The sequence below is a fragment of the Bactrocera latifrons genome, unplaced genomic scaffold (genome assembly GCF_001853355.1).
Source record: "Bactrocera latifrons isolate USDA-ARS-PBARC rearing strain unplaced genomic scaffold, ASM185335v1 scaffold_85, whole genome shotgun sequence".
Taxonomy (NCBI): domain Eukaryota; kingdom Metazoa; phylum Arthropoda; class Insecta; order Diptera; family Tephritidae; genus Bactrocera; species Bactrocera latifrons.
The window spans coordinates 171,564-236,633 of record NW_017537545.1 but is presented as its reverse complement, the minus strand read 5'-3'; the positions used below and the strand labels follow the sequence as shown (position 1 = coordinate 236,633).

At 34.9% G+C, this 65,070-nt stretch overlaps 6 protein-coding genes across 8 annotated transcripts in view; 2 read left to right on the top strand and 4 right to left on the bottom strand.

Moving 5' to 3' along the window:
• Positions 1-4,770: 4,770 nt before the first annotated feature.
• On the bottom strand, positions 4,771-23,013 carry LOC108977157 (probable protein phosphatase 2C T23F11.1). 2 transcript variants are annotated; one of them, XM_018946729.1, is made up of 4 exons: positions 22,448-23,013; positions 9,818-10,276; positions 9,379-9,712; positions 4,771-5,921 (listed from the first exon to the last, which is right to left on the bottom strand). In XM_018946729.1, exons 2-4 carry the CDS (start codon positions 10,097-10,099, stop codon positions 5,560-5,562), a joined length of 978 nt encoding a protein of 325 aa, XP_018802274.1. In that variant the 5' UTR covers positions 10,100-10,276; positions 22,448-23,013; the 3' UTR covers positions 4,771-5,559. The 2 variants fall into 2 exon arrangements, with proteins under 2 accessions (XP_018802274.1, XP_018802276.1); XM_018946731.1 differs by lacking the exon at positions 22,448-23,013 and adding an exon at positions 10,527-10,633.
• Positions 23,014-25,969: 2,956 nt separating this feature from the next.
• Positions 25,970-26,778, bottom strand: LOC108977161 (pupal cuticle protein Edg-78E-like). Its single transcript, XM_018946735.1, has 2 exons — positions 26,642-26,778; positions 25,970-26,561 (listed from the first exon to the last, which is right to left on the bottom strand). Exons 1-2 carry the CDS (start codon positions 26,651-26,653, stop codon positions 26,196-26,198), a joined length of 378 nt encoding a protein of 125 aa, XP_018802280.1. The 5' UTR covers positions 26,654-26,778; the 3' UTR covers positions 25,970-26,195.
• Positions 26,779-31,226: 4,448 nt separating this feature from the next.
• LOC108977171 (pupal cuticle protein Edg-78E-like) lies at positions 31,227-31,973 on the bottom strand. The gene is made up of 2 exons (XM_018946746.1): positions 31,896-31,973; positions 31,227-31,831 (listed from the first exon to the last, which is right to left on the bottom strand). The coding sequence occupies exons 1-2, from the start codon at positions 31,905-31,907 to the stop codon at positions 31,343-31,345; spliced, it is 501 nt and encodes a 166-aa protein (XP_018802291.1). The 5' UTR covers positions 31,908-31,973; the 3' UTR covers positions 31,227-31,342.
• Positions 31,974-35,952: 3,979 nt separating this feature from the next.
• Positions 35,953-36,711, bottom strand: LOC108977172 (pupal cuticle protein Edg-78E-like). The gene is made up of 2 exons (XM_018946747.1): positions 36,647-36,711; positions 35,953-36,549 (listed from the first exon to the last, which is right to left on the bottom strand). Exons 1-2 carry the CDS (start codon positions 36,656-36,658, stop codon positions 36,136-36,138), a joined length of 426 nt encoding a protein of 141 aa, XP_018802292.1. The 5' UTR covers positions 36,659-36,711; the 3' UTR covers positions 35,953-36,135.
• A 16,118-nt stretch (positions 36,712-52,829) lies between these two features.
• On the top strand, positions 52,830-56,588 carry LOC108977163 (pupal cuticle protein Edg-78E-like). Its single transcript, XM_018946737.1, has 2 exons — positions 52,830-52,909; positions 55,709-56,588. Exons 1-2 carry the CDS (start codon positions 52,898-52,900, stop codon positions 56,210-56,212), a joined length of 516 nt encoding a protein of 171 aa, XP_018802282.1. The 5' UTR covers positions 52,830-52,897; the 3' UTR covers positions 56,213-56,588.
• Positions 56,589-64,234: 7,646 nt separating this feature from the next.
• The window catches only part of LOC108977179 (larval cuticle protein 4), a 1,499-nt gene continuing 663 nt past the window's right edge, over positions 64,235-65,070 (top strand). For both annotated transcript variants that reach the window (XM_018946755.1, XM_018946754.1), the window contains exon 1: positions 64,235-64,340. In XM_018946755.1, the coding sequence (XP_018802300.1) occupies positions 64,329-64,340 (12 nt within the window). In that variant the 5' untranslated portion in view covers positions 64,235-64,328. The remainder of the gene's footprint in view (positions 64,341-65,070) is intronic.

Here is a 65,070-nt window from a genome sequence, read left to right as displayed (position 1 = left end):
AAATTCTAATCAAATATTTAATTTTTTAAATATCTCATCAAAATATTTCTTAGTGTTTTGCATACGGCAATTTTTACGATGAGTGAAGTTATTCAACAAAGAAGTTCCATTAATGTTTGTATGCGGAATCAAATTTCTGGTGCTAAAAGTTTAGGATGTTGGAAAAGGCCTTCGATCGTAATTGTTTGTCGCGAGCAAGTGTTTTTGATTGGTACAAATTATTCAAAAATGTCTTGAAAGTGTTGATGACAAATCAAGTACAGGACGGCTAACAACATCAACACATCAATAAAATAAAGTAATTGAGTGCATGAGGGCCTAAGAAAAGAGTAAGTCCGATTGATTCCAAAATCACTAAATTTTTTCGAAAAACAGAGTCGCGTCAACGTCTGTGAAACAATACTTTCCGACTATCAGGGTGTCATGAAACGTTTTATTTCCGACGATGAGTGTTGGATATATGCTTAAGTGGAAATAGAGGATCAATCGGCCGAATATAGTGGCAAAGGTGAGCCGAAGCCGAAAAAAACACGTAAAAGCAGAACAAAAATCACTGATATGTTGAACGTTTTCTTCCATTGTCGAAGTGTGATGCACTTTGAATACCTTTCTACCAGCCAAACTGTCAATACTATTTGAGTGTTATGCGTCATTTGCGCTAAGTTATTCGCAAGAAGAGGCCGGAAATATAGACTTTTGCACCACAATAATGCACCATCGCAGACTGCATTGATTTTTCGTGAGCTTTTCGCCAAATTTTCAACCATTATCGTTACCGAATAGCCTGATATAGCTTCTTGTAATTTCTAGCTATTCTGCAAACTCAAACGACCGCTCCAGGGAGTAGTATTTCTCACTTGTTTGCAGTATTCTTCAAGTCAAATGACAGTACTATTTCTCCTCCAAATTTTTGCTATCAGCAGTTATTTTGTACGAGTAGTGCAATTATTTCTTTTGTCTTGCGTCTTAATTCAATTACGTTTTCTGAGAAGGTTCTCAAAATCAGTTGTTGTTCCGGCAACCATTGATGCTATGCGTAAAGTGATATTGCAAGATCGTCATATGATCTAACGTGGGCATTAGTGGAATCATATACTGCGTGAGACAGCTGTCCGCCCGATGGGTGTCACATTTGTTGATACCATTTCCGGATAGCAGGCGAAGCCGTGGGACCAACTCACCCTGAAGAAAATGCAGACAGTCCTATCGGCCCTAAAGTGTGATTTACATCAACTTTGTAGAGAAGGGCGAAACGGTTGCAGGGTTTTACTATGCCGAGTTATTGGTTTGAACCGATGCCGCTTTGCTGGAAAAAGTGTCACATTCACGGCCAGAGATGGAAGATATTTGTGAATGAAATTTAGTGCCCATTTATATCTTATTTTCAGAATATGTTTATAATATTATTTCTGCCACGTAGCTTCGCTTCAAAAGACATTGTGTTGTAATCGGAAGTACAAATTTGTGACACCTTACTAGTTACAAGCCTCCGGTGGAGGCAGAGGAAGAGGAAGACCTCCACACCGTTGGAGGAATCTGGTGAAGAAGTATCTTGGGTTGGCACCAAATAACGAATAAAAAAAATTACTGATGTGATCTTGTTAACTCAGCCAACCACGTAAGCGGTGTCTACGTCAGTAAAGAAGAAGAATTCTGTTGGATCGATAACTCGCACTCAGTCGGCAGAAGAAAAAATAGACGATCAATACCCACCTCCAGCCCGTAGTCATACAAAATTAAAACACCGTTTTGGCTAACCGAAACACATTCTTTATTAAATTAACTTTTTATTATTTCGTAACGCATAACTTTATATGCATAAGTATGCTTTTATAATTAAAACAAACTGTTCTCTTGCTTATATATCGATTGTATTATGTTAAGTGTAAGTACATCTTTTAAGGTGTAATATTAATACAATGTGTATATACCTGCAATAAATTTTTTTTTGTAAAAAATATCTTCAAAACAACCTAAAACAATATTTCGTCACCTGAAATGCAAAACAACGTATCATCAAAAAAATAGAAAATGGGTTTTTACAGCTTACGATTCACTATATCATATTACATTTATATAGGACAAAAGTTTTAAGCTTTCGCTATCAGAGATAACCATTATATAACCATTTTATAAGCAAAACTCAAATTTTGTAGTTTTTATTAGATCGTTTTCCCTTCGCCTTTAAACCTATAAAAAGTGATGTTACTTCATTTTGCATTTTAGTTGACGATTTGCAACTTCCTTAGAAACCTTTTGTCCATACTAACTTTCTCTTATTGAAAATTATATCTAAATCATAGGTATCGGATTAAAAGAAAACAAACGACGGCATTGTCTATAAAATCACAAGAGTCAACTTAAATCTTCTAAATTGATTCGTGTAAATCTATATATAATATTGACGTATTCCTAATGTGAAACAATACTACCATAGATACATTTACTTATCAATAAAGCATTCACTTTGACTTTTCACTAGAGGATGGAATACGGGGAACGACTTGTGACATCATTCAAGTGGAGAGATTATATTTACATAGTAAGTATAAAATTTGCTTGCGTTTACAAATTAAGTGTGCCGATATCTATGCTCATTCTTCATGCTTCTTAAAGAACCATAATTTTCTGCTTTGTACGAATACATAAATGCCTTGTGGTTTTCAGCTTACGTTTCACTAAAACGCTTACTAACGATCTTCATAACTTTAACCGATTCGATTTAAGACTATTGAAGACTCTTAATAACTGTTAGGTGACACATATTTTAAATGCTATATTTTCGGAAATATACCTGATAGAAATAATATTTGTACAAAAATTAATATTTCGTTATAGCAATTCTTTACTTGAGTCCATGGCGTGCATTACTGCGGGTATAAAATATGTTTTGGTATAAAGATATATGATCGCATAAAAACTCCATTTAAAGTTGAAATCTTAAAGCATTTTCATCAGAGGCACAATTTTTTTTTATATAAAAACTATAATATATAATTTTGGTTTTAGAAAAGTTGATGAAATGAAAAATTTGGTTACAGGGTTTTAAAAACCGAATACGATTAATTGTAAAAGTTCGAAATTAAAGAGGTTTTTTATGTTTAAATTCGAATTAAGACGTACATGTAACATTAGGATGCCCGTTAAGTTTTTCCATACAGCGAAACATTTTTATTCATTTAGTTATTTACAAATTTAAGTATAAGAATAAATTAGTTGACAATGTAATTCTTTTAAACCTGCTAATTCAAAAAGAAAATCAGTTTGTGAAATAACGAGCACCCTAATATTTGTATGTGCATACTTCAAGGTATTCATATATTAACGAAGTTTTGGAGAGAGGTAGTGCTTTAAATACACTACTACTATATGACACTTTTACACACATATGAATGTATGCATAACAAAAACGAAAACTACTATTTTCTTCAACCATTTTAGTATATTAAGAAATTTGAAAATTATACGGTGTTAGTTACAAATTATTTTCGATCCACAAAGAGGAAAACCATTGTTTCATTGAAATTCACACTAACAATAATAACTATTTTCGTAAAACTCTTGCTCAGGAATTTTAAAATTATGTAGTAAGGAAAAAAGTGTTGGTAAAAAATTATTTTATATCTTCATAAACAAAAACCATTATTTTATTTAAAATCACAAAAACAAAAACCACTATTCACTTCAAAATCGTGCTCAGGAATTTTAAAAATATAGTAAAGAAAATCGTATTGGTAAGAAACTTTTTTATATCCACAAAAACCATTATTTTCTTAATATTCGCGCTCAGATATTTTAAAATTATATTAAAGAAAATAGTGAAAAACAAATTATCTTACTGCCACAAACACAAAAAACCATTTTGTTCTTCAAATTCGCGCTCAGAAATTTAAAAATTATATTAAAGAAAATTATTTTATATCCACAAAAACAAAAACCACTATTTTCCTCAATTTTGTGTTCAGGAATTTTAAAACAATATTAAAGAAAATAGTGAAAAACAAATTATTTTACATCCACAAAAACAAAAAACCATTACTTTCTTCATATTCGCGCTCAGATATTCTAAAATTATATTAAAGAAAATAATGTTAGTAAAAATGATTTTATATCCACAAAAACAAAAACCTCTATTTTCCTCAAATTTGTGTTCAGGAATTTTAAAATAATATTAAAGAAAATAGTGAAAAACAAATTATTTTACTTCCACAAACACAAAAAAACCATTTTGTTCTTCAAATTCGCGCTCAGAAATTTAAAAATTATATTAAAGAAAATAGTGAAAAACAAATTATTTTACATCCACAAAAACAAAGAACCACTATTTTTCTCAAATTCGTGCTCAGAAATTTTAAAATTATATTAAAGAAAATAGTGTTAGTGAAACAATTATTTTATATCCACAAAAACAAAAACCACTATTTTCCTCAAATTTGTGTTCAGGAATTTTAAAATTATATTAAAGAAAATAGTGTTAGTAAAAAAATTATTTTATATCCACAAAAATAAAAACCACTATTTTCCTCAAATTTGTGTTCAGGAATTTTAAAATTATTTTAAAGAAAATAGTGTTAGTAAAAAAATTATTTTATATTTATATTCCTGTTTGTGGTTCGTACATTGCAAAAACAAAAACCATTATTTTTTTTCAAGTATACAACTAAATTTTTATTTCATCTCAGTCAATATCTCGACCTCACACACAAAGTAATTTATAAGTGTTTCAAAGTAAAAATTTTAACGAAATAATATCTTATTTGAACCATACAGTTAGGTAACTATCGCCAGTATGCCAGCATATAAGTGTATTTATGTATGTTTGATGATTACATCGTTAATTATGTTGACTAATTCTTATGCACAAAAGTTTTAACTACGCTTTAAATTTAGTTTTAGGGTTTTACAATACAATAAAATATAATATTATTAATAGAAAAGTAATTTTTACAATTTTTTCTCATAAATTTTCTAAACACTTGCCAAACAGAGGAAATAGAAAAAACAAATAAAAACATCCAATACTATCTCATCCGTGAATATTGCATTAACTAATTTGTGTTTAACTAATATACTATATGTACGTGTATATATGTCTGTACCGTAAAAGCATTTGTAGAGTAGGTTGTAGTTATATAATTTTATATGTTTTATAATATTTGCAGTCAACAAGAGTCATTGAAATTTAACTATGCGACAACAGCTGTAACTGTTATACGATGCGTCGCTGGTAGCTAAAAAAAATTTTTAAATATGAAAATATATATATGCATAGGTCATAAACACAAGGAACACAATTGTTAAGTAACGCAACCTATAGATTTTACGAAAAATATAATTGGTGCTCTTAATGATGCTTCTCGCAATTCTTAGTTGATTGGAAATTTTCTTAGCTCTAACGGTAGCATTCTTATTGCGTGTAGTAATCAGAGACGTGGTAGTAGTAGTGGTTATTGCATTGTCGACTGTCGAATTGCCTGTTATTGCTGTTGTTGCCGCTACTGTTTTTGCTGCTGCTGTTGCTCTACTAGCATTGAATATGGAAAAAATGGTGAAGTTTTGTTATTTTAAATCGAGATGATCCACATCCATAGACGATGTTGTGGTTATGTTGTCGCTGCTGCCGTTGATATTGTTATTTTTAGCGCAGCGCGCTATCAGTTCTTCGTACGGTTTATTGTGTAGAAAACAGACAAGCACAACAGTCATATTGTCGCCACCCAGGCCGCCCATTTGGCAATCGGGTGCGAGACAATGATTCATCAGCTCTTCGCAAATCTCTTCCGGATACATACCCATGCCGATACGCTTCCGACAAAAGTCGACGACTTCTTTGTTGCTCATTACATCCCATATGCCATCGCATGCCAGCACAATGAATTCCCAATCGGCTGTTATTTCACGTGTCTCCACATCGGGATATGCTGTAAGTATGAATGAACGTACGTTGATGAGTAAAAGGTGAAGTACATAAACAACAGTGTTCAATTAAAAACAAAATAAAAAATAAAAATAAAAAAACCATTAACATTCATTCCAACATTGTATGAGTGTGTATGTGAAATCGAAAAATAAACACTGCATTTACAAATAGTTTCATTTAGCGCCTGTGTTACTCAATAGAATAGCAAAAAATAACCAACGAAAATGTATGATGTGAGCGCCGAGTGGCCAAAGTGCGCATTTACGTGTTTAGCTATAAGTGTACGTTTGTATGCAAATCAACACGTTGCCGTGATGAAAGCAATTGCCTTCACTTTATAAATTAAATGATCATATTCTCTTGTTGTGCTATTAATGACTTCGCGTGGGTGCTATTGTTAGATCAGACAGTGGGCAGGTATCACTATTTCAGTTATCAAAATGTAATGTTCATGCAATATATAATACATATAAATGAGGCATTTAAAGATTGGCAGTGACTAAAATAATTACAACAAAAAAAGTTGTGATTTCGATTGTTCTAAAAAAATCGATCTAGAAAATCTCTTCGCAGAATGCATCATTGCCTTACACAATAACTCACGACAAGTGTTGTGAAGATATCTCATGAAATGAAACAGTTTTCCATCCAAGCACTTAATTTTGATCGTTCGGTTTATACCGACAAATAAAACAGCTTTTTGGGAAGAAAAAGTTGCAAAGTTTCAGAGCTATAACTCAAAAACTAAGTGGCTGGTTCGCATACACAGACAGACGGACGAGGTGAAATCTACTTAGCTCGTCGTGCTGATCATTTATATACATCTTTTATAAGGTCTCCGACATCGTTGCATATTATTACCCTGTTCAGAGTTAATTAAGAATATTTATCATCATATAAAAGTGATAAAATTTGCCTCCCACTGACAAAAAAAGATACGTATTCTAACACAAATCTTTAATATCGAGTTCAAAATAGGCTCCTGAGCCAATATAAGCAAGCCAAAGATTGACTAAATTTTTCTATACACTTGTTAAAAGCTTTGGCTGGGTTGGCCTTTAGTGCTTTTCAGTGAATTTCCGTTTTTTTGGATTCGGAAAATTTCATCATTCGCTGGATTTTTGAACAGTCCTGACGTCATATTCATTAACCCAAGCCTAGTTATCAGTAATGTCAAGCATCCCTTTTGCGGCCACTACTCGAGGTCTTTTTTGCAAAAGTTCCAAGACTTTTGGTACGAGTAAAATGATAAGATTCATACCCAAAACATTAACCGAAATGCGTTGAGTCGACTTCCTAAAGGTGTGAGATCCTGCTAACTCTTTGATGCCAAATCGACGATTTTCAAGTTCTCTTTCTTTATCTTTTTCGTTGTTAGGGTCATTATCGGAGATTTCGATGATTTCGCGACTTTCACTGAATGGTTTGTGTCACTCAAATGACAAAATCGTGATAAATTAGACTCCATTGGAAACACTTAATTCCAAGCAAACTCGTTGTAAACTTTTTGTCTATGGCAAAGATGGCCATGCAAACTATTCGCGTCATAAATAAACAGCAAATACACAGTAATTAACATATGGGGATCAAAGTTTTCACGAACATAAAAAACGGTGTGCCAATCTTGGAATAAAATATTTATCGATTTGGTTTGTGCATGCAGGACATTGACTAGTCTGGATTAAGTAAGATCAGATAGTAAACATTTCAAATCAGTTACTTTTTCTTTCTATTTGCAACCACTGTAATATAAATGCTACTGTAATAAAATCTAGTATACTACAAATACACACATATATATATGTTTCTTTATTAAAAATTTGCTGAATAAGGAAGAGTGACTTGTTATTTATAGCATCGCCATACGAAGAAGTGTTTAATATGTCATTGCGCCATGTAGCTATTGACCGACAGGTAGACTATGAGCAAAGTTAATAAAGTATACAGTTGGAAGCAAAAGTCAAGTGCGTAAACGTAATAAAAGAAATAAAAATCTGCAAAATTATTATACATTCGACTTCTCTGTTTGATTTGTTTACCGGCAATTAAGTGCCTTTGCCTTTTCCGAATATATACAAATGGGTTTTATGAATGCTCTATTTGTTTTGTTGCATTCTTAATAGAGTGTTAAACAGAATGTAAACTGCGTAATCACGAACAACAAAGTAAGGTTAAGTTCGGGAAAATGCGAATATTAAATACTCTCACAAGTTGTGGTAATATAAGGAGAGGAAACTATGTACATACATACATATAAATCCCAATTCTTTTTGTGGATATACTTTATTTGCAATCTATTTTTAAAAATATTAAGCAAATTAGATAAAAAAAAACAATCATATTTTGACTTATATTACTGATTTACAGCTAGATCTCCAGAGATATCAACACTACAATATAGCATATGTTCTTATTTCGAGTGTTCATATAAACAATTTAATTCTTCATTAGGAGATCTAGAACATATTGTCATCTTAGCCATCTAAGAAAGACGCAATTTAGTAAATTAGTCCGATAGGGTGAGGTGTGAAACTCTTCACGCATTAAAATGGACTAATATCAGTTGCAAATACTATATACATAGGTATACCACATACTGTCTTATAATACACGACAATCCTGCCATGGTGATAGGATAAAGGTACAAAGTTAGTGTTCGGAGTTGTCTCTTATTTTTTTGGTGTAATTACATGGATGAAGATGAGGTGAAGTTATTACCATATATTCTGTATTTATTCCGTTTTTACACACATCAAACTAATCGGGATAGATATGGAGTTGCATACATATATCTAAAAATGATCGGATGGTGAGACGAGTTGAATTCCGAGTGACTGTCCGTCGTCCGTACAAACTTGATAGCTTGAGCAAAAATTTAAATGCCTTCATGAAACTTTGTATACGTGCTCCTTGGAAAAAAGTGAGCAGCTCGTAAATGGGCGTAAATGGACCACTGCCACGCCGACAAGAAAACTTTTATTGGATAGGTATAAAAACTTAACTAAGCTGAAAATTCAGTAACAAAACTGTAGCTTGGCCCAGGGAATTGCAGTAGCAAAGGGCATCTGTGCGCAAAAAAATATATATATATATTAAAAAGGCGTGGCCCCGCTGAAATGTGTTTAATATACACATTTTATAAACCATTAAAGCTACAATAGCCAAATTCGCTTAGAATAAATCCTATAAAACTCCATAGCGACTGTGTGAAAATGAATGATATCGGGCTATTATCCTGTCCTTTCCCCATATAACGGTTTTGTTAAAAACTAATAATACCGCGATCAATTAATATCAACATAACTATTCAAGCCACCACATATCGAATATGTGAAACACAATGACTGACCTTTTGAAAAAAAATATCGATCAGTCTGCGAGATATGTTTTTGAAATGCGGGAAAAGACTACGAATCAAAAAAAATATATACATAATTCAAGTTAAAGAAAATACACACCAGTCACGATTTGTTCCTCAGGCTTCTTGTTGGCATTGCGCTTGAATATGAAATCACCGAGTGCCCGTGATAATGCCAAATTGCCATTGACACGATTAAACTCCACGTAGCCGCCACCCTCGTGTATGCGTTTGGTTTCAGCCTCATTATTTGGCTTATGGTCCAACGACAGAGTCTCTACCTCTCCATTGATGCAGGCGATCGCACGCGAATCACCAGCATTGGCACAATACAAACGGTTATTTTTAATAAGTACAACAACAGCTGTCGAGCCGGCCATTTGTTCGCCCCATGACTCATTGTACAGCATCTCATAGTCGATGTCCAGAAATGCCTAAACAAAAATATATTTATAAAGATATGTATATAAGTTAAACTAATTTTTATTAAAGTTTAGTTGCTTAATAAGTACAAAAGTCATGTGTAGTCGTGCGCTTACCTGTTTCAAAGCCTTCTCGACATTTTCTTTGTACTCGGGTCGCTTTAGTATGAATTTGTGAAGATGTTTGCCAGCATACTGTGCCACTGTCGCACCGCCATGACCATCGTAGACGGCAAAGAACGATGTGCCGGGATCGTCGGGTAGGGAAAGTATATGTGTGTGCGAGTCCTCCATGTTGATGCGCCAGCCTTGCATGCAGCTGGAACCGACGCGATACAATTCATTTTGACAATACGCAGACTCTTTGGCTGTGACTGGTTCGGAAAGGGTTTGACCCATTTTAATGGAGTGTTTTGTATGTGTGTATGTGAGTGCGAGTACAGCTAGTACAATGCTTGTGGGCAAGGACGTGCCGTCGTTGTTGACTTGTGCTCCTTTTCACCAGCTCTTTATATTTTGTTCCTTTCTAATCTTCTTTTTTATTTGCAAAATGTAAACCAAAATTTGCGTACGCAACTGAAAAGAGAACAACAACAAAATATTAAACATTTGCGCATGCCGAAAATTGTATGTAGCAGAGGTCTATACACTGCGTGTGATTAATTGAAAGCCTTTGGACTGATTATCGTGTTTGTATAACATTCTTTAAGCTCTGGAATAAAAATACCAAAAATAGAGACCAGAACATTTCCTTTTTATTAAACATAAAAAATGCTTACACACATTGGTCAATATTCAGTAGCTCACCAGATCGAACAGAACCTACCGTAAACTGGAAATTCGCGCTTAAAATATCTGCTAAATGTGAAATTTTGTTTTATTTTATATTGAAATTATAACAGATTATTCGTCACTTTCCATTGTAACAAAATAGAGAAAAATGTCTCAACAAAGTAAACACAAACGACAACAGCAAAAACTGACGCACATCCCAATGTGTGTCAGTTAGCCGTCAATTGGAAAATACAAAAAGTTCTATGGAAACTACGAAGCGAGCCAGAAAGTAAATAAATAAATAAACAAATGTATGTAGAAAAGAGTATAGCCGGATATCTGGAAGATGTTAAGCAACATATATCACCTGAAATGCAAAATAACGTATCATCAAAAAATTCGAAATTGAGTGTCTTATTGATTACGATTCACCACTTCAAATTATATATGTGCATAATATTACATATGTACGTCCAACATTTTCCGGTTCTGCGCTCAGATATAAACTAGTTTCAACCAATTTTAAAATTTTTTTCACTCATGTTCCATTTTATTTCGTGTTTCATTCATGCCACTTTCAATTTTAAAAAATGGTGTTAAGTTATTTTGTATTTCAGGTGACGATATGCACAAATGCATATACAAACTCGCAAAGCTATGAATGGCTGCCGATTCCCTCACCTTTTCCACCCGCATGATCGATGAGTAAGAATATATATAGTGTATTTATATAAATGAGTCGCGTGCGCCGATTCTACGATTGCATCATGTTAAAGAATTAACCAACTTCTCATTTGAATTACGTCGAAATTTGTTTGTTTGTATGATGACTTTGCTTAATACATACTGATGCTGAATCAAAGCTTAATTTCGAGAAATGCAATCATATACTATACACACCCACATACATACATACATATATGTTTATATATAGTAAATATGTAATGCATAATATATGTATATAATATGTATATCAGCATAACTAAGCTTAGTGAAATTTTATGAGATTCTCGTCAAGGCCGTTGAACAATGCGTTCATGAAGCGTGATCTTTCAATAGAGTTGGTGCTTAAAGTAAAGAGTTAGGTCAGTTTGTCACCAATCCCACAAATTAGCGACACACTCAGACTTCTAAACAGTGAACCGAACACTGCTTACGCCGTGGAAAGTTGTTTTACGTGGAGATGATGATATGTTTTTTGATAATGCTATTGACGTATGTATATGCTTATATGACGATGTAACGTACGAATCCTATGACACTCAAAATTAAACTTCATTCATAGCCTGTTGGAGAACGAAATCTTAGTATTCTTGTTATATTAACATTTGTTGAGCTCAAATTTCAACTATGCAGAAGTAGTTTATTTATTTCAACACGGGTACTGCAAAACAGGTACTTCAAAGCGATCTCTTCTTTTCCACGATTTTTATCCGCCCGAGGACTGTCAATTCAACAGAATGCTGCGGCTACCACAACAACAAAGTGATCTCAAGACGATTGCATGGGTGCGTTACACTCGGAAAATTTATTTATCTTACAATCCCAGACAGTCCGCTACGAGCCTTAGTCTGTCACGGCTATATGAAGGCAGTGTGATCTTCATAGACGATTACTTTCCAACGCCGTGCGAACTCGTGGTTTTATTTTGATTGTGTGTGAAAGTGGGCGTGTCCGCGAATTTCACATAAACGGAAATCTGATGATGATCTTATTATTTTTTCGGATTTTGTGCGATTCGCACAATTAAATCAAAGAGCGCTTGAATGACTTTTATTTGAGCTTCGTGTTAGGAGAAGAAATCTTCAATTCTTTTGTTGTATTCTACATGGGCCACATAACACCGAAGATGACGAACCTACAGACCGTTCCTCATAGAGTCAAAGTGGATGTCAAAAAATCCATAAAATGATTGACACTAACCACAAAACGAGATTGATAATCAAATAACGAAAAAGATTTGCACGAACTCATAGTCGCCCAAAAAACTCAAATAATTTATTGAAAGTCATGTCTGAAGCATGGCAAGACAGTTGACTTACTTATGGCGCCTAGCTTCGGAAATGTTCATAGAATAGTTCCAATCGACTACGATGAAAAAGGAAAAACGATTAATGGAGAATCTTATATACCCTTATTGGAAAAAATGTTCCAATTTGCAGATATAAAAGTTTTATCCCATCAAAACAATGCGAGTAGATTCCACATCCACCGTATTCTCTGCTTCTGAACCTCAATGACTTTTTTCCAGAATGCTCAGCTGAAAAAAAATTAAGGAACTATGAAGAGGAAAATGTCGAGACTTATTTATAAGCAAAAAAGACGTGTGAAAAATCTTAGATCGATATCTTAAAACCTGAGTCACTACATCACGTATATGCAGACAGACATGCTAAATCGACTCAGCTCATCACGCTGATATTTCATATATGGTACATACATATGTATATGTATAATATATTTGGTAGGGTATTAGACGTTTCCTTCTGAGTTTTACATACTTTGTTGCAAACTTAATATACCAAGTTCAGGGTATAAAAAATATATATAAAAACCCAATAATACCAGAAGTGTTTTAATAAACCTATTTTGTAAATAATTTTCTTGTTCGTTCAATTTCGCGGTAAAGCAGCGCAAGAACAAAAGGCATTTTCAATAGAAACACAAATGTGCGAAAATATTTACAAAATTAATAAAATTTTTGTATTAATTTAGCAATGAAATCGACTCACTTATTTCCATTTAATTGCCTTTAATTTATATCTATTTCCTGCGAAATTTCACCGAATTTTATTGTTGGCAATATGGTGCTATACGAATATTATAAACTCCTGCTGCGTTAGTATCAAGTAAGAAAGTACTAAGATCAGGCATAGCCGAACATTAGTTACCCTACAATGACCGATGTAAAGCATATCCATTTAGACTCCACAATTTGCCCAAGGAAACAAGTCTTGTTAATTTTACTAAGTAAAAATATATACTGATACACAGTAGGGTGGATATGATATCCAAATTGGGTTTATGGGGTATAATCAAAGATATGGGATAAAATAAAAATAAAAGATGAAACATTATGATAGCAACAGCGCCAGCCTCGAAATCCAACGCAGAATAACACTTACCAACATGTTCTACTTGGGACTGAGTAGACAATTTAGAAATAAAGGCCTCTCTCGATGAACAAAGAAAAAACTCTACAAGTCAATCATCATCCCCATCTGATGACAACATTTGATGAGTCGGCGTTACGTTTTCTTGTTTATTGGTCAGTAGGTAAAATCAAGTATTCAAGTATACTATATTTCTGGACGTACGTGAGAGCAGGTTTAACTTCAAGTAGCACCGCTTCATGTTACAAAATGTGTCTACATTTGTATACTTTAGGAAGCTGACACGTGCTCGTTACAATTGTTAAGTCAATAAAATGATTGATTACGAGAGTTATCTTCGGCGCTTGCAGTAGTTTTTAATGCACTAGTAGTTGTTAATGACATAATAGCTTTCACTGCGCCATACACATTGATATCACACTTATATCAAAAAGATTTAATTGAACATTAGGTACTTAATTTCAACTTTTTCAACAAATTTTAAAATAAATATTTGTAAGAAATTGCGCATTTTCATATTTTTCTTTACAATTTATAGTTGCAAATGTGAATACATTGTGACAAAGTACCAGGAGTTTGTAAATAAAACGACAAAATATTTAATTATTCATCAATATTTATTTTGTCGCCTTTAAAGTAATCCCTACCAGACGTAATACACTTAACCCAACGATTTTTCCAGTCCTCGAAACACTAATTCTATTTTACCTCTTCGATCGACTGAAAACGGGTTCTATTCCCTTGATTGTTGACTTGTTTGCATGTCAAACTCATAAACCCATGTCTCATCGGCAGTTATGGTGCTCTTCAAGAATGTGGAATCGGAATTCGCACGACCAAGCATATCCAAATAGACTTGTTTATCCTACTATTTGTGAAAAAAAATTCAGCTTTATCGAAACGAATAGAGCAAGAATGCGTTTCATACCTAAAATAGCCACCAAAATCATTCCAACGGACTCGCGAGAAATGACAAGCTCTCACAAGAGAGATGACATCTAACATTCGCCTGACGATTTTTAAGCGCCATTGCCTTCACTTTTTTAATATTTTCTTTAGTTACGCGCTACTGATGTGTATCGACCTAAGCAGCTGCTGTAAACAAACTATTTGACAGATCGTCCTCATATTTGGCATAGCAATTAAGGACCGTTCTACCAACTTAGCAAAATACATATTTTTAAATATCATTTACCCGGAGAATTTAACTTCCGGGTACTTTTTTGTCCCATGTATTTATATTTTTTAATATTTGGTGAAATCATAATTTCATTTCCAAAAACAAAAAAAAAAAATACTTAGTGAAACTAGGGGGCATGTACATATGTGTCATTAAAAGATAAGGATGAGTGGTACTCACAAAATAATTATTTCATTATAGAAATGTGTGTTTATATTTATTTTTTAAGTTTGTAGACATCTTATTATATTATTTTACATTCCGACGTATGTATATACAGTATGTCAAGAAACTCTTTACGCACTGAAAAAAATATATATTTTTTGACTTTGCATGCAAAAATAACGCCTTCAGTTAGTTTTAAATATTTTTCTGCGAAATCTTTCTGCATACGTGTCAAAAAGCTAATTTTAAAATTATTTAACATGCCTGGAGCTAGATTGACTTTTGACGTTGCCCAATTGATTTATTATCCAAATTGGAAAATCTGTAGCTGAGCTAGTGGAGATGTTTCGTGTATCGCGAAAAATAATTTATAATGTTTTACATCGAGCCGAAAATGAAGACAGACTGGAAGCAAAGTGTGGAAGTGGTCGAAAGAAGAAGATTGGCGAGCGGGCAGACCGCCTTATCATGCGTAAAGTCCGCCAAAACCCCCAAATTTCGACCAGAACCCTTGCCAATTAATTGGAAGAAGAGTGTGAATGAATGAAACCGTCCGGCAACTAATTCTGCGAAACAAATACTCTTCAAGGGTTGCGCGTAAGAAGCCGCTGCTTTCGGAAGTAAATGTTAAAAAGCGCTTAACTTTTGCTGTCAACATGAGCATCAAGCCGGACAACTATTGGGATGACGTCATATTCTGTGACGAAACCAAAATAATGCTGTACTACAATGATGGACCAACTATAGTATGGCGCAAGCCATTAACAGCTTTAGATCAGCGCAACCGCAATTCCGACAGTAAAATTCGGCAAATTGTCGGTGATGGTTTGGGGATGCATTAGAAGCAAGGGAGTAGGAGAGCTTGAGTTTACTGAAAACACAATGCATGTTGAGCAATATCTCTCAATTCTCAAAACAAATTTGAGGCAAAGTGCGAACAAATTTGGCATTATTGTCGATAATAAGCCAAAATGTAAATTTTATCAGGACAATGACCCAAACATAAGGAGCTCAATGTGCGCACATGGCTCCTTTATAATTGCCAAAAGGTCATAGATGCACCTCCTCAGATCCCCGACATGAACCCCATCGAAAATTTGTGGGTTTATCTGAAAAAAAAGTGGAAAAAAGGCAGCCCAAAAACCGCGCCGCCTCAAAAGCAGCAGTACTGGAAGTGTGGCATAAAATTCCGTTGGAATATGATCTACAAAAGCTGGTCAATTCCATGAAAGATCGCACTAGGCTCGTAGTTGAAGGTAAGGGGGGTGATACTAAATATTAAAATTATTTTAAGATGGTAAGTTGTTAAATATATTAATTAAACTGTAGCTTAAATACTTTGTGTTTCTTGACAGTGTCAAAAATGTGTAAACTCATATTTTGTTGCTTTAAAATTTTTCCTCTCATTGTATTTTTTTTATTTTTGAACATACTAATTTAAAATTTGCTAAATAATAGTTCTGCATTAAAAAAATATTGAAAAAAATAACTAAAGGCGTAATTTTTGCATTCAAAGTCCAAACATATGTTTATTTTTTCGGTGTGTAAAGAGTTTCTTGACATACTGTACAGCCAACCAATTTGTTGAAATTTTCAGGATTTCTTTACATAAATGAAGAGCACGCACATGTCGTTTAAAAGATTTGACATCTGTCTGACAAAATGTTAATATGTGAACGTATTGGCATGTTTCGGAGATAATTCAATCAGTAGGGCAAAAGTGCTTCAATAACTAGTTCAAACGCATGCAAGACCGTATAGATTTAAATGGAGAATATTAAAAAAAAAAAAAAAAAAAAAACAATAAAGCGATTTCCGATGATTAATAATTGTTTTTTGTTCTCTAATTCGGGAATATTAAAGGCAATCCTCCAGCAATATGTAAAGCCTTTTCGCACAGTAGTCAATTGATCAATTAACCGGCTTTTGCTCGATTAAAGCGCTAGTTTAGATCGATTTACCATACAAAATCAAAATCTTATTTTACTACATTTCTTCTTAATCGAATCGAAATTGATTTGAAACTAGAATGCAACTCTACGGGTTGTTGTTCAAACTAAGTAAATTTGGCTGTGCTTAACTTTATCCATGCTGTTGCCTGAATAAAAAATTTACTTAGACACATTCTTAAAGGAAGTGAAAACACTGGAAGCCCAAATAAATCGTTATAATAAAGTACTTTGTTAAGCTACAAACATTTTTCTAATGGGGTTTCCACTAATTGAAAATTAAGATGCCTATCATCAGAACGAGGGCCCATAAAGCAACTGTAATAGTTAATTATTGTTCTAACTAATAGCGGAGGCAAGTCCTTGAAGTTAAGTGGTGAATTTTACCAGCCAATCTAACTAATCTTTCAGAACAAAAAACAAGTTGTCCATGCTGTAAATTTGGTTGTATGCATTGATAAAATAACAATCAGCTGATGAATTTTAATCAGCAAAGTACTCCTCTAGTAATTAAGTATAACAGCTGATTGTTAATCGAACCCATCGTTGATCGAGTAGCGTGCTGTGCGAAAGATAAAAACTAGTTTCTCAACTGTAATCTTAATGAACTAAATTGAAATTAGATTCATATTAGTATTACAGAGTTTAATTTGAATTTGAATGAGAAATTAAACTTTTAGTGTTTGAAGAATTATGTTACGGTTTGTTTTAACAATCATTCTCCTTTACATAAATTTAGAGATATGGACTAGTTTAGTGTGCACTTGTTTCGAATATATCTGCGGAATGTAAAAAATTTGATTGTAGTTGTACGTATGTATGTATATACGCCTCCCATAACATTTACTCGATTAATGCGGTGACGGAAAATTCTTTTATTTTTGGCGTTACTTTGAAGGAACTATCAGGAAGTAGCATAGACTACTGTATAGCTAGGTGGACGCTGCATCTAATTTTGGGATGGCATGTTTGCAATTCCACTTTCTGCAAGTTTAAATCTATAAATAAAAAACGCAGGGAAGAAAAGTTATTTATGTCCCAACACCGTGCGTGCGAACCGAAAGCAGGAAAAATGTGCGCTAATTATTGAGTTAAAAGAAGATAACAAAAATACTACAACAAAAAGTCTTAAATTCTTCAATGTATTCGCAGGTTTTGTCGATATAATTAAGCCAGCATTCTGTTAATATTTAGATTTGTATATCTCTATAAGGAATAAGAGAATATGGGAAATCGGTTTAATATTTAAAAATTTTTGGTTTTTTTTTTTATTTTTTTTTTATCTATTTAAAATTCTATTTCTATTGTTTTGATAAAAAAATCAATAAAATATTTTTTAATGAGAATTTATACAAACAACGAAACAAACACCGCTTGTCCWTTTCTTACGACAGAAATTACATTTTGCAAGCCTTTTGCAAGGTATACGCGTTGAATGCATTTAATCAGTTTGGACCGGCCCTGGAAGAAAGAAGAAGACTAAGGGCTAGATGGAGGACCGTTGCTGGTGTTGTTGTAACGGTTAGTGTCAAAAACGCTTTTCTCCATATGCTGTCTTCTAGCAACTTGATGATTTTTTTCCAGCTCTGGCTCTGTACTTTGGCAATACTCGTGGTCGTTTGATTAGTGAAGAAGCACAGGCTGTCTAGACTAAAAGGAGTCCAAAGAAACCTATAATTTTAGGATTATTGACAGTCGAAATTTTAACGCCATGGACAGCAATATTAAAGTCAAGTCTGAGCTTTTTCGTCCAGTTTGTGAATATAGTTGCTGTGGATTTAATGGGGGAGAGCGGGCAGCGAAGAAGCGAGAAAGGTCGAAAAGATAACTGTTTATCGTATTTTGAAGCGTCTAAATATGACAAATCGATTTAGGGGAAACTACAGATTATGCAGAAGAAATTTGAACTCGGACTGTTGCATACCCTTAACGAGCTGAAAAGAGAGAAACATTAACGAACGGTGAAACGTTATATCTTCTGAGAAAACTTTAATCTATATAACATACGAGTAATTTATTATAAATAACTGCTGCATGTTTTACCTTCTTTTAATTTTAAATATATACATATACATATATGTTTGTATAAAAATTCACACATACTGGTATATTTGCCAAATTAGACCTGTAAAAAATGAAAAAGGTCTGCGCTCTGCGCTGCCTTCTCGCACTGCACTCGATTGCGCACACTACACATACAAATACCCCAAAGTACATAACACATGTATTTATTATACTTAATCAGAAGCAAATAGGCTGCATTCTCAAATATATATATATAATATATATTTATATATATGTGTACACATTCGTATATGTACAGGGAAATTAGCACTTTCGACTGATTAGACGCTCAAAGCTAATAGCTGTGGAAAGTGAGAACGTTCTATTTAGAGCTGCTGTTCTAACATTTATTATTAGTTGCTATTAAGTCATACTATGAAAAAACTATTTATGACTTTCCATATGTACACCTTCCGATTGTCATATAAAACCTTATCAATAATTAAAATTAAAAAAGTAAATAATCTTTCGTTATAGATTTCTTTTACTATTCCAGCTTTTTATTTAACATAGGCATTTATGTATGTATGTATGKATTTGTATAATTAAATTTTATTGTGAACGTACAATCGCATGATAATGCGATGACAATATTGAATGCAATTCATGTACGTAAGTATGTATGGAGTATTTATTTTTAGACCTTTAGGAAACTTAAAATTGGAACATAATAAAACATGTGATGTGTGTTTTATATTTATTACTTGTTATGTCCTTTTTAAAGGATAGTTATTGTACCCTAATATAGGACACATTAAGCTTGCCAGGAAGTTTGTAATACTCAGAAAGAAACGTCGGATACCCTCGATATCGATCTGGAATTCCAAAAATTGCTCATTTGTCGAAATCGCCGATATTGGACAACTACAGCATATAGCTACCATACAAACTGATCAAACTGATTAAAGTGCTTGTATATAAGAGCTCTTTTATTTGACGAGATATCCTCAGGAAATTTGGTATGGATTATCACTTAATGCAATTACACAATATTCACAAAAATTGCTCGAATCGAATAACTATAGCATATAGTTGCTATACAAAATGAACTATCGGAGTCAAGAGCATGCATAGAAAACTTTTTGATTTAACGAGACATATTCACCAAACTTTGCAAGGTCATGGTCTTGTGAGGAATAGTATATATTTTAGAAGAATATTATAGCTTCGGTGCAACCGAAGTTAATGTTTTTCTTTTTTCAAGTAGAGTTTACAAAAGTTTTACTAAATTTTAATTTTCTCTTTTCTAAACGATATGGAAATTTCGATGTCGAAACCTTTCTACGCACATTGTTCGAAGATAACAACCAAAAAACCTAACCAGCTCTTACCAAAGATAGTTGTATATGTAACAGAAAACATTGACCAAATTTAGAGGCTTGTTAACGTCAGTAAGCGTAAATATGAATAAATTAAGTTTAGTTTTTGCGCAGTAATAAAATTTAAATCCTACGCTAACGACAAATTATTTACTATATACTGGGAATGGAGATTTTATAGTGTTGCAGCTTTTGAAATGACATGACAAGAGATTATAATGTTTAGTTGTTGTGGGGTGATAAAAATTTTTCAGCTTCAGGTACATATGTATGTACATGCATATATTAGAAAACCAACTAGGTCCTCTACTTTTAAAGATTAATTTAAATCTTCGAAACTCAATTAAAACTATCAGCCGCGTCTAAATTTTCGCGTCAAACAATTTTTCATCATATCCCAGAGTAGGTCTGCAAATGCTCTTAAAACCACAGCAACCGTTTCAACGTTACAGGAATTGACCGGGATTGTATTCGGCATATGACTGTTATTTAGGTGATCTAGCCCTGTTTGGAACGGTAAGTAGTCTCAAAAATACTCTCGTGCCCATAGCGAATCCAGCAAGGCTATTAATGCCAATAACACAATTAACTTTAATCACATATGTATGTTGAATGTGACAGACATGTACATAAAGTGATTATAAGATAAAGCATATCTATGTACGTGTGTCCATTATATATTGTATATTCATGAATAAGTTTAAAAAATTAAGTAATTTTGGAAGTAATGTATTTTGTGAAAAAATTATCAGAAATACATTTCTCCAGTTGGAAATACCATTTAAAGTTGATAGACCTACTGAATAGCACTAAGGCTTTGACAGCGAAGGCCTAGCAATATCGTTTTTGGATAGATAATGTTATCAGTTTGCCCATATATTATGTGTAATAAGATAAAAGTGGCAAAGTAAAAGTCATGGAAAAGAATACAATTAAAACAAATAAGTAATATGGCTAAAAGCAGACTGTGTTATCGACTACCAACGCAATAATAACAGTACAGCCTATGTATGTACATATGTATAAATGTTTATATATTTTTAGTACCTACTTGACAACGAAACTCTCGCTGATAAGCATATAAAATCTGCGGTTTGCCAAACCATAAAAAATCTTAAAACTGCTACTTTAATATTTTCTTCGTCATCGTATTAAGCATGTTTTACATATTGTTTTTGCAAATACATGCATATGTATGTACATATGTGGATATGTTGAAGTAAGTTTGTTGAGTCGGTACAACAAAAAGTACTCGGATACGAGTACGTTAATCAATGCTGAGCGAAATACATACAAAACACACTGCAAGTAAATGAATAAGAAATCAAATGTATGAAGCGTCAAAAGCAAAACAAATAATTGCTTAATAATTTTTAGATAATAAATAAGGGAGAGGAGAGAATGTGCCGAGCAGTGGAGCGGCAAAAATGCTGCGCATTATAAGTGTGTGATAAGTAGTAGGTACAATACGAAGAATACTACATCATGTTTAAAGCTCTTGGTGGGGCTTAATGTAATGACTTGCAATTGAGCTTTATTAATCAGATAATTTAGGAATCACAGTTAAATATAGGGTTGACTGAAGCCCATTTAGAGAGTGTTAATACGTCGGTGCAAATATTATGAATATGCACAGGCACATATAGTCCTTACGACATTTACTTCTAAGTAACTGGAACAGACCGAATTTATACTGTCTATAGCTGCCAAGGACTAATGTTTCTAGCTTTATCAGTTTAGCTACTTGCATCAATATGAATTTATTAAAGAAAACTTTTTTTAATAATACTATAAAATTTAATTATTCCGGATTATTTATATTTTATTTACCCTATAAAACTAAACATTTAACATCAAATTCTTAATTCTCAAAGTGTTTGTTACACTATTCATATGCTATGTATTCGTCGAATCTCCAGCAGCAGTTTTGCGCCTCAACCGACAACATTTGGGGATGAATAATTGTGATATACACGTGCTACTGACAGCTAACGTTAACAGCACCTTACACACTTTTGATTTTTAAATATAATTAAATTTCTCTTGTCATATTGAATAGGAAATGGAAATAACTTAGTTGCTAGAGTATTGTATTTTAGCAGAGTACCGAATTACTGTGTTGCCATCCAGAAGCGATCAGACGGTGCGCTTTTAGATACAACAAAAACAAATCGCTTACTCACCTGACTGTTGTGATGTATATGTATATACGTTTGCAATTTGGACTTATAGCCCGAATAGCACTCCAGAAATCTGTGTTGGCGCAAAATGCGCTGTTTACACAAAACGCGACTTCCAAATGTTCCGTTTCCCTTACTAGATCATCAGCAAATGTATGGGATGACCAACGAAACAATTACGATGATTTATTTAGTTTTTTCCTCAGTCACTGTTATTGTTACTGCGTGATTCACTATTATAAATATCCAAATTAGTCGTACAATACGAAATAAACGTTATCCAAACAAAATGTTTTCGATTTTAATATGTACAGCCGCTATCTGACTTGTGTTTTTTGCCGTTTACAATTCTAGACCGGGAAATATAATCACAAAGCTTTTGTTGTCAAAAATACTTTTTATTCATCAATTATGTACTTTTGAGCTTGTTTTATATTTATTCTTTTCACGTTAATCTTTAATTTATTTATTTTTCCTGTAAAAATTTATACAAACACAAAATAGCACAACAAAAACTGTTTCAGCTCGTTTCGCATTGATTCTCCACATGAAAATAAAAATGCTCAGTACCGAAAAGTGTTGCCATAGCTTTGTTATGAAATGACAACTGAGTGTTTTGATATATCGGTGTAGAGGGAAATTTATTGTGCGAAGAAAACTGCTGCAATCTGATATTAGACCATATGATTATTAAAAAATTGTGTTAATAGCGGCTTCTGAATAAAAAATGTTACGCATTTTATGTATTTAAAATAAGAGCTTACTTAGCTACAATTGCATATTTATTATACCCGATATTCCGTATGAAAATTGCAACACTTGTCGGAAAGTGACATTTGGAATCGTGCTTAAATAAATAAAACAGGGTGCACCCAGTGAATGTAAATATAATCGAACACAACATATCTTATGTGAATGACTTAAAACAGAACGCACAAAATTCTGATATATTATATAATATAATAATATGTTTTAGTATGAAAGAACACTTTATTATTTGCTTGTTGTTGTTAAAATTATTTATATTTCCATAATGCATATGAGATCCGTTACTTTAGTTAAATCGAACGTGACGCAATTTAATTTTTAGTACGTACAGTACCGTTATTGTTAATGTCCCGAACTCCAGTACTTGTAATTGCGTTTTTTTTGCGTGTAATTCCATTTTCGAGTCGTTAGAAGTTTTAAGCATAGCGACAAGTGATACAAACCTACATATGTTGATAAAAAAGATTTGGGCTTTGAAATAAGTGAATGGGCTTGTCACTATTATTTCTGCCGGCAGTGCATATTTTCATTAATGAAATATTATAATATAATATCATAATTATAATAATAATATTAAAATATTTCCTTGTCAAGCTTCTTATAATAATAATTCATAAAGATAAAAGCAGATAAATGTATTTGGGCCACAATTGTACAATAACAGTTTATAGTGAAACCTCCGTTTGGCGGACACTCACCCTCGTGCGACTTTTGTCCGCTAAAGAGAGGTGTCCGGTTAAGGTAGCAGCTTTTATAGATCTAAAATAATTTTAAATTTATTTAAGACTCATCAAGTTATCGCTTTCTTACAGAAAGCTCTAAAAAAGACAGTCGAATATATACATACATATATATTCATATCAGGACATGCATATTAATATGTATGTACATAGATAAGTGGAGGGCGACGTAGGGGTTTTTGTTCGATAGTATAACAATTAACTGTCCGCGTCCGATCAAGAGAGAGATTCAAAAATTTCCGCTTAAAATTTGGTGCAGAAAAAAAATTTAATTGGAGGAGTCTGTCTTTTCTAGAGGTGTCCATTAGGGCCGGCTTCTCTATGGATGGTGTTCATTACATAGTATTTTAATAATTTTAAGGTGTACTATGATATTTATCCATAATTTAGTGTTCAACAGATTCTTTGATGTTTTAGCCATATATACATATGTATGTATGTAGAAGTTCAGGCAAGTGAGAAAAGTTCTCTGAGGGTTTAGGATCCGCCATATAAAAAAAATACCCTCAATGAAAAGGACACAAAAGCCTCGGAATATCCGAAAAACTAATACGGCCGTGTAAACTGACGTTGGGCAATACCAAAAGCTCTGTCAAGATTGGTAGCGACCTCTCCGATCCGTTCGATATCAAACGAGTTTTCAGACAAGGTGACTCCCTATTGCGCAACTTCTTCAATTTACTGCTGAAGAAAATGAATCGAGCTACAGAGCTAAATAGAGAAGGTACACTCTTTTACAAAAGTGTATAATTGCTGACGTACACTGATGTCATCGAAATCATTGGACATCAGACTGGATAAGAAAGCAAAGCAAGTGGTTAGTGAACGAGGCAAGACCAGATATCTCCTGTTATCAAACAAACAATCGTTGCATTCGCGACAGTCATAATTTCCAAGTCGTAGATACTTTTGTCTAAATTAAAACCAACAACTTTTGTTCTTAGGTGATACTTCGGACTGAGTAGGCAATTGAGAAGTAACGCCCTCTCTCGATGAACAAGGAAAACTTCACTCATCGTCAGTGTTACGAGTTATCGAGAGAATGGTTCTGCGGAAGATTTATAGACTGCAGTATTGGCCTGCAGTCGATGGAATGATAAGCTGTATGAAATATACGACGCCATTGACATATAATATGTATGTATCTAAGTGAATTAAGAGACAGCGGCTACGAATGGATGAAAGCACTCCAGTTTTGAGAGTAGCGACGCAGTACCTATCGAGGCAAGCAGAGAAAGACCTCCTTTCCGTTGGAAAGACCAGGTATAAAAGGATCTGGCTACCCTGGGAATCTCTAATTGGAGTCAAACAACTAAAAGGAAGAACGACTGGCGCGCTCTTGTAAATTCGGCTATAACCGCGTAAGCGGTGTCTATGCCAATAAAGAAAAAAACTCCTTGACCAGAGCCCAAAGGGCTGGTTACTAAGAGACTGCGTGGTTAACACCTCGGCAGAGCAGGCTCACATCACCGTATGCAGCTCTGCAGCAGAGAAGTTCTTGTTGAGATTAAAAGGGAATCCTATTGCGTCCCGATTTATATCGGTCAAAAAACAGCCGCACCTGACATTGTGAACAGACGCTGAGGAGGAAGCCGCTCATTGCGAGTCCGTCGCGTCTGGTTCTTTGTATTACATGCATGATGGGGGGGGGGGGGACACCTATTATTGAGAGCCGGTATCTACTCGCCACTGTTGCAGGGGTTTCATCGCTTAGCTGACTTTTATACCGTACTCTCCAATCCAACCGTTCCTCGTCAGGGGTTGCTTATTCGTCATAACTTATTTCGCAACTAACCTGCTACTACAAGCCATCCGGCTATCTGCGACCTCCCCATTAGCTTAGAGCTCAGCTGAAGAGTCTGGTCAGGGTTATCATCATCGACTCCACTCATCACTTACTCGACTGACTTAGATCTATTTAAAGGAGAAATTTATCAGTGTTTAATCAGCCTCTGTGTATGAGAATTCGCTTTCTTAATTAGTTCATAACTATAAGTAAATTTCACGTTTTTTTGTTATACTCTTACAGTAATGGTTTTATTTACAATTTACAAATACATTTATCTAGGTTAATATGTAAGTAAAGAACTTTTCAACACTGATTAATGTGTTATAAAAAGTATATGGTATATGTATATATATGCCTGAGTGATATTTGTCCAAAGTGAGTAAATGAAAATTTGCTAATTTCTTAAAGTAATGCGCTTTCTAGCAACGCAAATAAGACGAGAAATTCCGCTTATTTACTTTCCTTTCAGCTGAATCTTCTCGAATGGATGGGCTTCAATATAAGCCAGCGCTCTCAGAATATAATCTGGAATTGGTGGCGGCGTAGGCAAATGATCACCTTTAGGTTGATAACCATTTTCATCGGCTGTGTAAGTCAATTGTATGGGCTGACCCTCGGGTGAGGTATACGAGTATGAGCCAGCAGCATACGAGCTGCCAACACCGCTCTCTTGCGCCTGAATCCGATTCGACGTTGCGTACGCGTAATTGTAGCTGCCATCGGGATTCACTTCATTATCATACTTCAGGATAGTGGCGTGAGCATCCGCAGGATCACCAGCAGCGTAGGCGACGGCGAAAAGTGTTGTGGCGACAAGAAGCTGTGCAACAAAGAAGAGAAAGTGGATATAATGTTAACACAGGTAAACTGTAGTTGTTTGGAAGCCGCAGGCAAGCTTACCAATTTGAACATTTTGTTTTTCAATTGAGTTTGTGCTTGAAAATTTATCAAATTTTGTTTAGGTATGTAGACTACGAGGCTCTGCGCTGTCTTACGTTGTGGAGGTAATTCTGTTACTGATTTGCTATGAGCTTCTAAACACTTTTATATATTTCACAAGTGTAGACCCCTGGTGTGTGCTTCAAGCACAACTAGATGTTTCTGCGAGCGCTGCACCCATCGGTGCGCCCCAGCGCTATGTGCGTGTGTATGTGTGCACTACAATACCATCATTAGAAAAATGAAATATTGCCGATTATATGCAAATAATCGATCCGAGTATGAAGATTATGTCGATTACTATTTTTTCCGAAACACAATTGTTGTATGTGCTCGAAACCAGTTTATTTAACGCGCTTATCAGTTTGCAATTTTAATTTGACCGCGTTTAGTGAGCTTTCTGTTGCTTGCCGTTTTAGTATGTATTTTAGCGCCGCTATAGCACGAGTCAGCAGCTGAATAGTTGTAAAAAAACTGTTTATAAATGTAACGGCCGATACGCACACATAAACAAATAAATGCCAGATTATTTGAATTTATTAATCGGATTTAACCACAGAGGAGTCCATTGACGAAGCCAAAGCAGAACAACCGAATAATACGCTTTTAGAAAAATAATGAGTGTCATTATTAATATGCAAATCTGTCTCATCATGTTCGTGCTATGCAAATACACACATACATATATACATACACACATATAAACATCTGCATATACTTATAGAAATGTGTATTTCGCATGTTTTGACCATAGAAGTGTTACGCGTAAAATATTTCGAAAACATGCAGTTGACATGCATCGTCTTTTAGTTTTAGTGTTAGTTGTATTTGCATATCGGTTATCATATTTTGAACAGCATTTTTGCATATGCTTGTCGTTCATGTCACTAAACCCTTGAAATAAATGAGCAGCTATTCAGTGTGAGGAAAACAAATAGCAAAACTGTTGACTGCTGTCACAAGAAGCAAACATTTGTTTCTTAAGATAAATATTGTACATATATGAATGCATCAGTGATCATCAGTTACCATTATTATTTATGCATAAAAGAGGAAATAAAGTCTTCAAAGCGCCTAAAAGTATGCAAGAATATATTTCTCTTATGCTCTGCACAACGGTGAATTATCCAATGTGCCTTTCAATCTTCAGTTCTCCTTATGATCACTTCTGCAGTGATCAGTATACAAGTATGTGTACATTTCGATAAATGATCTTACTATTCCCTTTGCGATGGTAACAATCTGTGGAGCCAAATCTCCAAGTAGTAATGCTAACATCCAATAACTTAATTATAATATATAAATAATAGAGGAAGATAATAGGTCAATTACTTAACTTTGTATTGAAGTTTGTAATTCCCAGAAGAAAACGTCGAAGACATTATAATAAAGCTATATGTACATAAATATGTAGAACAAATCGCGAAGCAGAAGATCGGGCAAAAAACGTCTCAACAACCTCCGGCTCCAAATACCTAATATCCTCCCACTCCACGATGGTTGCGAATCTGCGCAAATTTTCTGAAACCCCAAAAGGCATAGAGATGGCTTTGCTGCTTCGCAACTATCAGTTCCCACAACTTCCCTCTGACAACTTTTCCCAAGCCCTAGAGACAGCCAGACTGCATAAGGTCGGCTAGAGACAAGACGGTAATAGCATTAGCCATAAAAAGATCTGTTTTGACTTACGCGACCAACGCAAAGGTAAGGATAATAACACTCTTGGTTGCTCAATCGGGCTGACCAAATTCCACCTGTAGTCGCACATAGGACGAATCGCACGGATTAGACAGCTGCCAGGAATTTATTCGTTGCAGGACGGCATCTTGCCAACATTTTTGCAACAAGGAGTGCAAGCTCTATTGCCACACCTGATGTGGTATCGCCTTGCGATGGCGTATATCTCAGAACTGTGGAGAATAGCAAATGTAATCTTTTAATGTAAACCTAGGGTATCTAGGTAAGAAGGAAAGATTATTCTCTGGTCAAATATTTTATAAAAGTCGTTGCAGCCTTTTTCTTCTACGAACATTGGACCAGAATCCTGCATTGCGGTGCGTTCCCATACCATAAAGAAGCTGTTTCGCACGAAACAGAGTTTGGGTAGAGAGAGTTATTGGCAAGGTCAGTAGGGTAATCTGGATTATTATTATTTTTTTTTTAAATTTTTTTTTCATAGACATTTTTATTCTACAATAGAACTTTTTCATATATCATGAGGTATGTACAATATATGTATATAATTTTTTGATTACATCTGTCGGTGAATGAGATGGGTTTTTTCATTGGCGAACACGATTTCTCATCTTTGGATTATCTGAAACACAAAAAACCAATTTTTTCTTAAAAAGTACGTGAATGGTTATCGTCATGAAAGAATGTAGTTAAATAAAAAGAAATTGACGTTTTTTTTTTAATTTTTCCGCATGTTTTTTTATATAAATTTTGTCATAACATTGGTAAAAAATTATGAATCTAATAGGGGCGATAGCAGGTGAACATTTAAAAAAAAAATTAAAAAACCGGTTGAGTAGTTCGACCGGAATCTTGTCCGCCAGATTAAAAAAGTGTTTTTTCAGAAAAATGCCATTAAAGTTTGAGTTTCTACATTAATTCTAAGCCGAAAATGCAAAAAAAAAAAAAAAAAAAAAAAAAAAAAAAAAAAAAAACCAAAAAAAAAAAAAAAAAAAAAAAAAAAAAAAACGAAAAAAGATTACCCTACTGACCCCTCAATTGGAATTCGAAATGGCTATCCACACCTAAAATAACCGAGCACAGAAGGCCATGCATCCTGACATAACCTTTCGCTCTACCCCAATAAATATTTGCGCTTCGATTTCCGTCCGATTCTCTTCGGGCTTATTCCCCACCAAGTTACAAGGCAGACGATTTGTCGAGTCTCTTACTCTATATATGAAGATGATCCGATCATTAACCTAAAAAGAGAAACACAAAAAGTTGCGATTTATTTATAACTTTTGTTCTGATATTCGGCCTCGAAGTTGTAATACAGGGTGGCTGATGAATTTTGCTACATTAAGAAACTCAAACAATTTTTTTTTTCAGTGTATGGAATTCATTTTTCTTTTATTGTAATATTAAATATAGTTTATGAACTGTGTATACGCTATAGCAATTCAATCTAAATAATTATCTGGTAGATATCATGATTGCCTTAGATCCTGCGAGCACTTGACAAATGCTATATGCTATAGTAGTCCAATTTCGACGGTTTGAGAAAAGCTGTTTAGAGAGAAAGGGACAAATACTGATCAATATCTCAAAAACTTTGGGACTTGTTTGCGTATATACAGACAAACCGACCGATTCAGGTCATGCTTGTCAGATATTAATGCATATACCATATTATATATTGGCTCTGACGTTTCTTTCTAGGTGTTATAAACTCGGTGCAAACTTAATATACCCTGTTCAGGGTATAAATATGTAACTTAACCATATTTCAATCAATTCGTAAGTGTATTTGGCTAATTATCCAGCAAAGACATTCGTTATTGAGCTCAAGTATACTGCAGATAATTAGCAAAGTACAGGCATCAAATATGCAAATTACTTAAGGCCTTCAATTTAGACTCTCGGCATGATATTTCCAGAAATGTATTTTTATACCCTGAACAGGGTATATTAAGTTTGTCATGAAGCTTGTAACACCCAGAAGGAAGGGTCGGAGACCCTGTAATACTTTATATAAATGATCAGTATGTCGAGCTGAGTCGATTTAGCCGTCYGTCTGTCTGTATATATACGAACTAGTCCCTCAGTTTTTAAGATATCGTTTTGAAATTTTGCAAACGTCATTTCCTCTTCAAGAAGCTGCTYATTTGTTGGAACTGCCGATATCGGACCACTATAACATATAGCTGCCATACAAAGTGAACGATCGGAATCAAGTTCTTGTATGGAAAACCTTCACATTTCGCAATGTATTTTCACAAAAGTTGGCACAGGTTATTTTCTGAAGCAACAATGATCTCCGAAGAATTTGTTCATCGGATTACTATAGCATATAGCTGCCATACAAAGTGAACACAAAGTTACTAACAGAAATGCACCTGTGAAGGGTATTTAGCTTCGGTGCAACCGAAGTTAACGTTTTTTTCTTCTTTTAAAAAATGTTTCGAAGATTGTAGCACCTTTTCAGATGTCGTATAACGCGAAATATGTACTCATTTTTAGTCCGCTTGTTTTTGTTTTTCATTGTATAAGTATAAATGCCGTGGCGTAGAAAAACAAGTTTATTTTATGGAACTAGTTCTCTAAAGTTGTGGAATATTCTTATTGAGGATGTAGGAGTTATCGCTTCTTCTTATGATTTATGTTAGTACGCGCAGTCGACGATGAATAGGCAGAATCTTTATATATGCGAGCTTGATTTCAATTAAGTAATTCCTTTCTTAAGATGCCATAACATTTGATAGAGCTTATTACTTAATAAAGAGTTCCCGTACTTTTTACCGAATAACAGGTCTTAATAAATACAAACATTAAACTGTATCGATTTGATTTTTTTTAGATTTTATAGTAATTTTCGTTGGACAATAGTATTTATTGATATTAGGAATAATATGTACAATGCAATGCTTTGAGCCTTGATGTAGGAACTTGTCCATTATTAAAAATAACTATTCGTCTTTTGGTTTCTTAAAAGTGTCTGCGTTGAGCTGGGCGACGCAAGTTCTTCACTTGATGGCTTGGTGCCGCCACATGATGGAATTGTTGCTGTGGACGTTGTTGCTGTTGCTGGTGTTGTTGCTGGTGTTGTTGCTTATGATGAGCAGCTTCCTCATCATATGGGTGAAGGCGAATATATTCCAAAGACTTGAGGATTTGTGGTGGAATTGGTGGAGGTGTGGGCAAGTGACTGCCTTGCGGTTTGAAGCCGTTCTCATCAGCCAAATAGGAGAGCTGAATCAGTTCACCTTCAGGTGAGTAGTAAGCAAAACCGCCGCTGGCATGATGACCACCGTAGCCTTCTTCTTGAGCGCTAATACCATTGGAAGTGGAGTAGTCGTGTTTGTAGCTGCCATCCTGGTTCAGTTGGCTGTTATGCTTCAGTGTCTCTGCGTGAGTACCGTGGCTAATGGCTCCGTGGGCAACACACGCTAGTGAAGCAATGGTGGCAATAATGATCTGCAAAAAATACGAGCATGTCTCAAATAAGTAAAATAATTATTTTTTAATCACAAAAACTCACAAATTTATTCATTTTAATTTAATAGGATTATCTTTGGGAAACGACTAAAGCAGTAGTTTGCTAATGAAGACACTAAATTGATTTGATGCAGATTAGCAAAAATCGCTCTAGTTTTATACGAAAAATTATTTGTCAACCTACATGATTCACATCAAAATGCTGTCAAGTTTGGCTTTTGTTATGCATATCATGCGTCAAGGCGTTAATCACAATCAGCGACTTGCGTATCGAGCTATAGCTTAGACAATTGAACCGGTGAACGCGTCTGCATATGGCTTGAATGGGTGTGGAACACGCCTAGTATAACATCGGTTTGCATATTTAGGGTTTGAAAGCAAAATGCGGTCAAATAATAATCGAATGTGAACAACATCACAAATGCACATATACATACAAACATATTCATATGACCACACATTTAGTCTGAGCAAGTGCATCGAGGGCTAATAAAATTAGCGAATGTAAAATATATAAAAACTAATTAAAATAACAGAAAAGCGTTTGTCTTGCTTGGTTAGGCATTATTAATTTTTGAATGAAACGCGCGCATACAAACACACACAAACTTAGTATGTGAACACTAGATAGAAAAAAAAATATTATCTTTTATTTGAAATTGAATGTAGCCATATATGAATACGAGATCTTTAAAGCTGCATGTTTCTTTTATGGTTAAATTTGGCACTAAATACGCTAGCAAATTTATTACTGACGTGTAAGTGAGTTCCAAACAAAGCCCATTTTCTTAATTATAGAAAATATATTTGACAATAGTGGTTATAACCTGTCAGGAAATGGAAACCCGCACAAAAATTAATTTTGGTGGTAAACAAAGCACGAAGTGTAAGAGCTTTCAAAAAGCGTCGTAAGTCATCGTAACATAATCAAACTTACATTTCAGAAGGGGATTATGAGTTAAAAAAAAAAATTCACACTTCGCATCAAAAATCGGAGAATAAAAATATTTGCACACAAATGTACATATTTTGTCTTATTTCTCTATTAAGTATGTTGGGAAGTGTTTCCTTTGGTTGCCGTTACACATTATTAGAATTAGAAATCCCTGATCCAAGTGAGGTACTTTTTTCAATAGTCTTTATAAAAACTCACGCTCTGTAAAGAATGTGCTTCGAGCGCTTCGCTCAACTTATGTTCAACATAATCGGCCTTTTGAACGTATTATTTGCACCATCATCACCCATCTTGAGACCCAGCATTTATTATTGGATAACTTTCGACCGAATAAATTACGTTCAGCAGGCAGTGAAGAAAAATATAGCAGCCGTAGCTGAGAGTTTACACCACGATCGTGGAGAGCCAATCCGGCGCCGTTCGCAGCAACTCGGACTGACGTATGGAACGACCTGGAGCATTTTACATCGAGATCTTAAATTGAAAGCGTACAAAATTAAGCCTTTCGATCTTCCCAAGCGACATAGCTTTATGGGCTCTGTAAAAGCTCCAAGAAGAGAACGTTTTTTCTCTGGTCTTTATAAAGTGTCCCGTTACTAAAACTGGGTAAAATCGGGTTCGGTTCCATAACCCCCACAATAGATTGGTGAGCCTGTGAGATATCTTATGAATTTCTTATGTCGTAATGGCAAAATTGTATGACATCGGGTAATAGTACCCGTAGCTCCAATATATCCAAAATAAGATTTCAAACTTGGCTTTATACCGTATATATTGAATGAATATTAAGGATCATAGAGAAAAACAGAAAATATTAATCATCTAAACTTGCTATGTGGTTTCTCAAAACTGTCTCCATTAAACTCTATGAAGTTTTTGAGCCTCTGATTGAGGTAGCTACAAAACATTCGGAGCATGAACGCATCAACCGTCATGCGGTGTGTGAGAAGTGATGTGAAAAATGATCCGTCTATGGCGGTTGGTTTTCGTGATTTCTTGAATGATAACTGGTAAAAAAATGGTTGTGTACCACTCAGAGTTTACTGTTCTGCGTTGTTCTAGCGGTATGGCTGCTATATTTCCAGTTTTTTCCATTTGCTTGCTTATATTTCTTAGTCGAATAATTTTTGTTTGAATCAGCTCATTTGGTATCCGTAAATCCGTAATTTATCACCTATCTAGATGTCATAGACGTGTTTCGAAGCAGCGCAGTCGTTTCCGAAACAGCAACTGATTTTGGACGACCTAGGTTTGACATGGAGTGATCTACGACCTTGAATGAATTCACCATACCAACGGTAAAGCAAAAATTGAATTAAGTTCATCGATGAATTGTTGTTAATCCACAGTGAATGTTGTAAAAAATATTTGCTGGAATATGTTCGCGATTTAGTTCCATTTTATGGCTGAGATGAATATTTAAAGTTACTGTAAAAAACATTAATAGCGCTTGTATGACACAACGTTCTGATTATGTGCACTTTATATTGAGTATGAAAGGGTTCAAGGAAGCGTATATTACATTACCGGTATGGTTATTAATTTTGGTAAGATAGCTTCTCATATCCTGTATCTGAAAACTTGTCTTAGGTTCTGGTCCGATATAATCATTGGAGATGTTTAACGAAATGTATAGCGAACAATTCTGATCTATTTTAATGCTGTGATTCATATGAAATAGAAGTGGTTGTAGTCCCATATTGCAATACAAGAATAACAAGGAAATGAAATTGATCGATCTACCTTAAAGTGGGCGGTGCCATGCCCATCGTAAATGTTCATGTCGATTTGCGAATTACGTCACTATTGACAGCTATATATTTGAAAAAGTTAAGAGCTTTTTGTATCTCGGAACCAGCATAAATTCCACCAATAATCTAAGCACAGTAACTTTTTGCCAACTGGTGATGCTTTGAGCTCAGTAGGGAATTGAGAAGCAGATCCTTGTTTCGATAAACAAAAATTACGCTCATGATGATGAAAAAGCACTTCGAGAGAGTTGTCCTCCGCAAAAATCTTTGAAGACGTCCGAGTAAGCGATGAGCTCTATGGCGATAAGGATATGGTTAAGAGCATAAAAATCTGTCGAAAGACCTGATTAGGCTATGTTGTTCTCCTGGAAGACCCATGGATGGACAACAGTAGCAAGGGCGCCCACAAATTCAATGGAAGGACCAAGTTCAGCATTAGGGTGGGTCGATTCCGGACTTTTTTCGTTTCGGGATTTCTAATAGTGCGGAAAACTTGCCTTAGTACTTCCTGATTCCAATGCAACTTTTTGTTTTGAGATGGGATTGCATCTTCAACCCCAACTCCCGCCTTGAAATTTCGGAAATTCAATGGTATATGTGATCATGGCCGTAGGACGAACCTCGCAGCTCTCAGCTAACCTGTATTGGTCACCCAGAACCCACCGCGTGGAGGTGGCTGCTCTTCGGGTTCCTCCCAAGCCCAACCCAACCAACCAACCATATGTCAGGCTTGTTTTAGTCTGAATCTGTGTCAAATTTATTGATAAAATCAGATTTTGTACTGAACTTTGGCACTTGTTGCCTAGATTTCAGTGTAGAGCAAAGAAGAAGAAGAATGAGAAGACATGGGATGAGTTATTAATCATACGTAAAAATTTGTGAGCAATGCATTTTTGTACTAAAAGATTGGCACTCTTTTAGCAAGCTAGTCTAATATATAAGATAAGCTGTGACATTGAAAAAATCAGTATTTTTCTTTTAAGTTGAATAAATATGAAACCTTTTGTGAATTTAATAAAATTTAAGCGCTTTGTTATTTCTTCAATATCTACTAAAAGAACTGCGTTTTTATTTTTTTGCTATCTTTTTTAGTTAAAAATGTATACTCATTTATGTTTGAAAATATATGTTGGGTCAAATAAGCTGTGAGCCACTGTATATGTTCCTGTTACTCTTTTAAGTACCACTCGTAGGATCAGGATTATCTTTAAATTGTATCATAAATAAAAAAATCAAACAATCAAAATGAGAAACAAGAGGCTGAGGCTAGAGATTAACAGTTTACGGATGCAATAAGTTGACGAAAATATCAACAACAACACGTTTTGATTTTAAGAATGTATTTTATTATCATTTTATAACAAAAATCATGATTTATATGTACAATACAAACTAATGCTATTTATAAGCGAATTGTGCAGACTTGCAACCAAACCAACGAAGACAACAATCATTTTTTTCGATTTCAACAAAAGTAAAAAACCCATTTACTCATTATATGTATATATGTTTTTATATGCGTGTAAGCTCCTACATTATATGCATGTATGTGTATATGGACTTATTCATTTACGGACTTAGAATTGAGCTTGGCCGCTAGCTCCCTTGCGGTCCTCCTGCTGCGGATGTGTGCGAATATATTCAAGCGCTTTGAGAATGGCCTCAGGTATTGGAGGTGGTGTGGGCAAATGTTCGCCAGCCGGATGGAAACCATTCTCATCGGCAGTATAGCTCAGCTGAATGAGCTGACCATCTGGCGCATAATAGGCTGAAGAGCCGCTCGCATAATAACCGCCTACACCGGATTCGCCAGCAGCAATGCCATTCGAAGTTTCATACTGATATTGGTAACTGCCATCCTCTTTCACTTCGCTTTTGAAATTACGCGTCTCGGCAGCGGCATCGTATTGATCAGGACGCGCTGCTACGAAGTGGTTGCAATGACAGAGTATGATGGTGGCAACGAATGCAATGGCAATGGAAGTGGTGGTCTGTAAGTAATTCGTTGACAATGTACATTTATGAATGCAACGCCTTTTCATTCTTGAAAACTGGAAATATACACGAGCTCTCGCTCTCAACACTTACTGTTTTTGACATTTTGCTGGTTGGTTGGTGTTGGCTTGTTGTTGAAATAGATGCTTCTGCCTCGAAAGTTTACACAAGAATGAATATGTGTCCAAGTGTCCACTGCCGCATTTATAGTAACAAATTGTACCAGTTTCTTCTGTTTCACTTCGAACTGTTTCATTGAGTCGCTGAACCAGATTGTACCTTTCTGGAGAAAAAACACGATTACTACGAAACGATAAATAAAGCCGAGATGAGCAAAAAAAAAAAAAAAATTAAATTAAAGCACAAAAATTAAAGCCGAGCTGCACAGTGGCCACCATTGTAGTGCATTTTCATTTTTAAATTGCCTCAAATATGAATTTTGTTTTTGCTCTGTGTAACTTTATTAACACTTTTTATACTCCAAAATATGCGGAACATTATTCGCGCTGCTTCGGTTAGCTTTCAGTGTTTGTTTACTTTTCCCTCAGTCATTACAGGCTTCCTAATAAAATTTAAGGGGCGTGAATTAGTGTTTGTGCATATAAAAAATAGTTCCACAACATGAATGACACAAACTAACACGAATTTGTTGCCGGCACATACCCGCCGAGAAAACCCTTTCGTTGCTGGTGAGTCATCGCTGTGTATTCCGATAAGTTTTCGTAAATGTTTCTTTATGTCTTTATGGAACTCGTATGGGGTTTATTATGTGAGTCTTTGGGAGAGTTAGATCAACATTTTTTTTGAAATGTCTTAAATGTAATTCATACAAATAAATAAGGATTTCCCTACTATGAATACGTGAGCCCTTGTTTAAATGTCGGCAGAGAAGTTAGACACGTTTCCTATTCTTCTGCTTTATTGGCGTAGACACCGCTTAAGCGGTTATAGCCGACTTTACAGCAACGTGCCAGTCGTTCCTCCTTATTGCTGTTTAGAAGATTGGAGATTCTAAGTGTAGACACGTGCTTCTCCACCTGGTCTTTCCAACGGAGTGGAGGTCTGCTATGCTTCCACCGGCGGGTAATACCTCGCATACTTTTATAGTGTTTTTGAAGACATGATCAACCCAGCGTAGCCGCTGTCTCTTAATTCACTGAACTAAGTTTGTCAATAGTTCAAAGGACCATAAATTTTCCGCAGAATCTTTCTCTTGAAAGTTCTTGATGTCGCGTCATCAGTTGTTGTCATCGTCAATGAGTGACTTTTAGAGTTTGGTCTTTGTGTGTAGAGAGACACTTCAGTCCGAAGTATCATCAAAAGAGGAGTCTCTCAACTGAGGCGGTTGTATTCTTTTTATTGGTAGTATTTTTACAAGGCGGGTCCCAAACCCAGAGCACACCCTGATGAGGGGATGGTTCGTCTTCTCACTTTAGCTCGTCTTCAAACGGATGTTTTTGGCAACTCAGAGGATATTTGGTCTAACACCGGAAGTCGTGAGCTGCTGGAAAATAATAATTTTCTGGCCACTCCCAAGTGAATGGCGCTCAGAGAACTTTACCCACTTGCGTGAACTTCTACACATGATCCATCTTCCTTTTATTGACTTTAATGTCTATTATACATATCCCTTCCAATCCTAACAGAGGGAACAGGTTGTTCAGCTGTCTTTACGTTAGAGTTTTAGAGATATCTTTTTAAACCATATCTACTTTTGGAACATTATTATTCAAGATTGGGAGTGTCAGCCCGCCTTATTGAGTTTTCTCTGAATATTGTGGAATAATTAGGACTAAAGTAGTATAGTTTTACAAAGGGATCAATTTTAGACTATGTTTTAAATGTGTTTTCCAACAAGTGAGTGTCGCGTTTGGCCCGAATAAATTCTAGCCGAGAGAATAAATTCTCGCAAGATAGCACCATCTTATTGGAATCAAAGGTCGTCTTCATCAATATCCTCCAATTCAGGCTCGAAGAAGTCATAATTCATGGCTCTTTAGCATTCGTTTTGACTGTAATATTATGTGCCTCTTAATTTTGAAGAAATGTAGCCTGTGCTTTGTGCAATGATGTAAGGACGGTTGGATCGGTTATGGTTGCTCGAATCACAGACTCTCCTGAATGATTGTGTCCAACGAATATTGGACGCGCGATGCCTAACGCGAACCGAACCATTATTTTAGTAATAAATTTGCATGATTTACCCACCCTGCCCAAACTGGGAATACAAGTAAATCTAGTAAGGGCTGTCAAAAAAGAAACTAACTCCGAAAAAAATATTATATATCTTAAAAATCAAATATGATTTTGGACAGAGCTCAAAGTTATTGAATACACGCAATAATACTTTTCAAATATAATTTTCCCAGGGAAATTAAGTAAAATTTCCGAGTGCTTTTTTGTCCCAATGGATATTATAACATCGTTACATATTTCCTACTGGGTTTGTATCTGATTATTAAATTTCTTTTGCGTTATATTTTTGCTTATACTATGCTGCAAATTATCTGCGGCTTTATGGCGGTTCCCATTAAAAGGTATATTGAGCGATAATTTTTCAAAAGAAACAGCATCACCACCTTTTTGACGGGTTACCGAAAACCTTTGTGTCATTCAGGGGTTACCCGCTAATTAATTATAATAAAAATTGGCAAGTGGTTTAGTTGTTAATATGTATGAATATATACCTGTAGAATACAAAGTTACGCTGTGAAAACTCAACATTAGAACGCTTTTTTTTGGATTTGTTTCTGAGAAGACGGATGGGGTGTGTTCTGCGCAGAAGCATTTAAATTAATTAGGGACGCTAGTTGTTATACAAAAATATTTCAGCTGTCCAATCGTTTGATCATTAATAATAATTTTAATAACCATTTTTTTTATAGCAAAATGATATTTCTTATTTATGGCAAACTCTTCTCTGAAATATTATCGTGTTAGCCTAAATGAAAGATGCTAGAATTGCTTTATTGATGTTTTTATTATCTTATTTTACGCGAAACTTTTGCTTACAGGCTATATCTGTACTGATGGTCTACTTTCAGTTAAAAAGGTTCTGTGGCTGACCTTCATTGATTCGTATACACGTTATAGTACTAAGTGTACTTTTTCATACCTTTGAGAGCTCAAAATTTCCAGAAATTTCTGTTATGATCAGCTCTTTATTTGGTGAAACAGTATATTTGTTTGAAGTTCTTAGTTTTTGAGAAGCGTACAGGATAAGTGCAGAAGAAATGTTTCATTGTTTGTCTGTTGTCTTGCTCTGTTATTTCCCACATTCCTCTGGATCTGTCAGCTCCATTCTGCAGGCGCGTGCCGCCACCAGACTGTTACTAGTGAGTATTGAAGGCATGTCTCTTCCATCAAGAGTGATTAGGAACTTTGTGTATTTCTGATCAACAGCTCTTGTCATGCTTCTTTCCATATCGTCATTTAGACAATGTAAAGATTTATCAATATCGGTAAAATTTTCGCTCGCCTCCGCACATCACTCCTGCCGATCTCATTCACTATCTAATTGTCATCGATGTATTTGTAATTTGGCACTAAGTAGAAGTGAAGTCGCTTGTTCCTGGCGGCAGTCTCCACAGCTGCACTGTTGTCCAAGACACTTCTGGCTACGTAGATGCTGACTTTGGATCTGTTGATACATTAGAGGCTAGCTCTGCGGCTTTCAAAATAGCAAAACCTCTGCTTGAAATATACTGCAGCGGTCCGTTAACTTAAAGGCTGTTTTTTGCCTAACTCTGGAAAGTGTATTCCCACAACAACTCAACTCAACGCAGTTAGCGATGCCTAATTATGGAGAGTGGTGGCCATTATACTGCTAATGTTGTACGGACATCTTTCCATTATTAAGACGGCAATGTCATCTAGATATGTCACTTCTTATGGGCTTTGTCGTTTCTTAGCAGTTCATTCACCACTAATGCGTTGATAGCACTTCATCTTCACTGTTTCTTCCTGAGATTAAGGAGATCCAGGTACACTCAAATATATTCAGAATAGAATCTGTAAAAACGTTGTTGAAACTCCAGAGAATGTTAAGGGACACTCCAGCGTATGGAGTTCATTCTGCCTATTGTGCACTAATTAATAATAATAATAAATACTAATTGCTAAGGAAATTCAAACGTTTTCCATATAGATATAACATCATTTAATTGGCCTCCACCATTTTCTTCCACGCACGATTTGATTTAACCCAATTTTGGATCAATTTCAATTCATTTACTCCATTTACGGTGGTTCAATGGCTTCAGTTCTTGAGTGAAAGCAACTTTATATGGATGCAAGCCCAAATCCTTTCTCAAAATACGCTAGGTTGTTGCTTAAGGGGGGAGCCTGCATTAGAAGCTTAAAAAAATTGATTTTTTTATTGCTTAAATCTCTTTAAAAATAATCTAAGAATATGACTCCAAAGTTATAGATAGAAATTCGAAATATTTTCGTAGCTAGAAGGGAAATCGTGACTGAGCGTATAGCAGATATACTTACTTCCGTATTTACAGAGGAAGCAAGTATTGATTGATTTTACCAAATACCTGCCCGTATTGGGGCGTGTTAATATAATAGATAAGAGTTTAAGAGTAATTTTGGCCATTTTTATTTTATGGTCTGTAATCGGTTTTCATTGTATTCAGTAATGTTTACAATTTCAACACGGAAATATATTCTCAAGAATAAAACAAATTATTCGATTTTATTGTCAAAATAATCGTTATCCAATTACAACTTTTCGTGCGCTTTTACCATTTTATGGGTGCAATAATCGTCCCCCTGTACTCACTGTTCGTCGAATTATTAAACATTTTCCAAGAAGTTTTCAAGAATTGGTACTGTCTTAAAGGGGAGAGCCTGCTTTAGAGGCTTAAAAAATTCAATTTTTGGAGGAGTTTTTTGGAAGGTAAAGAAATAATTGATTAATGCGAATTTTCTAGTGTTTATAGTTATATGTTTAGACATCACTCATTCATTTTTTGGATACGAAATCTTTGATATTTTGCCTATGGGATGAAATTGCCCGATGCATCTCGCAGGTGCATTTGCTGGACGGCGGGTAGGATACAGGTCGCAATTTCTGTCGGAAGCAAAAAAAATCAAAGAGATTCATAAATTAATAATTCAATTTTTAAAATTTTACAACTTTTTTACAAATTGAAAAAAAGTGGTTTTGGACCAAAAAAAAAAGTGAAATTTTTTTTGTTTAAAATTATGTTCAAACTTGACTTTTCTTATTTTTTTCGCTTTCGGCCCAATCGCTTATACATACTTTCTTTTTTCTGATTTCTTGAACTTATTAAAGTTTATGGCTGAATTCCTTTCAACAATTCCTTCCTTTTGGGTATACAACTTCTTCTTTATTCTTTCGACCTTTAAAATTCCTAACTCACATAACATTTATTGTGTCGGTTGACCTAGTTGTGCTCATTTAAATACATATAGAATTATTGCATAATATTTATAGCACAGTGGTCGTTCCCACGACAGTAGGGTCTATTTAACCGGAACGGACCCGGATTATTTATCCGGCCAGTAGGGTTAAACTTAATTGACCAGAATCTCAGATCAAAACTAGGCACTAGAATCGACATGCATCACATTTCCATTGTAATGAATATTACTTTTTTCAAAGCTTGTGTCGATATTTTGTGGAAATATTTTATGAAAATTTAGATATATGTATGTGGTATAGGTAATATATTGATCAAGGTTGCATGAATGCACGACGACCTTTTGGCACGTTAAAGCTTATTGGAACGTTAGTGTAATTTTTAAATAAATCTGAGGGCTTTGATTGATGTTAGCGTGCTTTACTGTATTTTTTAATATTTTTCTTTTTGACAGGCATTTGAACGAAAACGACAGTGATACGTCTTTTATATTTTTACATTGTTTCTTTATTAAGGTTCAACATTATGTGTGAAAAGCTTACGATGGCAACGACCAACGGCTAAAGAAATCGAAACTTGTTCGAGTGACCAATTTATCTTTGGAATAAACGAAATGACACAAATGGAGCAGCAGAAGAAGCTGTAAAAGCAACGGATGAAGACCCATTATAAACACAATAATGATGAGCTATATTTACTTGGCTTGTAAAGGTGGTCAAAAGTATATACGAAAAAGCAATAACATATAAGGTAAATGGATGAGAAACTGAGAGTGACCGATTGGTTGTTTGGTTGTTGTTGTGTAGCTAGAAAAAATGTTTGCTAAAAATATCTTTTGAATATTTTTCATTCCACTCCGCTATATATTAGCTATTTAAACGATTACGTAAATTAGCTTAAACTGCTGATAAATCGCTGTGAATTAAATGGCGCACAAAAGCCAACTAAAATATGTCTATAGTGATTAAGCATTTCGTTTTGACTGAGCAAAGCTACACGCTTACATTGTAGGCTTTGTAATGAAAACAGGTGTATGTATGAATATGTAAATATATGCTGGGTGCTTTGTGTGCTCAGTGAATGGACGACTGCCTAGCGTGGACAGGAAGATGACTTTGAATTCATGTTGACCTTGTTAGCCAACAAAAAGTGGTTCACTGTGCAACGCTTTTCTCTGCTTGCTGACTCCCCTGATCATATGTATGCATGAACGAACGCGGTTCAAGATTAATGGATCCCATTGAATTTAGGTCAGGTTTGCCGAAAGCGAAATTCGCAAAAACGAAAATGAAAAGCACTGCCTCCGTAGTGAAGCTGGCGAGTACGTGCCACAAACAGGAAATATTGGATATGAACCTATGCGCACAGCGCCCAGTGGCGGCGGGGACGCAGGCAGAATATGATGCCACAGAACCTGCTTTGCACGTTTGTACGTAGCAAGTGCAATATTCAGCTTTGCAAATGCAACATGTTTCTACGGGCGTACACACACAAAACTGCACGCTTTTAAACACGTGCGAAAGCTTTGCTGTTGGCGCTGACGTACGGCTCGATGCTTTTATCAGTCTACACATTGTTCGCCTTCACGTCCCGTGTTGCAGCGCAGTTGCACATTGACAGCTACGTATGAGTGAATATTCGGCTGAATGTGGGAATCTCTACACGTGCACATTGCCAGCAATTTATGAAGCTTGTGCGTATGTCAGGTTTTAAGTACTGCCACTTTGTATGCTGCGCGCTAACAGCGTAAGCGGCGGGTAGCTGGTAATGTGTGCCGTTTGACTTCACCTGTCGAAAAACCCGCGAAAAGTGCGTTGCTGCACTGTGTATATGACAGCACATCGGCGCGCTACTAAGTGGTTGTACATCAGAGTAGTTCGTACTTGCAAGCCCACATATACCCAAGTCATTCTTTCTTTTTAATACCAACAATTTATCAACGCCGCTTTACTTGCTTTTTTGGGTTGGAAATTCAGTTTTCAGATTCTCAAAGGATGTATTGTTCACTGTCAGAAACTGAAAGGTCTCCTCTGTCTTCTCTTAATGGCGAAGAGTTTTCAGTCATTGTTCAAAGCAGCATATGAGCGACAAGACTTCTTACGGTAGTCACGTTTCTAAAGTGTTCTGTAAATTATTGTACATTTCATTGCCCTAATACATTTTGTCTAACTTCTCTGATTGATAACTTATTTGTCATTTGATGCACTATTGAAATATTTGTATTTAGCTTTAAGTTAGGTATTGTCAGATGCAAGTTTTTGCTCAAATATGTCGTATATTTTTATACTTTTGCAACACATTGCTACAGAGTATAGTAGTTTTGTTCACCTAATGGATTTTTGTGTAACATAAAACTCATGGTGATAGATATGCATTTACTACTATGAGCAAAAAATAGTAAGAGACTTAATTAAAATTTCGCGCTAAAACCTTTTTGTCAAAATTTTTACGTCGGTATGAGTATCAGTGACCCCGGTGCCAAATGTCACATCAAAATAATCATTAGTGTTTAGTGTACGCTTGTCTTTGATATTCAGTGAAATTATAAAGTACAATAAAGTAGTTCCATTAAATTTTGTGTGCGGAATCAAATTACTGGTGCCGAAACGTTTATAATGTTGGAAAAGGCCTTCGATGATAATCGTTTGTTGCGAGCAAGTGTTTTGTTTGGTACATATTAGTAAAAGAGGATTGAGAACGCGTTGACGACGCATCACATCCTGAATCAACATTAACTGGCGATCAACAGGTCAATAAAATAAAGGAATTGGTGCTTGAGAGTCGTCGATTTACAGTCAGAGATCTTACTCGCAGCGTTGGAATATCGGAAGAAGCAGTGAAAACCATTTTGCAAGATCATTTGACCCTTAGAAAAATGAAAGCACGATTGGTTCCAAAGTCACTAAATTTTTTCGAAAAAGATACCGAAATTATGGGCCGACAACTCTAGGCTTTACACCACGTTAATGCATATACTGCATTAATTCTTCGTGAGTTTTTTATCACATTTTCAACAAATATCGCAGTAAGGGTTGCCATTGACATTTACGTTCTCATCGGCGTCATTTTTGAAGAAGTAAACCGTTGTTTATTCTGTATGAAATGACAGCTCTTGAATCGTTTTAGATTGCTCTTCGTCCCAAAAGCGACATTTTGCTAGTTTAAATACTTATTTGAGCCAGAAATAGGCTTTGGAACTTTTCAAGAGTCTATAGTAAAATGCGTATAGTCGGTCCACGGTCATCGTGTACACTATGAGCTCCGGCTGGTATTTATTGTTCAGTAATGAATGCTGGATCTTAAGATAGGTCACAGTGTTGTAAGTAGTATACTCTTTTCCTTAATATACCATAATGATTTCTGTTATGTAATCAGTTCCCAAAACTCTGAGTTGTAAATCTTTTGACAAATGACGACTTAAGTTTACTACGATGTTTGTTTCATAGCTTTAAGATCACAGGAGTAAATTGTTCATACTTTTATCATTGCATAAGCTTTAAATATAATATAATGAAAGCAACGGAACCACGACTAATGACCAATAGCATTTTATCTGCGATATCTTTGTCGAGTAGTTGCAACTGCTTTGAGTATTTTATTTACGATCTTTTCTATCACACGAAAATAAAAAAAAACCGTTTGAATTTATCGACCGCTATAAATGTCACATAGTTTGGCCTCCGATAAATTTATGACTACTTAAAGCCGTAAAGTTTTTACTGAAAAAGCGCAGAAATGCAAAGAGTTTGATGGACAGATGCTGTTAGTCAAGCACTGAGTTAGACTATGAAAGTGTAAAGCTTGATTAGCAACTTCCAAATATTCAAAGAAATATTAATTCCTTACTAAGGAATAAACTCGAAGTGCTGATCATATGCAAGAATATTCTAAATTTAGAGTCTTACAATTAACTACCAAGAGCCATAGCAAGGATTAAATATACAGACATGTGATGGTTATGCAAATTAAAGTTCATCTCGACCAGGTTTTAGTCGATGATCTTTCTTTTTGTTATATTGGGTTATTAGTTTAGAGCTGCATACTGTGTTTCCGACTGACAAGACCTTCAAAAATTCGCAAATTTGCAATGTACACCATTAACTTAATTTCCAACAAAGTTTTAATCATTAACCTTTTCTTTGTTTGCCATAGGAAGAGCTAATGAGTCAAAAACCGTCATGGGATAATAAATCAAAATTAACTAACTTATGTACAYATGTATGTATTTATTGGTATGTATGTATATAAATCTGTGAGTTTCTGTATAATTTTACTAAGTTATGAAATATATGTACAAGGTGTGTTCCAAAGTAAACAGGACTTAAAAAAAACAGAACAAATGCTTTTTCATCAATTTAGTTTATTCAAAACAGTCTCCTTGTGCTTCAATACAGCTTTTTGCACGGTCCAAGTCGAACGAGTGTTTTAGCTCGTTGGTTGGTATGACCGCTGGTATGCCAGTGCAAGCCTTTTGAACGGCCCCTACGTCTACATAACACTTTCCTTTCACGAGCAAATCCATCTTTCCGAAAAGGAAGAAGTTTGACGGTGCTATGTAAAGTGAATACGGGGAGTGGTTAATGGTTAAAATGTGATTTTTGGTGATCGAAAAGACATTTTTTTTTGCACACACCTTTTGTAAGCCCAAATATTCAGTCAAAATGCGATAAATAGATGTTTTAGAGATGTTCAATTCCATTTCCATTAATTTCAATGATGATTTCGGCTGATGTTTGATGAATTCACGCACAGCTTCGATGGAATTTCCGGTGATCACGGACTCGTGTCCTCTGTTACGGTATAGACAATCATCGCCATAAACTTGTTTCATCAATTGAAATGTTGCGGTAAAAGTTTTATCAATTTTAAAACAAAATTTAATGTTGGCTCGTTGTTCGAAGCTCATTTTCGCACCGATAACACAAACATGCTGACACTTTAAACGCAATAACTTCACTTCCACTGAACAATCGATAAAGATAGCATAGATCAGTCGACAATATATATGTAGATGGCGCCACCAGGGGGCGCTACATTCGAAAAGTCCTGTTTACTTTGGTACACAACTTGTGGGTGTATGACTACTTTATTATATAATTGCACACAACTGCGATTTGTAATTTAAAAGAGTGTGGATAAAATATTCGAGGTTGATAGCGTATGGATTCCGCAGATGTCGGAAAATAGGTTCGAGAGATATAAAATCCCTTATATTATTTATATTTGGTATTGTTTTGGGTTTAGATAAAAATGATTCAAAGACCGATGTATCAGTTAAAATTCCACTTTATGTTTAATGTTATGCCCTCAGAAAAATAATGCCGCCAAATTTTCAGAAATAGATGTAATCCAATCGAAGTGTTTGGGAGAGGTGAACATTTAGTATCTAGAAAAGTGTGATAAATCAAAAACTAAATTTTAGGTTAAATCAGATATCTCGGCGCCCACTCGCCCGATTTACATCAAATTTGGTACGTAACAATCTTACGTTACAGTCCGAAAATCGGATTACAACTACGCCTTCTCCCACATAACACAATTTTCATTTCTATCAAGTTCCTTCCCTTCCAGTGTACAAATCAAACAGCAATATAACGGAATAAAACTTTGCATAATGCCTTTAGAATATGCCATCATATTACCCAAAATTGTTCAAATCCAACAAAATCTCAAATATTGGTTACTATATGAGATATATGTACTTGTATGTGAGTATATTACATATGTCTATATGCTTCAAATTCAGGAATCATCCCTTTTTGACTTTTGGTATGTCTGTGCAGGAAATTGGAAACTCTTTGTACGCCTTATATGTATATAAAAATGAATCGCAAAAGGCGAAAGGTTATATTAATTTGGCCAATTCCCTTTTCTAAATGTTCGTTGAGGTTTTTCGGCAAGAAAATTTCGAATAATTGGCGGAAAACCCCTAAAAACAGCCCTTTTCTTTATCCCTTGCAAACGAATGAATGTTTGTTTGTTAGTAACGGCTCAAGCAATCTTGATGACATGTTCAGAGGTTCTTCGCTGTGGATCGAGGAAGGTTTAGAAAAAAAAAAATTAGCTTTTCGTGAAGAAAAGTGGAAAAATTGGACAATTGCAAAAGGTTCCTTTTTTTCATACACAATTTTTTTTTTCAATTTGTTTTGTTTAGTTTTTTAATTATTTGAATCGTTCAAATTTGTTGTGTAAAACATGTCTTTTTTCCGGCTATTCTAAAAACAATTATTGAAAATTATTCAGCGAAAACTTTAGGTGGGTTTCACACAAATTGATCAATTACAGATTGAAATTTGGCAGCCCAAGGCACTTGACCGAGTTCTCCCAGGATTCGATGAAATACCTGCGGAATTATGGATCGCGGTCAATCAGGAAGCGATCGTCACGATGCCACACCACGATTTCTCAAACAACAGTTACGATGTTTGATGGGTTTTATCGTGAAGCAACGTACATGTGGTGCTAGTTGTCCTCTGTTTGCCGCACGCACACACTCTCCTTTGGATGATTACGAAGTCATAAAAACCAATATGGTTCATAGACCTTGCGGACACCACAATCCCACTTCGGTTTGCATGTCTGACAATAAATGCACGGTACACTATCCACGTGCTTTTCTTTCGGAAACACAAACTGGAAATGATAAATATCCACTCTATCGGCATCGCCCACCAGACGACAATGGTAGAACATTCAGCATTCAATTTAGAAGAGTGAATATCGAAGTTGACAACAAATGGATCGTACTATATTCACCATTATTGTCTAATTCGCATTCAAAATTCATATCATAATCGATAAAATACGTTTGTAAGTACGTCACCAAAGGAAGCAACATGGCGGTTATTGGCCTTGAACGAGATAACATCAGCAAGTTTCAAATGGGTCGATACGTGAACTGCAATAAAGCGTTTTGTAAGGTATTTACTTTTGCAATTCACGATCGTTTTCCGGCTGTTATGCATCTCGTAGTTCATTTGGAGAATGGCCAGAGAGTGTTTTTCAATACAGAATTTGTTTGATTTCTAACGATTTGCCATTTCAGTTCAAATGTATTACGTTTCCAGTGTATATTGCATTTGAGCCATCTTTTCTATACACCAGAACAGAAACCAAATAATGTTGTTTATCAAGCTGCGTTACATTGAAAAAAAAAAAAATGTTAAATTCAACCTTCTTTTCATTTCAAAACACATAATTTCACGCTGAACAACGGCTGCGGGGTCAGCTAGTACCATATAAAAGTGTTTACTAACATATATTAGCCGTTAACAATTATCTTAAAATATGTTTATCAAATCGTTGCTAACATGAGTGCAAACCACAAAAGGGAGGAGTTGCCAAGCAACCATGCATCTTTCCTATGTACACCTATTTATGCTTCTCCATTCACAAAATATTTGTAACAATACTAGTTATACTCTTGCAACATGTTGTTAAAGGCTATTGTAGTTTTTCCACCTAACGGTTGTATGAATCGTCTAAAACCAAGATAAATATGGAGTTATAAGGGGTGATTTAAGTAGAGGTAGTTTTTTCAATAGGATTTTTTGACTGGTCACGCGTGTGACGCGTCAAGCTGTCGTGTTATTTTTGTTGAGTACTACTTGGCATTTCATCATGGAATGCCGTACGCCTAAACAACATTTAAAATCGTTAACTTTTTTATGAAAATTCATGTTCTGTAAAGAATGTTTTCGCGCGAATTATCTATGTAAACATGTCTACATAAATTATATTTATAAACATTGTATATGATGTTACATTTAAGCTGCAGAGAAAATTTTCTATTTTCTTTAAGCTATTTATTCTTATTCTAATAACTGTTACGATTCTCTCGAACTAAAAACACGAAAGAGCATTACGTTTTGATCACTCTTCGGAATCGGATGTTTTAATATACATAACTCGCGCTTCGCTCGACTTATAGTTAACATAATCGGCTTACTGACCATACTAAATACAGCTTTTGCAAGAACTAAAGCCGTTCGATCTTCCTAAGTGGCACCGCTTTGCTTTATGGTCTCCCAGATGATCCAACGTTTGCGAGGAAAATTTTGTTCAGCAATAAGGCCCATTCTGAAGATCATTTTGAAGGGAATCAAGAGCTGTCATTTCACCAGAAAGAAAGGCTTTAGTTAGGTGATATTAAAGCCGTGATCTCGGCGACATGTAGTTTCAACAAGACGGCGCTACTTTCCACACATCGCATCAATAAATGGACTTATCGAGAGAACACTTCGATGAGCCGATAATTTCAAGTTTTGGATCCGTCGATTAACCACTAAGATCTGGTTTATGCGGACAATTCCGATTCTATTCCAGCCTTGGAGCGAAACATCAAGCGCGTCAGTTCGGCAGTTACTAGTTGAAATGCTTGAACGAGTAATCGAAAATTGGACTCAACGAATGGAACATCGGACACGTAGCCGCACCCAACATTAGAGATAGTCTTCAAAATTAAATGGAAAATAATATTCTTTCGAATGATAATACATACTCCCCATTAAATTTGAAGTTTCTGTGTTTTTTTCTTAAAAAAGTAGATAATTTTGAGATGTATTGTCCTTTATATATAAATGATTAGAATAAAGAGACAAGTTAAAATTTGGGTGACTGTCAGTCTGTTCTCCGGAATAGCCTTGAGAGGCGAGGTGCATGCTGCTTGAATTTTCTTTCATAGGCCATTTCAGGCAAGGAAACAAAAAAGCCCGGGGGCCCCACCTTAGAAAGGCCTTCGGTGATAAGTGTGTTTGATTGGTGCAAATTATTTAAATAGGGTGGAAAACGTGTTGACGACGAACCATGTTCAGGGCAGCCATCAACATCAACTGCTGATCAACACGTCAATAAAATAAAGGAATTGGTTCTTGAGACTCATTCAGAGATCTTACTGGCATCGTTGGAATATCAGAAAGATTTGGGAAAACCATTTTGAAAGATAATTTGGACCTAAGAAAAGTAAAAGCACAATTAGCTAAAAAATAATAATAATTTTTGCACCACGATAATGCACCGCCGCATATTGCATAGATTCTTCGTGAGTTTTTCGTTGAATTTTCAACCAATGTCGTATTGGTACAATTGTATTGGGGGTTTTATTTGAGAGCGATGACATAGATTCTGAAGAATAAATAAAGAATTTTAAAATGATTAATAAAGTTTTACTATTTTTTATCTCCTCTCTCGGGACTTCATAGTTCATAGGCACTGAGCACCACATTGAGGGAACGACGTGCTACTTACCATTAATTTGACCTGGTCAGTGCTCTGCGAGTGGTGGTGCTTGGTATAGTTTAGTGCTCATTGGGTAGCCCTAAAATATGCATAGTCCCAGCAATCCAAACGCTTATAGTATGCTTCAATTAACATAATTAGAAATGAGGACTTTTTAGCATCGTCTGATAAGCTTTTCAAATTAGAAAAAAAACTGGACATAATAAATAAGATAAATGCACTTGATAGAGACTCATTGTTAATTTTCAGAACTTCAAGAAAGCTTGGTCAATAGTTCCATGATCAACGTTATAAGTTGAATTCGCATATCGACTACTTTTTCCAGGTATGATATGTAAATGCATATAGTATGTATATGATGTTCTATGTATATCAAGAGGAAATAAAAGTGATTGGTACCTAATACTTGAAGGTGTGGAGCAGTAATGCTTTTATTTAAGCTATAAAGCCTGAAATTGCACCTGAAATTTAACTGTTTCAAATACCTTCAAAAAGTGTTCAAATGGTCGGGTAATTACACTGATTTCAATGCATTCTGAGGAATGTCTAGAATGGCAAACTCTAATTCTTAGAAGAATAGGTGTGGGTTGAATATTAATTAGTCTGCACAGCTTGCATGATGCCACAGCGGCTTCAATGCAATGCCGCTCGCATTTTGCCAACTTGTTAGTGATACCATAAACATTATACGCTAAAATTACTAGCTGCACCAGTGCTGATAATTAATGTAAAAAGAGATACCTCGAGCAATTTCAAAAAAAAATAATAATAAAATAAAAAATAAAAAAAAACATAAGAAGAAACTCCGAAACAAATACGGCGACATACTGCGGAGCGAACTTCAAAAATGCTTCAAATTTTAAATCATCATTAACATTGTAATCTACTTGCTGCTCCACAAAATAATTAGCAACACACTAACATCCTAACATCGAGCTATCGTGTTGCTATTGTAATGACGGTGTAATAAGTTGATTGCCAATACATTTTTCGAATCGCTTTTCGAATTTTACTGCCAACTTGTGAGCATAAAGTGACCCGACACACACACACACACATACGTATACACACAGTGGGCAGCAATGAGAGCAAAAAATCGGTATCGAAATTAAAATTAATGGCTATTTGAATGCGAAACCGCTGATGGTCTTCGATGAGTCGCTGGCGTAAATACGAATATGTATGTATGTATGTGTGTAGTGTTGTATGCATATCAAGTTCATTTGGCGATTTTCCGCTCTTCAATTTTTCATTCTACGAATCTGTTTCCTCTTCAAAGAGGCCAAACGCTCGGTGTCGCTGTCGGCTAAGTCACATTGCGCTTGCAACAACAATTAAACACATACCGCATATACATACTTTTTAAGCTCATGCACATTCGCAAGTTATGTATTTTGTAATAATTATTATTTTACCACTATTTTGATTTCCAGTTTGTGAATAGATTTTGACTTTTCGATTTTCGTAGTGTAGCCAATTCATACGACCGTATTTATATACAGTTAGTTACTCTACGCTCTGCTTAAATATGTGTATGTGTGGGTATGTACTTAAGCGTGTGCTTAGTCACTTAAGTAATTGTGGGTCGCAATTAAAATCTTCGTATATAAATGCGAATACGTTGACAGCTCTTCACTCAAAATTAATTTGAATTTTAAAGCATCCACAACGTGCCAACCGTTACCGTTAGATCGCTAATCAAAGCATATAGAAAATGTCGAAAATCGTAAGTGTAGTCACAGTTAAGTCAAAGGATACAAGTGTGCGATGTATTGAAAATTTGAAAATAATTTAAAATATTTAGCAAAGAGGATGTTTAAAGTCGAAAAATTATAACCGAAAAAAAGTGAAATAATAAATGTTTGAAAAATATATTGAAAAACAGGAAATTATTAAATAAWTTAAATATATAATATAATAAATACAATATATTTATACACATAAATATATATAAATAAAATATGGATGTTTTAAAAAAGTGTTGGCAAATAAGGTCTGGAAATGGAAAAATAAGAAAAATTAAATATTTAAAATTGACTTAAGAGCTGGAAGGAAGTAATGCAAAAAGTACTAAAATAATATAAAGCACAATTTTTGAAAGAATATATTTCAAGATATTTCAATTTCGAAAAATTTAATCGACAGGTTTTCAAGATATAACATATAAATTACTAAAAAAGAATTGAAGTAAACCAAAAACTGATGACCAAATCCGCTTTATATTTTATGCCGAGGCTACTAATAAAAATGTCTGGTCGAAGTATACTTAAGATGATACTTAATAATGGGTTTCTTCGGTTAAAAAACAGCATTTTTTCATACATTTTCTTTCTTATACAAAAATGGAAATATTTTATTAGATTTTTTATTGTTGCAAACGTACATTATTAACAAAGAAATTCTAGAATTTAGGAGAAACATTTTTTTACTCGTCCATTTCAACGCCATTTCCGTTGACCCGGTAAAAAGATGCATCAGCGTTGGCAGGATAACTTCCTGCAGGATCATCTAAAGGGAAAAAAATACGAGTTTTAGTTAAGATCTTATCTAACAACTTGGATGAAAGAAAAAAATTAAAATTGGATTTTGGCAGACATTTGTACAAAAAAAAAAAGAAAAAAAAAATTAAAAATTCATTGAAAATTTCGCGACATTTTCTTTTTGAAATAGTTTTAATCGAAAAAAGCAATACTTCGTCCAAGTCTTTAAGAATAGTATCTCAACCACCTGTGTAAAATTTCATGAAGATTTAAAGACGGCGCACTTAGCTCACTTAGCCTCAAGCGCACAAGTTCTCAAGGCTGTATCTTCGAAACTACTAATCAGATCAACTTTAAAATTTAGGACAATATTCTAGATGTATTGTAGAATTTAATAAAACAATAAAAAAAAAAATTGTTTTTGGAAACCCGTAAATCCATGTAACCCTTTAAGTCACAATTTTTTAGATTTAACATATAAATTACTAAAAAAATATTAAACTAATATAAAAACTTCTGACCAAATTTGTTTGTTAAGGCTACTTGAATAAATAAGAAGGTGGAAGAATATTTAAAACATTTTAAAATTATTCCGCAAAACATACATTGTCAATTTTTCTACTCAAAACATAATTCTGAAATCAAGGCTGAAGCAAGAAAGGTTATTACTTTGATTGATAAATCAGTTTACGTAGCAGCTATATGCTATAGTAGTCCCATCCGAAATGTAGCAATATCTTGGATTATAATCTATGCTAATTTTCATGCCAATACCTTGTCATGTAAAGAAGTTTCCCTATAAGGACTTGAGTTTGACCGATTACTTTGTCTGACAGTTATATGCTATGGTGAACCAATCTGAACGGAGATGAATCGATCTTGGAGATTGCTCTATTGCTTTAGACAATAACCCATGCCAAATTACTTGAAGATACTTCTTCAAATGAAAAACTAATACAAGCGCATGATTCCGATCGTTCAGTTTTTATGGCAGCTGCGTGCTGTAGTGGCGCTATATCGGCGGTTCCGACAAACGAGCAGCTCTTTAGAGAGAAAATGACAAAACAATTCAGCTCGTATCATCTACATGTATATATGTATATATTTTATAGGACTTTTGACGTTTTCTTTTGGCTGTTACAAACTTCATGGTAAACTTAATATACCCCGTTCAGGATAAAAAAAATTAAAAATAATTAAGAAAAAAATTAATGACTTAATTTATTTAATATTTCCAGTTGAAACTATATGAATAAATATTTCTGGAGGAAACTTACTTAGAAAACTGAAAACTATTCCCAAGCCAATACAGATTTTCAAATTTTCTACTCAAAAATCAATTCTAAAATTAAGACTAAAAAAAAAATATAAACCATGTGATAATGAACAAGCAGATTTTGTGAGAAAACCGATTCCAAGTTTTTGTTTGGCCTGCTGCGAAGAATTCAGTATATCTATTACAATTACTGGTTTGTGATTCCAAAAAGTGGTACTTAAAATTAGCGGGTGCTATAAGGAACTTTTTGAAAATACCGATGAAATAATCTGTAGTAGAGCAGTTTTCATAAATTGAAGAAATTGTCGAAGGGGTTGATTTTAGCGTGTTAACCAGTTTACTTCTTCATTTCATCTTCGTTTTTTTTTTTACTAATATGGGGAGTTTCAATAAGAACAGTCGATTCTTGCCTTTATTAAAAACAACGAGTTAAAATCCACAATTTGACGCCAACAGAAATGTTCGTTTTTTGAAGTAAACCAATCATACATCCAATTTTCAACTTCTGCTAAGAATATTAGAGGCTGTGAATATTTTACAGTAAAAAAATCATGGAATGCCAGCTCGAAGGTATAGCCATATTCTCATTGAATGTAATATTCCCACTTATAGTCCTACTGTTACTTATGGTAGAAATTGTCTCAATAGTTAGATGATAATTTGCTTATAATACGGTAATAATAAACAAAGGAGTTGTCGTGTGAACGCTGTCTTATAATCCCACTGATCTCTCTTATTCTTAAACATCTTCTATTTGTTATTTACACAGTTTGCTCTTGTCGTCATCGCTCTCAGCGCCTCCATTTGCTTGACGAATGCTCTGCCCGCCGTCAGTGAGCTGTACGGTGCTCCTCATCACGGTGCTGGCGGTCGTAGTGGTGGTGCATCCAGCAGCGCCGACGCTCATGCCGAAATACGCAGCCTTACCAACGATCTGAAAGAAGACGGCAGCTACAATTACCAATTCGAAACCAGTAACGGTATTGCGGCACAAGAATCTGGCGTTGGTGGACATTATGCCACCGGCTCCTCACAATACTATTCGCCAGAGGGTCAATTGATCCAGCTCACATACACCGCCGATGAGAATGGCTTCCAACCACAAGGTGCTCATCTGCCCACACCACCACCAGTGCCAGAAGCTATCCTCAAGGCTTTGGAATACATTCGCACCCACCCGTACCAGGAGGAACAGCAACAATCATATGCTTCGCAGCACTCTCGTGCATCGGCACCGCAACAACAATATGGCGCTCCCTATCGCAAATACTAGAAGTAACAATTGACACTTAAGTAAACGTAAAATAACATATTTGTGCTGAAGTTTAAATGCGTAGAATTTCTCTCTTGTATTTTACTATCTCTATATATACTCTATGCTCTCAGTCACTTGATTTTTCGACGTGTTAAAAACTATTACCAAATTCCGAAGAAGTCAGTCACAGTGGATCTATTTCTTACTTGTAAACCTAAATTTTTCCGTTAACAATTTTCCTTATGTGAATTGCCAGCAGATGTGATAACATGGCTAGTTGTTGAACTTTGTGAGCTTATGTGCTTAGACATGACATCATAAAACATAGCCTCTTTCTTCACTTTGTTATTTTAATATACGCATAGTAAATATATTTTTGTATTGAGTATTTAAATTTGCCTTTTATTATATTGAATAACGCAGGTAATGGTGGATCGGAGGGTATTTTACTTTCTAAACATCAAAAAAAGTTTTTTTTACCATTCTCATAACACAAGGGGGAAGAGGGAAACTCTGGACATTTTTTCGGGAACTGCATCACTGATCTGGCAATCATAAAACGGTAACAATAGGAGAAACATGATAAAATATATTTAGTCATTCCAAAAGTTGGATTCCCTCTTCGTAGTTGTAGATGATATAAAAGGAAGTAATGCACTTTAGCTCTAATCCGAAGAGCTAGAAATGAGTATAAAAATCATATGAAAAGTGAATAAAGAAAGTTGGAAAGACCAGTAGCCCTAATCCGCTATGTGATTAGTGGCACAACGATGAAAATGATGAAGGAGTAAATAGCAAATAAGTTGCCTATTAGGAAAGCATTACAAGTTTGGTGGAGGTACATGTGCTATTTACTCCTACATCCATTGACTATCAGGTAAATTTTCACTTGGATCTCTTTGATACGACGTCAGCATTTAGAAAACAATAAAAGTTAAATAAAGGCAATCAAATAAGTTTCACTGCAACCAATAGTATTATTATGAATTAGCTCGTCATTAATATGAGCAACTCCAAAACAGTGAGTTCTGCTTCAAATTAAATAAGAATCGTCGTTGGAATCAAAAATACATAGAAACGATAAGAATTCAGTGACCTTCCATCAATAAATATAAGACAAAAAGTTAGCTTTGGTGCAACCCTTCATAGATGCATTTCTGTTATTAACTATGTGTTCAGTTTGTATCGAAGATATATGCTATAGTGGTCCGATATCGGCAGTTCCGATAAATGAGTAGCTTCTTGAAGAGAAAATGAAGTTTTCAAAATTTCAAAACGATATCTTAAAAACTGAGGGACTAGTTCGTATATATATAGACAGATGGACAGACAGACGGACATGGCTAAATCGACTCAGCTCGACATACTAAATATATACTTTATAGGGCCTCCGACCCTTTCTTCCAGATGTTACAAACTTCGTGAAAACCAAATTGTTTTCTCTCATGCATTTATTGGCACAACTGCCAATTGTAAGTGATCAAATAGGTTAATAAATAAAAGGTGCGTTTTTAGATATGTGATTAGAAGAAGAAATAAGACGCACATATTTCAATGTCCAGACGAGAGGCTCAATTTTCGACCACTTTTCCAGCAATTGGACTTAGGTCAGAAATAACACACTGAATATTCTCTTCTCTTGCTTATTTGCCTAAACAAGCGACTTCCCATAATACTACAAAAGTTGATACAGTGAATTCCTTCAATAAATTGATTGTTTCGTGAACTGTATGGCATGTAGCGCCATTTTGTTGGAAGGTTGTGTATATCAGTCACGTAAAAGTCATTTATCATGGCTCCATTACGGTCCGAATTGTTAAAGTGAAAGCGACAAATGGAATTTAAAATTGTGTTATATGGGAAGTACGCGTGTTTTCCCTGAGTTTGCCCTATTTAAATAACATACAAAACTTTATCTGAAGGTCGCCGGGCCACGTTCATTTTCCAATTTAATTAGTTATTGCTCATGTAATAGTTTTCAACATAACTCTTACTTTGAACATTGTATGAGAAGGCGTCAAAGGGATTATTGTGTAGCTAGTTTTCTATTCACTTGTGAGATATGTACGTCAATCCTGTTCTGGTTCTTACTTCTTAAAAATTTTTAATTCGTAAATACTGACAATAGTTTTATTCCACCCATATTCAATATCAACCTTTTCAGTGTTGTGCGGAAGACCTTTTAATTTAAACATCGTGCGAAAGCCTATTCATCAAAATATCGTTTTTTTAGGTTGGTATGCCTGTCAGTAACATCTTTCTCAAATATTATATCAAAATAATTATTAAATTGTGTGTGCGGAAACAAATTTCTGGTGCCGAAAAGTTTGGAATGTTAAAACTGCCTTAATTTTTTTTTAAAAACAGCGTCAACTGCCAGGATGTCATGAAATGTATTATTACTGGTGAGGAGTTTTAGATATATTTTTACTACCCGGAAACAGACGATAAATCGGCCGAATATCGTGGCAAAAGTTGGCCGAAGCTGAAAAAACCCCTATTCCGCTATTCTGGAAATTTACTTTTGTGTTTCGAGGATTTGAAAAATCGTTGGCACAAATGTATTGGGACCAAAGGAGATTTTTTGCAGGGGCGGCAGTAGTAGTATGGTACATGGATAGTACATGGATAGTAGACAGTTTCCTCGGAATATCCACTTAAATACCTATATGTATATATATCTATCTCGGTTAATTAAATGTGTCACAAGCAACCGTTAAGTGAAGTAAGAGATAATTTCCTGTAGTAAATTAGAATACCACTCTACCAACTCTCAGTTTTGTTAAAAACTATTAAGAATGCGATGACCTTAGTTTTACACGATGGAAGAATTATATAGGAACCAGTACAAAAATTGTAGATTTGGTACACCGTAATCTTACCCTTACTTATCAGTCAATCTGTAAGATATTTTAGCAAAATTAACTGAACGTTTAACTATATAAGTTATACCTATAATTTAATACCGATAATGTATAAAATCGATACACGAATTACCGCAGCTCCCAAATAGGTACTACAATCCAGACATTCATCTGGTTGAAGTTTTCCTCATATTCTCCATATATTATATTTAGCCTATTTGTTTGAGTTTGTATGCATTAATGTTCTATTTCCTAATCTTTAATCGAAAGCAAATTGTAAGAGCACAAAATCTTTGGTTACACTCGAACTTTGCCCTACTTTACTTGCCTTAGGTAATGATCGGGTCATAAATGTCATAATATTCCAGAAATTTTAATTTTGATTTGTCTTTTGGTGGACAACTGATTTAAAGTGCTTGCTGAATGCATCAGCCAGGAGAATAATATCCTACGAGAGTTATTCTGTAGACTTTTTGGTGGATATTTGACATTTCGCAGTTAATACGTGCTTCCTTCGTTTTCTTCTTGATGAGCAAAACATCACTATTTCTTATGGTTTAATTCTACTCTAGACTCTTTGTAGCAAAAATATTTATAATTAAGGAGTATTATAGAGTAAAAAATATTAAAAGATAAAACATAAAAAGTTGAGATATTCTAGAACTACCAAATTGATCAGTTAAAGAAAAAATAAAACATACAGTTAGTTACATTTACTGCGATCTTAATGATTTTTGCACCAGTGCTAACCACTTTTTGCCATAATCGGATTTTACTTCTATCTTTACTTTAATTATATATAATTTATAAAATTAAAAAAAAAAGTAACCATACTTCTCATTTCGAGTTCTCCGGCTTAGCAACTTCTTGCCTAAGAACAGCATACCCATATTCGTATAAGCAAAATATGTAGACATTTATCCAACGTTAAAACTCAATTTAAATTCCTGGCTATTTGCATTAGTTTCCGAATTCGCATTGATTCGCCGCGTTTGAGAAACACTCGTCACCTGTCGGCTTTGTTTGGCGCGCCAAAGAGGCTGCCTGCTACAATCACTTTGATGACGTTAATGCACTCGTCGTTGGGAGGAATGCGCGGTGTGCTGAAAGGGCATAATTTGCATGCAGATAAACCGAAAGCATCCAAAATTAACATACTAGATGTGTAGATATGTAAATAAAATGTGGCTAATTTGCCGTTGTCACCAAATGCCACACATTGCAGCGGTGACAATATTTTTTATGTTCGCTTTGCGGCTTAATGTAAAGTCAATTTGTGGTTTGAAGGTGCAGTTTTGAACAGCATTCAAAACACACACACACATACATATATGTGTGTATGTTTTTGCGAAAGCATGGTAAACAAAGTGTGTCATTACGTCAGACACCCACAACTGTTGTATATGTTAAAGACAATGTATTGAGTTTAGACCCATGAGAGCATTTAGACGAAGGTGTATATGAAAGCAAGCAGTGGTGATTTTATACCCGATAATCTACACTGATTAGAATATTTCATTGTTTGTTAGTACTGAATAGGCTCAGAAACTGCTTGACCGATTAGAGGAATTGTTTCACCGCTGGGAAAAATCTCTCCGCTGAACATAGGCTATATTATAGTTTCAAAAAAGTTAGTTATCCTTATTAAAACGCCAATAATGTGACCCACGGTGTAAAACGGATTTCATAAAAAATTCCTTACATAGCTTATTTTCGAATACTATTTATTTTAGAAGAAAATAATGTACATTATAATGCCCGTTCGAGCATTTCGATTGGAAACTGGAATTAATGATGTTTTGTTCCAAGAACTGAATCGACGTAGGATTGTCTGCATAGACTTTAGACTTTACATATCTCCACAGGAAAAGTCCAATGGTGTGATATCACACGATCTTAGTGGCCAATCGAGCGGCAGAAACCTTGAAATTATCGCCCCATCGAAGTGTTCTCTCAATAAATCCATTGATTCATGCAGGAAGTGTAGGAATTGGCGCTGTCTTGTTGAAACCAAATGTAGTCGAGATCACGAGCTTCAATTTCAGGCATCAAATAGTTGGTTCGTATGGCGCGATAACGGTCGCCATTGACAAACTGGCAGCCCTTGAATTACTTCAGATTGCTTTTCGTCACAAATGCTCCAATTTTGCTTGTTTACATACACTTTGAGACAGAAATGAGCCGCATTGCTGAAAAAGATTTGGATCGTTTTGAAACTTTTCAGGAGCCCGTAGAGCGAAGCGATGTCGCTGGGGAAGGTTGCAGTTCTTGCAGAAGCTGTTTTTGTCTGCTTTTAAATCTAGATCTCGATGTAAAATGCGCCAAGTCGTTCCATACATCAGTCGTAGTTGATGCGAACAGCGCCGAATCAACCCTCCACGTCTTCGCTTATATTTTCTGCTACGGCTGTTCTTCTATTAAAAAAAAAATAAAAGATAAAATATTAAGGTAATGTCGTCTCTGTAAAAATTCTTTATTTGTATTTTACTATTAGATTAGAATATATTAGGTAAATAGGCTGTTTTCTCGTAAGGCCACAAGTAATCCTACTTAAACTGCTGGAGAAGTTTGTCTGATGTAATGCCCAGAACTCCTAAATAAGGATCAAATCGACTATCGTATATCCACAAAGCGCCTAAACCCAGTCACATATTCACCGGGATCGTAGAATCGACCGAGATGTTTTTCAACTTTAATCTGGTGAAAGTTGAATAGTGAAGGAGGAAGTGTCTAGATGTTTCCAGCTATAGAGTCTTAGTCAGTTCCATTCATCTTCTACTTGGTTCTCAACGTAATTGTTCCTGTAAATCCTGTTGATCTCTTAGTTTGGTGATCCACTAAGAATTTACCGTTCTGCCTCGTTCTGGTAGAGTTGAGACCTGTCCAGTTTTTCAAAAAAAAAAAAACATATATATAATATATTGCTTTACCAACTTTTGCTGGATTCAGCTCATCTGGCAACAGACATACAAACAACTGCTGCATAATTTCGAATTCATACGCGTAAATCACCGCTATCGTTTTATTATATTTCTCTCGACCAATCGGCATAAACGTTTGTATGAGCGATTTTGTGAGATCCAACGTGAACAAATTTTCTTTACGGCCAAATGTTCATGCCATATTGAATGTATATAATAGTTCCATTAATGCCAATAGTTGTCTTAATTATACCCTGAACAGGGTATATTAAGTTTGTCACGAAGTTTGTAACACCCAGAAGGAAGCGTCGCAGACCCTATAAAGTATATATATAAATGATCAGTTTGTTACGTATAGCTTCCATACAAACTGAATGATCGGAATCAAGTTTTTGTATGTAAAACTTTCATATTTAACAAGATATATTCACGAAATTTGGTGCAGATTATTTGTTAAGGCAACAATTTAATCTCCGAAGAAATTGTTCATATCTGTTAACTATAGCATATAGCTGCCATAGAAACTGAATGATCGGAATCAAATGCTTGCAAGGGAAACTTCCTCATTTGACAATATATCTTCACGAAATTTGGTATGAGTTATTGTTCATATAAATAATGTAATATCGGAAGAAATTGTTCAGATCAGCTCACTTTAGCACATAGCTGCCATACAAACCGAACGATCGGAATCAGGGGCTTGTATGGAAAACTTTCGCATTTGAAGTTGTATCTTCACGAAATTTGATTACTGCTTAAGGTAATAATATAATTTCCGAAAATATTGTTCAGATCGGATTACTATAGCGTATAGCTTCCATACAAACTGAACACWTAGTTACTAAAAGAAATGCACCTGTGAAGGGTATATTAGGTTCGGTGTAGCCGAAGTTAACGCTTTTTTCTTGTTTTACTATGATATTGGACGACCTCTATGAAATTCGTCGTTTAACTATCGTTAAACACTGATCTTAACGGTCAGACAAATAATCGCGTGACATTTTTAGTGATTTAATTTTATTCTTTTGCCGATATGAATATTTTAAGTTACTGTAAACAACACAAATTATATTCGTATGAAAAATGTTCTGAGTATGTATAACTTCAAAAATGTCAAACTTTCCGATAAAGTTGTCTGTTGTGAGATATCAATATTAGGATTAACAAGTCTGGATATATAAAAAGGCAGTCTACGTTTAAAATTAACTCAAGATTTTCGCCAAATAAAACAAAATACTATTTTAAGAAAGTTTATGGCGATTGTGGTTTAGATTAGTAGATGTTATCCGCAGATTTCAAGCTTCTCATATCTTTTTAATTAAACATTGTAATGACGATGATAAATTCTAGTGTCGTTAATAACCAAGCCAATCTTTAAGATAGCGCGAGGTCTTTCAATTACGGCAAGATAATGCCTGAAAAACTATGGCTATAAAAGTGCGACTATCAGAAAGAACCAACATGGAACGCCTATCCACAATATTTTTAGCTGATGTTAGTAAGTTCATCCAAAAAATAAAATTTTCTGAATTGAGCGAAGAAAGAATATCGTGTTAGCATTGTCCGACTAATTCTTTTCCAAAATCTGAAACATTCAATATAATACAAACTTTCAATTCCTGCTGGAGGTAGTTGAGGACAAATAAAGTTAACTGAAGCATTGTACTTGAAATCTGACAAGCATTTCGTAAAAAATTCTCAAGGAATAAAAATTTGAATATTTTTAAACCACACATCTGCGTTTCAACTGATTTTGACTGCACTCAGACCGGCCTTATTTTTCATTTTCGTTGGTTTTAATGTGGTTCACTGCTCCCGGTTCAATAAAAATGGTAATGAAGTTATAAACTATTAGTACAAATGAGTGGGAGATACGGATACTAGAGCGAAGAGTTGTTTGTCCAGCATATCTAAGTATATATTTACATATTTTTATAAGCGTCTGTGCGGTTATTCCCGTTTTGTTTTGACCTAGTGTTTCACACTAAAAATAGCACTTATCATACCTAGTAGTGGTTGTTGTATATTTTATTAGCCCACTAACCGTCAGGCCCTGACTCTTGTCATATCAGTATAACCGCATGAATGTATGCATGAATGTTTTCGTTTTTACATACAAGATTGGTTGGAAATTTATGCGGCGTTGAAAGTCATCATTTATTGATCAATATTCCTTTATCACTCAATTAAATAGCCATTTCAGTGTGTATAAATACAAAGACGATCCAAGTTAAGGGCATCAGTTTATTGTCCATTGCAGTCAGTGCGTGCTCCATAAAAAACACAGCAGAAAAATTTTGTGCGGTATATCCAAGGAAGTCGTATTATTTGATTGCGCCAATAAAAAAAATGTGCAAAACTGTGAGTATGTGAATGGTTGAGCGGAAAATTAGCGTTGTAAAGAAGCATTTCAAGCTTCAAATAAAGGACTAAAAGAGGGAGGAATACTGAAAGGGAAACAGCGTCGTCATAAAAATTTAAAATCAGAAGAAAATAAATCGGAACATGTGCGACTGTGAATTATCTTTAAAGGATGTACAGGTGCCCCACTGGCTTTTGATGCAATCGTCTTCTTATGAACTGTTCAACGGAACCACTGTAGTGCATTTCGGGCAGAAGTTGCTGCTATTAAGGCGGCGTAGACATTCCTTTCAAGGAGTCACTCCGACGGAGCGGCAATACGAGCTCTGAGCTCGCTAAATATGTGCTCAAAGCTAGTCAAGGAGTGTCTGCCCTCCCTAAAAATATTATAAAGCTACTTCGTATGGGTGTCTGGTCATAGTGGAATTGCTGGCAACTCGATAGCCGACGATCTAGCCAGAGGAAGAATTCTTGTTCCGTTCACTTCCCCATTGGCAACTCTAGTAGTGGAGAAATTAACCTTGCTTAAACATGGCTAAGTCGAATGCCTTGACTTATATATTTGATATTATCTCCTACATTTTCTTCTGGTTATTAAAAATTTTGTAGTGTATATTATATAAGAAATATGTCACGCTAAAAAAGAAACACAATATAAAAGCTAATCAATTTAGAGATAACGAGGCTAACTGCATTTAGGTTACAATGATTAAATGAATATTAACATCAC

What these genes read in the sequence shown, in the direction of transcription:
- LOC108977157 (XM_018946729.1), bottom strand. Translation starts at nt 10,099, where the DNA reads ATGGGTCAAACCCTTTCCGAACCAGTCACAGCCAAAGAGTCTGCGTAT. An exon ending in TCGAGAAGGCTTTGAAACAG is followed by an intron (nt 9,713 to 9,817) that starts GTAAGCGCACGA and finishes ATTTTTGTTTAG; the next exon opens with GCATTTCTGGACATCGACTA. An exon ending in TGAGGAACAAATCGTGACTG is followed by an intron (nt 5,922 to 9,378) that starts GTGTGTATTTTC and finishes TCATACTTACAG; the next exon opens with CATATCCCGATGTGGAGACA.